Below are 72,089 nucleotides of genomic sequence, written 5' to 3' on the forward strand. Positions count from 1 at the left end.
AATACATTAGCGTGTATGATCATAAAAAGTTACATATAATTTATTTTTCAAATGAAGTATCCCAAGATTTTTTCACATTTTTCAGCATTATTTTTTTTATCTTTATAAAAAACAATTTTATATACAAGTGTACAATTTAAAAAAAGATGCTGTGTAATACGTAATATAAATGTCATATCCATAATTTACCCATTAATAAATTATTTCGTTTGATATCATTGTATTTATTTAAAAATATGTCATTGATGTAGTTTTTAATAAAAAAAAAAGTCTTAGTTAAGTTCCGTAAAATGTTAAATATCATTGACTGTTTTTCCGTTCTCGTCACCATTTTTCATTTAGACGCCAAAGTTTTCGAACCATCTTAAAAAACATGGAAATTTCAATCAGGTATGAAATTTAACAGTAAAATACCGTAATTGTGTTATCTATTTTTTGTACCCTAATTTATCAAAAAATAATTTAGATTCCGTATACATGATATAAAGTAATTCAATATTTCTTCTTTTAGAAACGCAAAGGACCTTTCACCAGAGAAAAAAAAATCAAGATATCGTTAACATTATGGTAAGTAAATTTAAAATATTTTTTTTCACCAGATGTATAAATTTTTTCGTTATATTTCAATTTTTACGTTGTATATTCAAGTTAAAATCACTTTTTAATTATAGCAAGAAAAAATGCAGCTTGCAAGAAACAGAGGAAGAAAAGAAAAAACTTACACAAAGCGAAGAACAAAGAGGTTGAGGAGGAAGAGAAGGAGGAAGATGAAGGAAAAGAAGACGGTGAACAGGGTGAAGAACAGGATGAGGAAATGATGAAAATGGAGTGCTAAAAACTATAAAAGAAACTATAATTGTGATATAAAGTGTTTGGATATTTAAAAAAAAAACGTAAGTTAAAAAATATAAGTTGGGATTTTTCAACCAAAATAATTGTCAAAGTTAAAAGTGTGAAAATGAAAGATAAATTTACAAAAGTAACCGTAAAATTTGGCAGTCATGCAAAATTGACGGAGTTATCTTTCTTACATTTCTCATAAGTTGTTTTTTAATTACTTTTTTGGTAAGTTTTATTAAAATAAAAAAAAATTATTTATCAAAAGAAAATTATATGTTAAATAACTACTTTATGTTTTTTGCTAGTGTCTATTTTACAAGTTATATATCAAAGTAATTGACTTACCTCCTTTTCTGTGTCTGTATTTCTCTGTGTTGTATTTACGGCATCTGTCTACTTTTTTTCTTTAGGGCTTATATATGATCTGTTAGTTGGATTTGATAATTTTTATTTATATTTTATTCTTCATATATGAAATATTTCTAAAAATAAAATTGATGTCTTTTTAAAAAAAAAAAAAGAAGAAAGATCTCTCACGATCCGTGTATAGTAAGCGCATGAAATACCCAATATTAAAGTAAACATGACCGAGTTATTTTCCATGCATCATTTTTCCGTGCCGAGTTAGTCTTTGTTATTTTTTTTTTTAAAAATACTTGTTCTTTAACGATATTTTTTTGAAAAGTCTATTTAATATGTTAAATCATTTTTTTTTTTTCAATATAAAAAGAATAATACGATGTTGTATCAAAATTCTTAAAGAATTTCTTAGCTTATCATGGAACATAAACCATACGTCTGTAAATGTGGTATCTTTTCGAAAAAAATTTAGTGGCCATTAAAACGGCCGTTGGGTTTAGTCATTAATCATGACCCTATTTTTTTCTGTTCTTCTTCGTTCTTCTCTTCGTATTCATGGTCAAATACAAAAACAGCTTCACCGTTAAACCACCGCATTCTCCCTAATGGTAGTTGTTCTTTTAATTCTTGATCCCAATCTTCTAATAGAGGGATTTTGTGGTCTCTTATAATCAAACTTTGTCCGATTGCCATTCTTCTTCTATTTTCAAAAACAATATTATCACCCCCCTTGAAAAACATTTATATAATAAATATTAAAATTTATGCTGACATAAACGCTCTATATTTAGAAAATGATATAGCAGACAGGTTGGCACAGCCTTGCGCTGCGCACGTTTGGACCATTGAGTACGCATGCTCAATCATCCTCATCATCATCTTAAGATTACACCACCTTTAGGTAATCAAATCTACCACATGACCTAATATTGCATCATACATCTATAATTAAATCATCCGCCATCTTGATTCTATAAATTAATGTGATTCATAAATTACATCATCTTACGTCATACATCTAACATTAGACCATCCGCCATCTTAAATCCATTTAAAAGGATATATATGCAGCATCAATTGTGCCTTTAAAAACTCTGAATCTACTGACTAAAATACCAAAAAACATTCTATACAACTCTTCTTGCCCTTGATAGCCTGTAGTTAAATATTCTTTTTGATAAATCCAGTTGTCTTGAAAGATAAGGCTTCATGAGGTAGGTTTTTAGAGGAAAAGCTTCGTCATCAACGATAACACAGGGAAGAGGATTTTCTCTTCCAGGCAAAGTTTTCCCAAGTGATACATTTAATGACTTCTCTTCTAGAGCTTTGAAAATAGATGAATTAGCAAACACACCCTGTCACTGATTCTACCATTACATCCAAAATCAACATATATAAATCTATAATCTGCATCAACCAATGTAAAAAGAACAAAATCTGAAAAATTGTTTGTAGTTGTAATACATTGATCCCCTTTTTATGGAGCATTTTATTGCTACATGTTTCCCATCCATTGCAGCAATACAGTACGGGAAGTTCTATTTTTCCTCAAGTTGCTTAGATACTTTATCCCATGCTTCACTTGTATCTGGCACCTGAAAGAAACAAAATATTTTTTTAGGATTCAAACAGTCAAATGGATGATGACGATTTTGACCGACGTGAAGACACACGTTTGAAGAAACTTGAAACTTAGATGATGGATTTTCACCACAAAATAGAAACAGTAAGAGAAAAAGAATATCTCGAGCAGAGCCAAAAGCTTCTGCCCAGGAGATGGATGAGGATGTTTTGTTTGGACAATATATGGCAGTGGAACTGAGAAAAATACAAGATCAAAGGAAAAAAGCTTATATAAAACTTAAGATACAGTCTCTACTTTGTGAAACACAGTTTGGATCTGGATCAGAATTGACCTCTAACAACTTCATTTCAAATGATAGAAACCAAGCAACTTCAACAAATCAGAGTCAAAGTTATGGAAATATCAGTTGGATGAATTTGTCTTCAGGGATGACACACCATCCTTTAATGTTTAATAACAAACAATATACTAGTAGATTACCTTCAGATAATCCTCCTTTAAGACCCTTTATATTGCTTCGCATGTCTCAGGAACTATTTTAGACAATGTGGACACTGGAGCTCGGGATAAATATGATATTGACTGATTAGTGTTTCTCTTCTTATTTTTTCCCTTTTTTAATATTTATTATTTTTCATCTTTAATTTTTAATATTAAATTTAAGATATACAAGTACATAAACAACATCAGTTGATTTCTTTCCAGACTAACACTGTATCTTTTCAACTTCCAGTTTCATATTAAAATAATCAGGTTTACAAAATTATTTTTTTTAGAAAACAACCTAATGCGCCCGCAAGAAAGCTGTTAAGTGTTTTACAATAAATTTTATTCGTTTTTTCCTTAATTGTTTTGAGTATTTTTTATATTCTCTACAGACATTTTGGTGATTGATTCTGTATTTCAGAAAAATTAACCGCCATGAGGATATAATTCTCATTAATTCTAAGCAAGATATTCCTGTATATTTTTTATCTTTTTGTTGTACGTTTTTTTTATGTATTAAAATCCTCTCTGACTTCTTATTATAGTTCCACGGACCTGAACCCTTTGGATCAACGTAAGACTTTCTTAACATTTCGGCGATTGGGAGGTAAATTACATAATTCAGCTCAGCTTGTGTTTTTTTTTTTCTAATACAAAAAATTCTATACTTAAATATGTTTTCCTTCTCTAATAGTTTCATTCGGATTCTCTTTTCAGTCCTGTTATATAACCGACTGTTATAGCCAACAAAACATCTTTACCCACTTAATATATATATATACGAGGGGTTATCAAAAAGTTCGTGGACTGACGCGATAAAATTAATAATATGTAGTCTTTTCTTACAAAATTTATGCGGAACATAAAACAACAAAAGTTTAAGAAATGTTGAAAATTTTAGCTTGATAAGTTGATAATTTGCCAAATTATTCTAAAATTAAAAAGACTTTATGTGATCACCCGGCGCTGTCGCCGTTTAGTGTCATGACGTCCGCTTAACGTCATTGTTTCTTAATGTCCGCTCTCTCTACCTCATACACTTATCTTGATGAGATTACCTGGAGTTAAGTTAGGACTTAAACCCGTCTTATTTATATGAATTTACAATGTCATGAGCAGCTGTTTTCAATGCATATAATATTGTAAATGGATCTTTATATGGGGAAAGATCCTCACTTGATTATGCCAGAATACTTAGCTTGTTGGAGTTCAATTTCTACCACACATGATCAACGTCACTTTTCGACGTGACTGACTTTTGACACCCTGACTACAAATCGACACTAGCTGTGCATATTTCATCTCTCTGAATCTTTTTAGGCATTAAAAAACAAGTACTCTGGATGCATTTTATTTTTCTGTAGCCAGTTTAAACATTCCTTAGGTCAATACCAGTTTTTCCAGGACCGAAACTCTATAGAGTGTTTGAAAAAGAAACCCCTCCCCCCTTTTGACGTTATTTTCAAGCCCATAATTGTTTGGACACTCCATATAAAATTTACGATAAAATTTCATAGAAATTACAGAATGGGGTAAAAATTCCAAATTTTACTGAACAAATGTGTCATACCACATGCCTGAATTAACGAGATTTTCTGATGACAAATACTCATATCTAAAGAGTTTTTCTCAGTTACACTCAGGTAGGAAAAAACGTCATATTAGAGGTTGCGCCGCCTGGACATACCTTTGCTTACAAAAACACTAACGTTTTATTAAAAAAATAAAAATTATGATTTATGGTTTATTCTATAGATAGAAAGGATGATGCTAACTAAATGTGTAAAAATTCATTGATGTACCTAAAGCGGTTTTAATTTTATCACGCTAGTCCACGAACTTTTTGATAACCCCTCGTATATATATATATATATATATATATATATATATATATATATATAGGTATTAGTGTTTATTATTGCACGTTTTCCAGAATTTTTTTCTTTCATTATTGCCCTCTTCTCTGTAGATCACATGAGACGGAAACGATCCAGTGAGTTTATTCTCTCTCTCTTACTAGATCTCTCTCAAAAAAAACTTTAAACTTTCATTTCTTACATGTCTCAAGTTTATTAGTCCCCTACCGGTGAAACCGAAGGGGACTATAGGTTTCCTCTGAGTCTGTCCGTCCGTCTGTCAGTCTGTCCCACTTGGTTTTCCGCACTTTTCTTCTAAACGCTTGCAGAAATTGAGCTGATTTTTGGTATGTGACTTAACCTTGATGAGTTATAGATCAAGTTGCATTCCGTTCCGCTTCATTAATTTTTGACGGAATTATGGCATTTTCATTTTTTAACGGGAACCAGATTACACTTGCCGGTAGGGGACTAGTATTGCTAATGCAATACTCTCAGAATGCTCGTTTTTTTACGCATGTTTCTGTGAAATAATTCTCTTTTTTTTCAGTCCCCGGACTAAACTTTATAAACCGGAGGGGACTATAGGTTTCCTCTGAGTCTGTCTGTCAGTCTGTCCCAACTTGGTTTTCCGCACTTTTTTTCTGAACGCTTGCAGATATTGAGCTGATTTTTGGTATGTGAGTGTATCTTGATGAGTTACAAATCAAGTTTGCATTATGTCCCGCTTCAATGATTTTTTGACGGAATTACAGCATTTTTAATGGGAACCAGATTACACTTGCCGGTAGGGGACTAGTATTGCTAATGCAATACTCTCAGAATTCTTGTTTTTATTTCTCTCTTCCTTGTAGATCCCTTGAAAAGGAAACGATCCAGTAATTCTCTCTCTCTCTCTTCCTTTCTCTGATTCTGTTTCAAACTTTAAACATACATTTTTTACATGACTTCATACATGTTTTTTTTTCCTTTCAAATACATTTTTTTCATTCTTGCTCTCTTCCGTATAGATCTGATGAAAAGGAAATGGAAACAAACCAATAACTAACTTCTGTCTCTCTTAACTTAAACTTTCATTTCTTACATTTTACAAATTCCATTTATATGAACCTTAGTTATATGTTATATACACCCAGCTTTGAAATTGAAGAGGGTCGGTGTAAAAAAAATAATAAATTGAATTCAAAAGAAAATCCTTGTCATGATTGAAGAAGTGTGAAGTGAATTTGGGCCCAGCTTTAAAAAAGTTATACAGATAAATGGTGTTACCAAATTGTCGACGACATATTTCACAGAATACAATTTAGGAACTCATTTATCTGTTCGTATATATGAAGATTATAAGTACTCGTTAACGTGAACACAAACAGACAGCTGACATACATTTAAGTCTTCATCAACCGATTTTACTACGATTACTTCTCGTACAGTTCTTCAAGCGTCAAACCTTGTCCCATTGTGATTTACATTTGTAACGGGGCATATGAATCTGGAGGCCCCAGAAATAGTCATGGATTTCATATTGTTTCTCTTTCAAAGTTTTCTCCAGTTTTATTTTATACTCAGATGTGGTAAACTAATCAAGTTACACAAAAGATTACACATGATTCCTTCGGGCTATCCAAACGGATATGATCTCCATTCCCGGGATGAGATAAAACTCAGAAAAATTCTGGTCTGAGCAGCCATAGTTTTTGGTACTGGATTACAGATGGTAACGAATGAGACCGAGAGTTATCAAGCTGCCATATTTATGCATACAGCGAGAGCGCAAAAGAAAGCACTCTAAAGGGGAAAGTCAAGAATATCATGGAGGAGTCAAAATATGTTATTTTGTGCTTATGAATACATATATTCGGGAGAATAACTCATTATGAGATTAGAAACACTTTCAAACATCCCTCTTCCCATATGATGGAGGTAAGGTTAGGACATGATTGATTTCACAGTATTTATGATTCTTGACATTAATCCTTCGTTTAGAATAGAAGTTTTCATGTCCAAACCATAAGGAGACCTGAATACACAAACTACTTATTTGACAAAAATAATCCACCAAATGTGTTATCAAGTGAAGATATTAGCTTTATTAAAGCGATATTTTCTGAATTTAGACCAATATGCCAAGTCCCCTGAATAACTTACTGACAGCGAAACATCGTCAACACTGGCGAACTCGAACGATAACACAGATCAGTTAGAGGAAGAATCAACATCTGAATATGAAATAAACCTTTTTTTTTCTTTTTTGTACTGCGAATGACTATTAAAATAAAACTACTTAAAGAATCAACAATTGATATATTTTTTCAAAAAAGAGAGAATTTTGTAACGTGTATACGCGCACATGGGAGCTGGTAATATGTTTGTTGTGCTTAGTGTTGTGTGGCAGATCAGAGATAAACATCCAGGCAGCTTTAAGCAGTAGACAGACGTTTTGCATAAAATTTTTTAAAAAGTATTTATATTGTGATTGTACAGTATTCATTTACATTTGATTTAAAGACCTCAGTTTTCTTCATTGATTTTGTATCAATCAAGATATAATTGAACTTTCCATTCAGTCACAGATGGAGGATGGAAGGAGTTCTGTTCATGTCGTCACTGAAAGATCAGCAAAACATTCAGACGTTTTCCCCAAGTGATGGAACGCATGGTGTCTGCAAGGCGAAAGTAACCCTATCTAGGCTGTAAAAGAGATGGAAAATAAGGATGTTTTGGATTTCAAAAAGCATGCAGATGATTGCACAGGCAACAGGAACCAAGCGGAATACGGATCAAGAGTAAAATGGCATAATATTCCAGTATCAAAAGGAAGAGCCAATTCAAGATATTCTTAAAATATGAGATCAGTCAGCCAGAATATAATTCCATTGATGTGGACGAACCGGAGGTACCGAACATAGAAACATGAAAAATTATCACCCGGAACCACTTTACTTTTTATTATATTATTCATAACATTATATTATATATATTTGAAATTTCACCTTAATAAAAGATCACAGTGAATGTGTGTAGAATGCGACACACCTTCTTCCAAAAATGCATTAATTGGTCAAGTTTTATTTTTATAGGTCTAATAGCTTTCTAGTTACATTGTATGAGCCGGACAGCATCTTAATTAAAGGTCACAGAGACCTTCTTTTAATGAGTGACACATCTTCTACCCAAGATGTATCAGCTGACAAAAAAGGTTAATAATTCTGGGACTACAGACAGAAGGGCTGATTTGAACGCCATAACAGTAATACGTTCCCTTTTATGACCGGCCTATAAAAATAAATTAAAAAGAAAGGAAAAGTCTACAAACATACTATAGTCTGTCCCACAACCGGAACGTCACCACTTTTTGCAAGATATCTCAAAATAAATAAATACCTTGGCCTTCAACCTAGGTCCGATCGGTAGATTGATTTTTTTCCAAACTTTCTGCTTTTATACGAATCATCGAGGTCAACCAGTGTATACACACGGCGGCAAATTCAAAGTCTACGGGGATTTAACATTGCCAAAATGGCTGCCACTTCGGAAGGGGATCCGTCATTAATTTTTATTCTTCGGAATTTTCCGTAGCCTTCCGTTAGTGACGTCATTGACGTTTCAACGCTGCGCACGTTGGCTCTATTTACGCATGCGTTACAAAAATAACGTGTTTTTGCAATTCACATAGGCTTTAAGCATTTAATTTTTAAAGAAAATAACCAACTATCACAGCAGAATTTGCAAAATGCCACGGCAGAAAAAGAACAGACAAGTTGTAAAATCACTACAGGTACATGTATAAGCATGATAACTGAGGTATAACGTTATATGTTGACAACTTTGAGCTATGCAGCTATTTTTGCAACCATGGACCTACGGTGCTAGGCTATATTCTGGAATGTCCATATAAATTCCTAGAACAAGCATTTGTGTAGAAAAAATTGACTTTACCTTATGTGAGCATACCTTGGTATAGTTAATCCAACTCAGAGGACAGGGCATTAAGCCTGTATACTTCAGAATCTCGGTATCACCAAACAGTTGCACACACATAGGCCTATAACGTTCACCCTTGTTAAATTATATCCAGTGCTATATTTCACCTCAGCCATAACTTAAACACTATAATTGCATTCCATATTCAGAACACTCTACACACACACAAATCCATAGTTGGTAAAATATAACAGGCAACAGTTTTGAAAGTTCTAGCTGTTGTGTTGACTGTTGTCTGCTCAAAAATGACGTCAAGAAACGACCTTGCCCTCTAAAAAGTGTGGTGTAAGGTCTATTCACACCCATGTAAATTTTACCCGTGTTATTAATATAGGCACATAATTAGTGAGAGAGAAGTCTAAATTTAGCATACACTGTATATGGTTTCATACCTGGCCATGCCTTTTCTTTCACATTTCAATAAATTAAAAAAAAATCAAAAACCAAAAAGCACGTCTTTATTATTTTTTTTTTTATAAACAAGAAAGACAACTCTTAGATACTGAATAAAAACTAGCATCTCAATTGCTGGCAAGAGTTACTTCCCACACAAGTTAACTACTCAAGCAAAATAAACCGAGACAAACTTACCATAATGTTTCATTTTTCACAGTAAGGACAACAAATCAAAACTTATATTTTGTACAGAAGCAAAAATCTTAAATATCAAAGATGAATTTAAAAACTGAATATAGTGATGCCATGAGTTGCAAATCTATATGCATAAGCTATCTATTTTTATTGTTATAATATGTATGTTATAAATGAGGTTCAAGTAAAAGTTATATGTATATGTCAAATATGAGCCTTTCACAACTTCAAGATGAAATTTTCATTCTTCTAAGTAATGTACATATATGTACTTGTTTAAAATTGAAATCAGGAATATTTTTCTTTTAATGCATGCAAGAAGTTGTGATTGGACAGCATTGTTAAATTTAAAACACAGTAAGAGTGCATTATAAAACCTTGCACATTGTCTTGAAATTCATATGAAAAGGCTTATGGGTCAGGCCCGTAGGAAGCAATTTCAGTTGGAAGGGGGGGGGGGGGGGGGCAAAGCCATACATTTTCAGATGTTTTTATTGAGGGGGCACAAGCATATAGTAGTTAATATGTTTTCTATATATCGGCAAAATTATACTCCCCCCCCCCCCGACCATGTAGGTTATAGTGTTCATTTAATGCACAGCTGAGTTTAGAGATTTATGATTCTCTTTTATTCTAAGTTAGATAATACATCTATATTAATAACACAGAAAATATTGCATATTTTCAAGGATCATTGTTATCATTATTCAGCTGTTGAAATAAATGATAAATCTGCTGTGTTTAGAATGAACATTGTGTCTCCTGAGGCTTTTAGGATTCCAATACTTAATGAGTTGGTAAAGCTGATATTGCCAATTAGGCAAATTTTTTTTATGGGGAAAAAAACTGTTCTTCATTGGAAAAGGGGAAGGGGAGAAAATAAACCTAAATTCATTTTAGCTCACCTGTATCGTATGAAAAGATTTGAAATTGATTTCATAGGTGTTCTGAATATCTTATAACTCAAAAGAGTTCATATAAACAAAAATAGTAGCCATAGAATGAACTTAATAAAATACATATTAAGGTGGTCTAAAACTATTACTTTAACATTTTTTTTTATAATACATAGGTTCTTGACATTCTTAATAAGGTCTATCAGACTTTTGAGCATGAGAGCAAACAGGGAAGGGTAAAGAACATCTCTAACCCTCTGAAGAGACTTTCTACAGCAACAGGTATTAATTATCATAGAAATATTTTGTTACCGACAGATATCTGTAATAATGGACCTTTTCACAAGATATCCTGCAACTAACACCAAAAAAAATCCAATTCTGAAAAAAGAAAATCTAAGTTATTTAGATAAAACAAGAGGCCCATGGGTCATATTGCTCATCTGAGCACTCTGTTTAGGAAAAGCAAGATTTAGTTCAGAATTGAGAAGTCTAAAAAATATATATATAGTCTCACCCTATCCCAGGGAGTAATGATTTGAAACAAACTTGCTTCTATTTCATCATAACTTAGCTGTTCCTGATAGAAGACTTCTTCCATATATACTCCCTTGTAAAACTTTTATTGTCTAATGTAGCCATGCCATACCCCCCAGGGGTAATGATTATAATAAATTTAAATCTACACTAACTGAGGATACTTTAGAATTAATGTCCCTAATAATATCTCAGTTGTTCTTGATAAAAAGACTGTTGAAAGATATTTCCTACATCTTCCTATGTATAACTTTAATCCCCTGTTTTGGCCCTGCCCTACTCCCAAAGGCACCATTTGATTAGACCCTGAATCTACACTATGCAATGAAGCTTTCACACAAGTTTTGCAATGAAACTTTCACATAAGTTTCATCTCTTCTGTCCCAGAGGTTCTTAAGAAGAATTATAAAAGATGCCACTTTATTTCCAACATTTGAAAATTATCTCCCCTTTAAAGAGAGTGGCCTTTCATGTGAACATATTTGAAATTCCTTTACCCAAGGATGCTTTGTGGCAAGTTTGGTTGAAATTGGCTTAGTGCTTCTGGAGAAGGAGATAAATTAGTGAAATGTTTATGTTGCCGACAATAATGAAAACGACAGACAACAGACACATTTTGATCAGAAAAGCTTTCTTAAGCCTTTGGCTAAGGTGAGCTAAAACTGTCTTGCTTCTATTGCATTAAAATGAATTGTGAGTAATTGTTTAGAAAAAAAGATTATTATTATATAAAGAAATGACATAGTTATCATATTTTAGATATAGTTCTCTACTTACACAATAAGTCATTTTAATAAAATTATATAAAAAGAATATATAAAAATATATATAAAAAAAAATTGAAAACATAGTCTGTGCATTGTATCCTCTGGTACGTGAAGTACATAAATATTTTAATATATTTTAGGAATATCTGAAAGAACCCTGAAAGCAAACATCCTGGTTGATCCTGTAACAACTGTGATTGAGGATCTGCAAGTCCCTCCTGTACAGCAGAAGGTCCACTCCAATAAGGGGCTTGATGACTTCGATGAGGACCTGGTGAAAAGGACCATCCATGAAATGCAGTTGAGGGGCGAGTATGTATCTCTTCGTCGACTGTCAGGTGTGTTGGTGGAAAGGGGAATCAGGCTCACCAAGTCATCTCTGGCAAGACTTGTGAAGAAACTTGGGTTCAGGTAAGAATCAATTAAAAAATATAACCTACAAATAAAGCATATAATTATTAAAATTGTTTAATAATATACATTTATTGACTGGGTTCGAGTGCGACAAGCATTTTGTCAGACCCACAGGGTCGACAAAATGCATTTTGCCCTTGAACCAGTCAAGAAATGTTGTTATACCTTTTATTTTATTATTATTGTCCAATATCTTGCTCCGCAGTCAAACATCGATTTTTTACCTCACCTGCGCTGAAAGCTCAAATGAGCTTTTCTGATCACTCGTGTCCATCGTCCGTCCATCCGTCTGTAAACTTTTCACATTTTCAACTTCCTCTCAAGAACCACTAGACCAATTTTAACCAAAGTTGGTACAGAGCATTTTTGGATGAAGGGGAAGTTAACTTGTTAAAATGAAGGGCCAAGCCCCCTCAGAAGGGGAGATTATCAAGAAAAGGCAAAAATAGGGTGGGGTCATTAAAAAATCTTCTTCTCAAGAACCACTGGGCCAGAAAAGCTATAACTAATGAGGAAGCATCCTAGGGTAGTGTAGATTCTTATTCGTTAAAATCATGACCCCAAGAGGTAGGGCAGGGCCACAATAGGGAATCCAAGTTTTACAATGAAATATATAAAGAAAAATCTTTAAAAATCTTTTTCTCAAGTACCACTGGGCCAGAAAAGCTGAAACTTATGTGGAAGTATCCTGGGATAGTGTAGATTACACATTGTTAAAATCATGACCCCTGGGGGTGGGACGCACAGGCACTTGTTTCGTATACAGGGCACCTACTTATTTTTACTACAAGGTACCTAACTCAGTTTCAGGCACCCCCTCTTCAAGCTCGTATTTTGTTCATATATCAATCATTAACCTACTTTAAAATTATATTGTTCACTTCGAGAGACTTTTTCCTTGTCAAATAAATCCTTTCAGACATCTCTGGTCGAGCCTCTTTATTGTAAACCACTCATTAATTACCTCGATACATTTCAAGACTTTAGATGGGACACAAATTTCCGGTTGGGGTTATAATCAAAGGATAAAACCAGAGACCTTGGAATGGAATACTTGGAAGTCTCTGGTTTTATCCTACCCCCAACCGGAAGTTGTATCCCATCTAAAGTCTTAATATCTATTGAGGGAATTTTCGAGGTACCTTGTGGTAAAAATAAGTAGGGATGCCCCGTATACGAAACAAGTGCCTGTGGTAGGACTGGGCCACAATAGGTATTACATGGGAGAAAGTCAGGTGTGAAGAACAGCAGGGCCAAACTTACTCAGGTGAGTGTTGTGGCCCATGGGTCTCTTGTTTTATGACCACTCAGTAAACATAGGAAATGCTAGACTTATTTTAGTATAGATTTATGTAGGAACAAATTTTTAAAGGTATATAAATAAACATCGTTTGCATGCATAAAAATAGAACTGAACTTTATCTTTTTTTTAAAGAAATGTTTCATTCTCTTTCAGATTCTACAAGTCTGGTTCAGATCGGAGGTACATTGGAGAGCGTAATGACATTGTCAGTATGCGCCATACTTACCTGAGGTCCATCCGAAACTTTAGAGAGGCGGGTCGTCCTATCGTGTACTTGGATGAGACTTGGTTGAACACCAATCATGTAGCAAGGGGAGATTGGGTGGACTGTCCTAGGACATCTACCTCTGCCTTTGAGTCGCATCGTGGAGGTCATGGGCGCTTCGTCCCACCTGGGAAAGGCTCTCGTCTGATAATTGTGGATGCTGGTTCTTCGGCTGTGGGCATGATCCCGGGGTCATGTCTAATGTTTGAGTCGAAAACTGGCACTCATGATTATCATGATGAGATGAACTCAGGAAACTTCACGAGGTGGTTCACTGAGCAGTTGCTCCCTAACCTACCGGGTAATTCAGTCATCGTGATGGATAATGCTTCCTATCACAGTCATCTGGATCCCGAGTCTAAGTGTCCGACATCGTCGGCGCAAAAGGCCGAGATCCAGTCTTGGCTTGATAGAAAGGGTATTCATTACACTCCGGCAATGATTAAGGCTGAGTTACTCACATTGGTGAAGCAGCATAAGCCTCGACCAAAGTATGTGATTGACGATTTGGCTTCACAGGCAGGTCACACAGTTTTGCGTCTACCTCCTTATCATTGTGAGCTGAATCCCATCGAGCTGGTTTGGGCTGAATTGAAAAGCTTCGTCGCCAGGAGCAATACCACATTTAAGAAAGATAAAGTGATGGAGCTATTCAATCAAGCAAGATCAGCATACGATGTGGAGAAGTGGAGGAGGGTAGAGAGCCACGTGATAAATGAGGTAGAGACAAAACTGTGGAAACTTGACGGAGTTCAGGATGATGAGGTCGCTCCGGTGATCATTGACTTGACGGACTCGGAAGACAGTGACAGTGACTTAGACACAGATTCTGGTGATGACGAAAATGACGTCGACTCTGACGTATCCATGAACTCCGTCGAGGAATCTGATGATGAAGTCACTTGTTGCATATGTGGTGACTATAATGCTCCTGGAAGGTCTCGAAAGATTGCGTGGGTGGAATGTGAGTTGTGTGAAAGGTGGAGTCACCGCATATGTACCAAGCCCTCTCTAAAGTCAGGTAAGTGCCTTCGATGCTGGAACAGTTTGTATGGACTGAATCCTCTTTCTTCATGAGCCTTGCTTTGATGATTGGTGAACTGTTCCTCTTTAAAGGTAAAAGAAAGATTATTAATCATTCATTGATGCATGTATCACCTAGTGTTTAATTATAGTTTTAAGTACTCCTATTTGAGAAAAATAAGCCATTGCAATAAACTAGGATTCAGAAAATTTTACTCTAAAATTTTGACACTGTTGGAATGCAATTGATAATTTCATAAACAGATGAAATCCATTGATTTCAATATAACTTGGCACACAAATAGACTACACTAAGATACATAATTCTAAATATCGGTTTTTGATTTCAATGAAAGGTGTTGCCATGGTTACTAAAAATAAAAATTTCTGTGAAATACATTCAAAATGTACTCATCCTACAGTTTTGGTCTGATTTCAATATAACTTAATACACAAGTAAACTACATAATTCTATTCATAGCTGTTGGAAAGTTTCAAATCCATGGGCTATTTTTCTCTTTCTTTGTTATCAGAACAAACCGGTAGAGCTACAGTCTCATCAGACATGTTTTAATGTGCACCACATCTTCTATCCGATAGTTCAGCTGACAAAATTTAATTTTTCAATTTAATATTAAATATTGAATACTAAATAATTAAGGAATTAATTTAATAGCTACCCAAATTTATATGGTATAAACAGTTTATAATGTATAAATTGGGTAGCTATTAAATTAATTCCTTATAATTTAATTTTCATTTCATTTAGTGTAAGGAAAAAAGATTATTGCCTTGAAAATAATTCCAAATTGTACAAAATTTAAATATATAAACGTCAGGCGGATCAATACATTTTTGACACAGTCATTGTGATGTAGGCAACCCAATTTATACAATATAAAGTAATTTTTTTATCCAATCAAATATCACGTTATATCCAGAATTAAATTACTTAAAAATGAAAAATATTTAAAGTCTCTTAGGGCAATAAAACTCTTCAATTCATTGGTGAATCTATGATACATGCATGTTTAATGATTAATTTGTCTTTCAAAAGGTGGGCCTGTGTGTAACTAATCTTTTTTATGTATCTTGCCTATATTCATGAGACTTTACCTTAATACATTGCTGTAATCACACTTTTGTCCTTTGGGTGAAATTTCAACAGTATGGATCAGCTATAACTGAAAATAAAAAGGTCATTACAGATTTGAATTCCTATTGTAGATCCATGCAAACTTAAATCTATAGACTATATGCACATGCTTGGATATGAATTTTGTTTTACTCTGCTGTTCTATAGATCATAAATAACCATATCAAGTTAGTAAAGTGCAGAATTAAACTTTAATGAACAAGTCATAATTTCACTGCATTTGGAATGAGTTAGAACTGAAAATACACTCCTTGTACCTGTAGCTCTATTTCAGTTATTTCAGGGTTCAAATAGAGTACAGCATATGTAAACATAATCATGATAATATACTGCCTGATTAGTTACACACAATGCCCCCTACCGAACCAACAAACCTGACTTTTGATGAGTGAAGCTGCTTCCCCTCCTCTGTATTCCATGCATGTTAAATTTTCACAGGGCAGCATTTAGTCTCAGTTCCTTATTGTGATTCACTTCTCCTCTACAATTGGGACTTGCATGATCAATATTTTTTTTTTCATTTCTTACATACACTTTGTAAAATTAATTGCAAGAAAAACTTCAAAACAAATTTCAGTGGTTTTCATTCATGAGATATATATATTGATACATAATTTATTCAATTTTTATAAAAGCCCTACTGCATTTCAAGTTTTGCTTAACTTAACAAGACCAATTTACTGTGATAAAACCTACTGTGATATATATGCTGGGTTTTTTTTAAAACATATTATGTACATAATTATTTGCAAGAAAAACCAAATTAATTTCAGTGATTTTAATTCATTTGTGATTTTTTTTATCATGATACATAATACTGTTTATTAAATTTAAGCTTTAATATAAAAAGCATACTGTATTTCCATTTCTGACTTATCAGTTTACCATGTTTACTGTGATAAAATCTGCTGTGATAAATGTTATTGTTTAACTAAATATGTACATTTAAACATATGAACTGTAATAACAACAAATTAACTATAAATGGTATTGTTACTCTAAAGTGATTATTTACATTTTATTTTTTTTTCTCATTATTTTATATTTTCAATCTACTTTTTATGCACTTTGGCACTGTGATAAAAACTTTACTGTGATTATTGCTTTTATTTAATATCGAAATACTCAACAACAAACTAAGTGTCACACTTCAACCCTATAATACTCTGTATCAGTGATTGTTCTTAATCATGTTAATCTGAAACATGCATATTTGTGTTCAACTATATTTTATATATTTACATAAATATATACTGTAGTATTTTTCTCTTCTTAAATTCTCTGTGAAAAAAAAATTTGCTGTAAATTACACCCTCTTTTTTCTAATTATCTTTTTTTTTTCTTCAAATTAACCATTGCCTTACTGCTACTTATTAACTGACTGTAAATGCTATAGTTTCATACAGGGACATAACTTGCTTATTCAACGATTTTGTGCTCTAATTATACCATAAACAGTTGACTATGACTGTATGTTTGCATTATGGATATATCATGTAATACTTAAGGTTCTTTCAACCAAACATTGAATGTGTACAATGGTGTTGGTTTGATATGCACAACAACAAAGCTAGTCAAAAAAAAAAAAAAAAAAAAAAAATTAAACTAGCTATCAAGTTTGTAGTCTAGCATAGCAGTAACTTACTGCATGTGATAAATATATTTATAAACTAGACTACAATAAAGTTATATATACAAATACTGAGCCCATTTCTACATGGACCCATGAATGGCATATGATTACAGTGGTAATTTTCAGTACACATTTCATTGTTGGTTTACATGATATGGAGTCACTGGCACGACAGAGATGTCTGTAAACTTCCGTCTTTGTGACATTACCAAATGCTTACATACAGGGCAAGATATTTCAGAAATTCCCAAAATATCTTAATTTCATATTAATACATAAAGCAAGTAGTGTCTGTGATTGAAATACTATAGGAATATTTCAAATGTTTGTCTGAACTCTTTATATTGATTTCTTTGATAAGTATAATATGTGTTGTATTCAGTAAATCATTGTTAAATATGTTATGGGATGACACTATACAAACTTCGATCACTACAAATTTCTGAAATTTTCTTTAAAATATTTTGTTAACATGGTTAAGAAAACTAAAAATTCTGCAATGATTTTATACATGCATTTTGTGATTATTCCACACCCGATACCAAGGATATTGTGCAATATAGTAAAAAGGATTAATTGTAAAATAATATGAGTTACATGTATCAACTTATCCTGTTATGTGTGTTCATCTTATATAATATATGTACATATTATCATGCAGATTTTCTTAAATTTGTGAAATAAATTCTTTGTTGAATTCCATACTATATTTGTTTTTCTTTCAAAGATATAATGAAGTTTCATAATTGAAGTATGAAATCCCATATCCTTAGACAATATGCTGCATAATGCATTACTATGTGTATATGATATTGAATAGTCATATTTATTGTTATATACAGCTACTTGTTGTTTGACAAGATATGAAAAATATGGGTAAGAAAAGATACCTGTTTCAAACAAGGTGAAAGGTTATCCTGACAGTGAGGTCCATCAGAACACCTGTAGAAGTCTATTCACCTGCAAATACATGTATGACAATTAAAGCTTAACTTGGATTTTACGAGGCTAAACAATATGTTTGCTTCCTGTAACAGTAAACCTGGATCAACTTAAGCAATTTGCAATTTTTACACAATACTATAATGTAAATTAAACCCATTCTGTACATAGAGGTTGCATCAGCAAGCAAACACTGTTAATGTGGGTGGCATGTGACCTGTGTCGCAGTGTGTGCACAATGAATTAAACCTTTCTAAAAATATACATGTCAAATAAGTCACAACCATTTACATTTTATAAAATTCAATTATCATTGATCATTGTTGATTTCTATAGTATCATCATTTAGTATGTCTTCATTGACTTGGAGATTGTTTGTGAAATGTGCCGTAAGATTGCCATATACATGATATACATGTATAGGGCATGTGCTCCATGTCTGAAATCCTCCATAAGAAAAAACAAAAAAAAAATCAGGAAAGAAATTTGAGTGCCAAAATATTGGTATTATTAATATATAGAAAATAGCATATTGAATGCTTAGTTAGGGTATATTATTTTGACTATTTCCTGCACTGTTACTGTCAATTTATCAAATTTATGCATAAATACAACTATATTATACATCTTTACATGTAGTGTTAAACTGTTAAAAGCGAAAGTAGACATTCTGCATAATCAACAGAATAAAGAAAATTTAAGAAATTAATTTCCAACATAAAAAGAAAGTCAGCATTGTGTTTTTAATTTTATCTTTTTTTCCTGAGTAGCTCTATACGGTCATATCAGTTCATTAAACAATGTTAACCTGTTAACATATTAAAACTGGACGAATACATGTTGTCTATAGTAGGTCACGGGTATTTTGTCATCTACAGGGACGTGCGTGTACCATGCGTTTTGGCATATTTATCATAAAACTTGAAACACTTCTTCATTGAACATTTGTACTGCAGTAAACAACAAAAAAAACAACATTTAAAAAAAACTTACCTTTCTGAACAAGGGATGATGTGATTTGCATCTACCTCCGGCCTAATGTGAATGATGAGTGAGTGCGTCCATAAGCTGTACTGTACTATATTCGGACTATTGACTCATTTTTCACAATAAAACTCGCTAAAATATTTTTGAATATTATGTGTTTCTCATATTTTTACTAAAAACACGTTGAACTAATTTCTTTCATTTTAAATACATTTTTTTCATTTTTCATTTGGAAAGAACAACTACTCCCTTGATAAACTGGTTCTCCGCCCCGTAATCTAGACGATAATGGACGAGTTTACCATGTTAAATCCCCGTAGACTTTGAATTTGCCGCCGTGTGTATACACTGGTTGACCTCGATGGTTCGTATAAAAGCAGAAAGTTTGGAAAAAAATCAATCTACCGATCGGACCTAGGTTGAAGGCCAAGGTATTTATTTATTTTGAGACATCTTGCAAAAAGTGGTGACGTTCCGGTTGTGGGACAGACTATAGTATTTCGGGACATTTTGTAGTGCTGAATTTCTGATCCCATGCTGATAATTCTTTTAAACGGAATACTTGTTTTGGCATTTTTTTTCTCTGCAATTTGAAACATATGGGCGCACTTGCGACCTTTGGCTTCTATTGCGACGATCTATCGTATTTTCATCAATAAATCGGCAACACTCAGCAAAGATGATTCATTATAGACGTCGCCAGGTAAATGTACCCAAACGTACCACTGAGTGATTGCATAGGTCAAGATGTGGCGTTAATTGATAAAAATTCAGCGATTTTACAGCGAAAAGGAGAGAATTTTGTTGCGGTAACAAGCTGGACACTTAATCTATGCCTTGCAAAAATGCATAAGACGTTGTTGTGAAATACAGAGCTTTTTACCCTATTTAGCAACTTTAATGGTCTCTGGCAACAATTTTAGTTTTTCATCAGTAATCGCTTGTTGGCAATGCATTGCCTTAATTTTCTAATGTATATTTGGTAGCTTTTGAGAATTATTTTTACTGTATTTTTGTTTGCTTTCTGTAAATGCAATTATGCTTTATGACGTATATTGATGTAAGGGAGTAAAAAAATTATATTTTCCTTTCCTCCTCATAAGTGAGCAGTTTTAAGTAGAAAGGATTAACTAAGTTTGAAATCTATATATAGCATGCATTTCATTTTTGCCGGCACTGTGGCATACGGTAATATATCCTTTTCTGCTTCTCAAAATCACTAAAGAACAATAACCTAAGTGAAAACGTTTTAAACAAATACTTCAAGAAATTTTCTAATGTAGCTTAAATTAATAACTATAGACTTAAAATATATCATAAATTATTTACCGAACAAACTGAAGTCTTATTAATTTTCAGGAAAGTCTGAGAGTCCATATGCTCGTCCTAGCGTCCAACGATCAGTTGCTGCGGCATCTACCTCCACTTCGGTTATGACCACGCTACAACCCCAGACGGCCATTTTACTGACCGGTACACCAATGTATCAAACTTTCCGATTGTGACTCTTCCTCCAGTTTCAAGCATAACCAGTATTCCTACTAGTAGCATGATCGAGTCAGCCACTCAGACACAGAGAAGTCAGCAGAACGTATTAGATAACCGACAAGGGAGCATGACTGACCCTGGTACAATGCACACATTTGATTCTTTGGCTCTGCCTTTAGCATTTATTAGTACAGCTTCCCAATAGGAGTCCATGTATCACAAAGTTTGAAAGAAAATTTTAAAATGAATTTCTTCATCTGAACACGCAACTATATCATGACCCAAATGTCTGAGTATGACACAAATTAAGCTTAAGATTAAAGAACAAAAATTGTAAACGTATCTCAGTGGATGGATGCCCGTTTGATTTTTGTTTTTTTTTAATTGAAGCATCCAACTAAAACCTTGTCCTTGTTCAGATACATGGTAAATAACAGGATGGACAGATAATTTGCATCATTATGCATCATTTTAAAAAGTCGATCAACTCGGCAGTCAGTAGGGAGTCCGTGCAAAACTTTGATTAGTTTATATGCAACCACCAAGTAATAATCAGTTGAGAAATCCTCAAACTAGCGTACCATCTTCTTGTTTAAGAGCTTAGTAAAGAATTTCAAGGGAAGAGAGAGGATAAGAGCTTGTGAGAGTGTTAGGTCCTTTTCCTTACCCTCCCATTTTCTATTTGCGTTGTACCCCCATTAGTGTCCTTTCAAAGAAACTAGGGGATTGGCGCATGGTCACCAATTTATCATATTCCTTAGGGGGTAGTGTAAATGATTATACAGATTCAGAGTTGTGTACATTTTGATGATGCATTAAATCATTTCCGCCTAAGGTGAGGGGGCGCTAAGGGATTTTAGATTGTTACCTACGTCCTAAAGATTTTTGCTTGTTGGGCCTTCAATATTTTAGACTCATACTTCTTAGACAAATGTTTGCTCATGTGCTGTTCAATACCTTGCTCATGGAGTGAAAATTGTTAAACATTCCTTCACTTGGAAGTGCAGCATAGATCAAAAATTGATAGTATTGTTCACTATTTAGATGATTTTGTATTCGCTGGATAATTGTATAAAAATATGATTTTCAAAGCAAATTACAGTCTTGTAAGCTTTTTGAAAGCTTCCATTCTTAGCAATGTTGATCTTACTGATGAACGTCGAGTTATCCCCTTTCCCATCTTTCTGAAATTTCGACTGGAAAATGATAACCCATTAATCCCAATTTCAAATGCTGATAGCAATATTAGATGAGATATTATTAGATATATTACTAGCAATATTAGATATTTTCTCCCCGCAGATACCAACGCAGTCCACAGCTAGTACGCTTTTTTACATTTCTTCCGGTAATACCAACAATGACCAATCAAGCTCAGTCACAGAACGTTCTTCTAACAACCGTGAAACTAAATATAAGCAAGCTATTTCACCTCTAAGGAACACTGTGAACAAAACTGCAGAAGTTGGGGTATTTTTTTCACCACAACGACAGAATTTAGAAGCAGGAACTCCCCCTCCCCCCCCCCCCCCCAACAAATTTCTGAGTTGGAATTCGGTCTCGCCAGTCGTCCGAACATACAGGCCTGCAGGTTTGACAATAATTTAGTCTTGCTTATACTAAACATATGGAGAAATGATGTGCAGTTTATTCATGAGATTGCTTCCACGTGATTCACTTCTCATTAATATTCATAAGATCCTGCATAAACTCGAAATTCAATTTCTTTAAAGTTTTATATTAAAACCTGCAAGCCCGTTTCGTTTTGTTTTTTCTTCAAGCCTTCTTCATAATTGTATGGGTAGAATTTTGAGTTATTAACAGCTGACGACTCATGATACCGTTTTTTGATAATAAGTAGGTCACACTGATGCAAGAAATTGCCGTTTTCAAATTAAAAAGGCGGTCGTATCTCTTCATAAAATGGTAAATGATCTGTATTTTATAAAAATAAGCACTCTCCTGCACCTATTAATCGGCGGAAGAACTCTGTCAACCTGCAATAAACACTTACATTTTCATCATCAAAAATGATAAAAACACCACTTCTGTGTTCTTAGTAGTAAAGGGTACATTATACAGTCAACATTTTTTTTTAAAATTAGGTCAATGTCATAACCTCAAATTTTAATTAGAATATAAAAAAAAAACCGCATGACTATTTAAGTATTTCAACATGATATGAAAATATCACATAACCTATCTGGTCAGTATGAATAAAAATAATAAAAACACTTGTCATAAAAAAAGGCTTCGAGCCTCTGAGATGGATACTTTCAACATCACAATATACCCTGTCATTTATGTATCCTCTTCAATTATATATAGATACATGTATGTATCAGTTCATAAAAAGCTGAAAAAAGGAAGTAAACATTTGTGTTAAAAAAAAAACTCTATACTTATATAAAGGATGTATCAGTACATTAAAAAACCCACAAAAAAAAACAAGTAGGCATCTACATAATGAGACACGTTCTACACATATTTATATATATCTATCTATCTATACTTATAAATTAATAAATTTTGCAAATAAACTCCAAAAAGGATGCACCAGAGTTTTTACTTACTCCTCTAAGAATACACTAGATACAATATGATGTCCGTAAACTATATTTAGATTTCACTCGCATAGTAAGTATCGTGCATTAAATTAAAAGTCAACGTTCATTCTCTACAAACAGCCATAAAATAGCTAAAACGTGAGTATGGTGGCGTTTCCGGTTGGCGGATCTAAGTTACTGCCAATTTTTAATGAAACTGACAACAATCAATCGTTTATTTATTTCATAAAACGTCATCACTGAATTATTCAATCAAAACTTGATTAAATGCCATAAAAGAAATTAGTTGTGATAACCGATTAAAAAGGGAAATGTGCAAATTATTTTTGTCATTCACCGATCTTCATATTGACGAAAGCTTCTAGAACATCATATCGATGTTAAAAAGAAAAACGAGACAACTGTAGAAACATAAGAAAAGCTTATGTGTGAATGGTCATTGAAACAATGGTAAATCATTGATAACACTACATGTATAAGTTGTGAATATATTTATATATCGAGAGAGTATTACATATATGTAGTAGGGTTTCCTTATAAATTTATCGGTAAAATGTGTATATATTCCTCACTGCTCACATGAAAAGAGAAAATTATTTAATAAGTTATTTTTTATATACAATTAATACTGTAAAATGTTGTGCTTTCATCAATATATTTCATTTTCTTCTTCTTCTTTTTTTTTTTTTGAATACAGTGTATCAAATACTCGGCATATTCACGGGGCGTTAAAAGCTAATTTTTACGCAGATACTTGCGTATTGGTTTATGTAAATGTATGAACCTTATTGATATGTAAAAAAGGTAAAGTACATTTTTTACATATCAATAAGGTACATACATATTTATAAACCAAGACACAAGTACCTGTGAATTTTTACCCCCCCCCCCCAAAAAAAAATCAATTTATCAGTAAAATGCTTTTAATTTATCCTTGACGGAAATGAAATAAGAGCATACAATATATCCATAGCATAGTATAACAGGTTTCACAATAAACATCAATTTATGAAATTATTTTTTCAAGTTTTTACAAAAGGGGTGGGGTGGGGGTGGAGACGCACATGCGGGATTTCGAACAAAGTATTTCTTCCTGCTATAACCCTGTAGGCTGTCAGTAGAAACTACAATATATTTATGCCGGTAGTGGTATAAATTCAATTCCCCGCGCTTGCGCGGGATTTCAAGTAGTATTTATATATAGAGAGAGAGAGAGGAATGTATCAGTTCATTAAAAAGCAAGGAAACATCTGTATATAGCAAATGTCAAACTATTAAACCTTACTTTTTACATTCATTACTTCATTAATTACACTTCCACTCATATGTTTGTGAAAAACTCTCTTGTAAGATATTCCTGTATATTCCCCCACCCTCTTCCCAAAAGACATTCTTTTTAGAAATGGATATACAGGTACATGGCTTATTTACAATGACAGTTTTCTTAAGGCCTTAGACCTTTGCGGGATGAAATGGCTTCCTCTTGTGGAGAAATCAAAGGTCTTGTTGAGCTTACAGTGCTTGGGGTAGTGGCTATGGATGGTGGGATATGCAAGGGTGTGTATGCAGGATCGTCTTGCACAGGGGCTGGTTGTGGTGGAGACGATGTTGTTCAGGCATTTGTTGTGTTGGTTGATTACCATCTTGAATTGGTTGTTCACAGACGGTATAATGGCAACGTATTTGTGACAGCAACAGTCTTGATTTCAATCAAAATAATAGTAAGAGTCGTTACTACAGCCCAGGCAAAGAAACCTATTCAAAATATAAAAAAAAAACATTGTATATTTTTGTAAAAGTATATTATTATGTAAGAACATGAAAGGTATGCTGATGTGTCATGATAAATCCATGATCGCATTTATTCAAAATATGCTACCTCAGACTTAAACTGTTGTTTACTCTGTTTTATTATTCCAAGTTCCCTGTCTTTTGAATTTTGTTAACTTCCATGAAATTTATAAATGATTTTTTTTGTTTTGTTATCTTCCTTAATTAATCTTTACTGGAAATTGATACTCAAACACAAGGAAATCCAGTTCACATGCATACCAGATGTTTCAGGTTCCTCAAACATGTCTTCGTCTTCTCTTGGAGCTGTCATACTCCGAGCTGTAGTAGCAGTAGTAGAACTAACATCTATAACAAAATTTAACACAGATCTTGTGTTATTTCCTATATTGTACATGAAAAATTCTCTTTGGGTTAAAAGAATAGGTTTCTAGCAAAAAAAAAAAAAATAAAGAGAATGATTCTTTGCCTTTGTTTTTTTTCCCCTTTACTTATCTCTAATTATTAAAAACTGATACAAAATCAAGAATTTAAATAAACAATTACTAAAATACAACAAAGGGAATCAATTTCATATGCATATCACTTGTTGACACATAGTAGAAGTATTTCTTGTCTCTTTAACTTGTTTACAATACATGTATGTAGATATTTTTTATAAAATTTCTCTCTATTAAAAAACCATTTGCCATCGACTTTAAACTGTGTAAAGCATTAAAAAGCTTTTGAGAAATTGTACCTTGAATCTTTGGTGTCCTGCCTAAAAAGGAATAGACCTGACCGAGTGTAGCTGTAGTCGTTGAGGACGCTTGGGGCTTCTCACTTGTACTAGTTGTAGGGGTTTCCATAGCATGGGGGTTTGGTTTGTCTCTTTTGAGATGGTACCACCACTTCCCTCAGAATGAACAACTATAGCAAAATAAACATAAACTTTTAATTTGTGTGCAATCGTAACTACTCGGTCATTTTCTTTCTTCTTTAAAGCACTGAAAATTACCGAGTAGTTACGAAATTGTGCAAAATGTTTTTTGGACATTGAGAAAATTAGATAAAGGTGTAAATGTTGAGCTTATTTATTTAATTTTTAATATGTGGTACGTGGCATTTCCCCCCCCCCCCCCCAGGAAAAATGTTCAAACACAACTCAGTATCAGTGAACAGAAAGCACTGTTGTTTAATTCAGTTGAGAAAATACATTTAAATAAAATGTTCAATTAATTTATCTTGGCCTTTAAAATGTTAAGAATACTTGAATTGATTACAAATTGAGTAATATACTGTAAATTTCTATTTATTTGGTATTTGAATCTAAGGGCAGATCACTCTAACTGCAGAAAAATACCATAGAATCAGAACTCTTTGGTGTGCAGTGTAGAGAGGGTTCTTAAAGCCAGGGATTCCTGGCTTGAGTGATGCGCCATCTATCGCCCCTGCTTCACGATAAAGCATGGGAAATAATCAAACACTAGGGCGATTTGCTGACTCAGTCAGCTTTTAAACCGATTTATGTTTCCTGCGGTAATTAAATATGTCAATTCTAATAAACAGAACTAGTTTGCAGAGTTGTATTCAATTAATGTAGGTCATGTAATGTGATAGGGGCTTGCTGATATATTATATCACGCCTGAAAATTTAGAATTAATTCAGCGAAGTGAAATGTCTTGTTCACAGGCCTAGTATAAACACTCCTGTATATCGCGCATATGAGAGAGACAGCCAGTCTACAGCAAAGAGCGTAAATCATTCGGGAAACCTCGGTAGATGCCGTACCTCTGAAACTCTCGAGGTTTGCCGAATCTCTTTCCAGAGTTGTCGTCCGCTAATTTAATATGATAAAGAACATACCCTTTTTACTAATAAATATGATAAAAAGGTTTTTTTTTTCTTTTTTAAAAATTCACCATTTATTTCCCCAGAATGTGTAAACCAAGCGCTGACAGAGGCATAGATCTATATGTTGGAGCGTAGCGGAAACAACTCTGGATAGAGAATGCCGAAACAGTTGAAACTTTAAAAATTACTGGTGCACTCTTAACCATCTTTGTCCCTGACAGTAACAGCTTCTGAGAGGAGTAAATTTCCTTCTCTATCATACAAAATAGTACTGCATGAAAATAAAGTGATGTCTCTGACAAATGTCATGAACTGTTCGCATTCGCTTACAGGTTTTAAACATCTTGCTATCCCAAATGAATTTTATGGAAAGCCACAGGGGACCCCCAAGTCATGTTCTATATATTCATAGTAATTCAATCTTGGGCGGTCATGTTTACAATCCCGGCCAAGTCATGATCGGCCACACGGGACTCCCAAGTCATGTTCTATATATTCATAGTAATTCAATCTTGGGCGGTCATGTTCCCAAGTCATGTTCTATATATTCATAGTAATTCAATCTTGGGCGGTCATGTTTACAATCCCGGCCAAGTCATGATCGGCCACACGGGACTCCCAAGTCATGTTCTATATATTCATAGTAATTCAATCTTGGGCGGTCATGTTCTATATATTCATAGTAATTCGATCTTGGGCGGTCATGTTCTATACATTCATAGTAATTCAATCTTGGGCGGTCATGTTCTATATATTCATAGTAATTCAATCTTGGGCGGTCATGTTTAAAATCCCGGCCAAGTCATGATCGGCCACACGGGACTCCCAAGTCATGTTCTATATATTCATAGTAAATCAATCTTGGGCGGTCATGTTCTATATATTCATAGTAATTCAATCTTGGGCGGTCATGTTCTATACATTCATAGTAATTCAATCTTGGGCGGTCATGTTCTATATATTCATAGTAATTCAATCTTGGGCGGTCATGTTCTATATATTCATAGTAATTCAATCTTGGGCGGTCATGTTCTATATATTCATGGTAATTCAATCTTGGGCGGTCATGTTCTATATATTCATAGTAATTCAATCTTGGGGGGTCATGTTCTATACATTCATGGTAATTCAATCTTGGGCGGTCATGTTCTATATATTCATAGTAATTCAATCTTGGGGGGTCATGTTCTATATATTCATAGTAATTCAATCTTGGGCGGTCATGTTCTATATATTCATAGTAATTCAATCGGTCATGTTATGATTGCAACTCTGACCAAGTCAGGTTTGGTTTGATAGCATAACATGGCCTTCTTATCTTTGCCGGTCATGATTTGACAACCCTGGCTTAGTCAAGATATATCCCATGTTTTACATCTTGACTAGGCCATGATTTTCTATCCCAAGATTGCATTGGCCAAGATACATTACTTCCAAACGCAGTCAAGATTTACTTCCCAAGATTTTATAGGACCGAGATTCGGCCAAGATAGCATTGCGCCAAGATACATTACTTCCAAACGCAGTCAAGATTCACTTCCCAAGATTTCAAAAGACAAAGACTAATTTCCCAAGATTTCAAAAGATCAGGATTTACTTCATATCTAGATAACTTGTTACCGTCGTATTACAATATAGGCCTACATAACTGCAATCAGGAATCGTTGTTCGATGTAAGTACACAATGAATAATTTTCTTTTATTTTATTTAGATTGTTTTCCTTTCTCATTAAAACTGTAGCGGGTCTCAATCTATTGACGAGTGAAACTGAAACCCTCACGAAGCAGTAAATGTCATTTCTGAACTTGATTTCTTTTAGATTTTTTAATTATTCCTACAGCTTTATTAACATATATAACTGATAATCATTTATTGTAATTGTTTCATTTTTCCATAAATGGAAGCAATTATATTAACGAGGAAACTCAAGTAAATTTATCTCAATAGTAGGATAGTACGGATCCTTTAAAATTAGAACAACCTGAAGTAGGTTTTTGAAAATACATTTGTGCAATTTTGCATTTAAAGGAAGAAAAAAAAAACCCAAGAAATTGCAAGGTTGTTTACTATGTAGTTTTAAAATAACAACACAGAACACAGATAGTTGCATGAAACATTGCAGCTTTTAGGCACTTTTAAGCAAAGCATGCATTTATATTGTTTGAGTAAATGGGAGTCCGGTCAAGTCGTACACAGACCAACTCATATACAGGTCAACTCGTATACAAAAATTTCCGTATAAACAACGTATACAAAAATTCCCGGTATGCTAAAGAGTCAACTCGTATACAAAAATTTCATATGCATATATAATCAAATACAATTTATGTCAAATATTAAACATGATAATTAATATATATATATAACGTTAACAAATATTCTTACAACAGATGATATCATATAAGAAAAGATTAAGTAATATAATATTTTACAGCAAAAGATGACTTTCATTGTCTAAAACAGTGATAAGTATCCATTTTCTGTAAATAGGCTAACAATACGAGTTGACCTGTATACGAGTTGGTCTGTGTACGACTTGACTGTAAATCAGTAAATGTATACCAGTCCACCTTGTGTGTGATAAGGCATCGATAAGTATGATTACTTCACATTGTGTTGAATTATTAACAATCAATTATCATAGTAGTATAATTAGGTAGGTAAATAAAGCTATGTAGGTAATTAAAGGTACCTAGCAATATCTAGTGATTGTACTGGATCTGGTATTATAAGCATTGATTGTCATTATATTATGACCTCTTTTTATATACAGTTCATTATATATTTTCTTTTTTAGAATTATGTTTTGCATTGAATGTGGGGTGGTTTTAGGCCCCACAAACAAGTTTTGTGGTTCATGTGGCGCCCCAGTCTGTGTCAAAAGGAAAGGTAATAACGATAGTGTAGTATTATGCTAGAGATGCATTATACTGTAGGTCAATGAAAAATAAAGTACATATTAGATAATATACTAGTCTTGTACATAACCCACTTTGTAACTTATTGTTAATTAATGTATATTGCAGTAACAACAGAACCTGACACAGCCAAACCAGGGCCATCAAAATGTAAGTTTGATATTAAATAAATACTACTGAAACTTACATATATCGGTTTTAATATGGTCAAAGGAATACTGCAGATGTACATGAGATACAAAAGTACAATGTGCTAAAATACTAATTATAAATAAATATATGCATAGCCTTGTAAATATTTTCAAATTGGTGACCTTTTATTAATTTTCAAAGTATGTGTTTGAATAGCTTACCTATAGATATTTTGATATGCTACTTTGTTTATACTTAATACAGCTTTTGATGAGTCAGCAAAAGGATGCTTCTCGCCAAATGGTAAGTACAGATGATATCCGTGTATGATTCAAAATTACAAAACTTTTTTCTTGGAAGAATAATTATTTAGAAATTGTATTTGTTTAATGACAGCACATTTTACATATATATGTTTTACTTAAAGAAAGAGAAGAATTCATTTAAATTATATATTATATTAGCAGGTAAAATCTATCATGACTATCCTTTTTCTTTAGGAAGTCCATCTTTGCATAAGAAGAGAGAAGGTACAGTAAATTATATGTTATTGGTAAATTATGAGATAAAAGTCACATTATGATGCCAGTGCTGTATGTTCATAAACAATGCAAATTTTTATTAGAGAAAATCTGGAGACATATAGAGTACATCTGAATAATTAAATGATTTCTAAAAGAACTATGTAGATGCTAAGTTTAGACTCTTGCCTTCAGTTTCCATTTTAAGCTCACCTGAACCGAAGGTTCAAGTCAGCTTTTCTGATCACCTGTTGTCCATCAGTCATTTATTCATCAGTATGTGAACTTTCCATATTTTTTAAAATCTTCTCATGTTGTCCTCAACCTAAGTCGTACTACATACGGTAAATCAAAGATGCAATAAAGGGCAATGTTCTATTTTTTCTTCTTCAGAGGTACAGTCCAAACTTGACTTTTTAAAGGCCAAGTTTTTGGATAGTAAGAAAAAAATGTCCAGCAAAAGATTAGGTGGACACACTAAATCTTCAGGGTTGGAGGTAAGAAATTAGGCATCATTGAATCCAGCTTAAATGTGTGTAGTTATTTATGAACTATTTTGTCTTTGTTTGATCAGATATTTATAATAGGCTATCAGTACTGTATGTAGGAAACAAAATATGTTTAAAAGGTGTAATGCACAACACTGGTCCTTCAGACCAATGGTATATATTTATCTTCAGGTCAATTTTGGTGTATAGTTGATCAGAGCTGAATCCCGTCAATTTTAATCTTACTCCATGGAACATTTTTGCAAAGGCTGGATAAAATATAAAATGTGCTGATTTCATGCACGAAGGCCTCCATTTTTAACTATTTAGTAATCATAGCATATTTCTTTTTTACATGTATACTGTGCATGATTGTTCTATTAAAAAGGGATATTTTATTTATTTTTAATTACCTGGTAATTGAAATGCACTAACTACTAATCTTTTAATTACATTAACAGATTTTGGAAGTCCGTTTTTTGGACAACCGTGGAAAGAGGCTGCAGAGGGTGATAAATGGCAGCTCGTCATTATTACTGGAAGTGGAATCTTCCAGTGCCGTCCCGGAGTGGATGGCTCTCTTAAGTGCAAAGTTCAAGACACAGATTCCTATGGAAGCGATGGTATTTAAAGAGCACAAATTCATTGCACTCAAAGATACGACAAGCGTAGAAGATTTAAAGAACCTATCGAAGGGAAAGAGGAAACATTTTGGTTTTTTTGTTCAAGTGCATGCCTGTAAGTAATTGTAATTGATTTCTATAAGAAAAGAACAATGTGTTAAATACATGTGTGTGGGTGGGTGGGTGTGCGTGTGTGTTATGATATATAATTCTTCAGTGTGTGATATTACATATGATAGTGCAGGGATTTGCTTGAAAGAAATTGTGCTTTTTGAAATATTTGCATGTTTTAAGTTACGGTATAATGTTGCACATTATAAAATTAATGCTGTGTAATACATTATACATTAGTTGAAGTCATTGTAATGCTGTTATAAACTGAATTACAGCTCGGAAAAAAATTGTTAACAATCTTATCACAGTAAGGATAATTTTGTACTGTTGGTTACATATAAAGTTAAATTGCTTTTGTTCAGGATTTGATTTTTTTCCCTTTATATTTTTTTTTATATTTTCATTACCAACCAAGTTCATATCCGGGTTAAATGGTTAACATTGCTGTTTACATGTATTTCTTAAATGAACCAGAATCAGCTACTTTTTAATACAAAGATAAGTTCTTGTAATTTTGCAGTTACTGTGAAGATAACAAGTAATTGTTATAGTTGACAGGAATCATGAAGCTACAGATTGATTTATATATATTTTACAATACTAAATTGTTAGAACATTTATAAAAAAAATTAGTGCCGCAGAATCATGAAAACAATTTGAAAATGGCTCTTGATTAAAGAAAATATGCAAGAAAAGCTTAAATGAGTTTGATAAACCATAAAGAAAAAGTATAGAAAATAAATTAGGAAGGAATGACTGACAAACCACGATAAAGAATATAGAATCTTTCCTGCTATCCCCTTTTAACTCTGCAATTCCATGGATGTACCTTTGATCATGATGATTAGTCCCAAATGTAATTAAGAAACAGACGATATTTAAAGCAGGTATGCAGGATAAGCAAACCTAGAAGCAAATGAAAAAAGTTCCAAATTAACAATTTCATTTCTACTGACTTTCTTTATTTGTTTGGAAGTACTATTTGCATGAATTAAGATTTTTATTTAAAGTTTGGATTGTTTGCAAATGTAGAAAATGTGGAAATGAAAAGCTGTGCAAAAGAAAAATAGTTTGTTTTTTTTTTAAACCAATCTTGACACAGAGTAATAAAAAAAAAAGGGTCAATGAAAGTGAAAACAAATACTAAAAGTACCTTGTGAAGAGGGAAATCACCTTGTTAGGACACATCTGCTGAAGTCATGTAAAAGTTTTAATGAATGATGAATATATATATGTGAAAAAAAAATATAAGACTGTTCATACCAGCTGTTCAATTCCACATACTATGAAAGTTCTATTGATTCTTCCATGATACATTCTTTAGCGAAACTGCTAATTTTTTTAGCAGCAAAACAGAACAATTTATATGTATCTCTGAAAAATTCAATTAGAGATCGTCTATTATAGTGTGTATTGTATACCTTCTTTTGCAAAGTGTGATTGAAACTGAAAAATCAAAAGTGTGAAACAATTAAGTAACACCCTTTCAATGAGAAACTAGCAAATACACTGTAGTAACTGTTTCATCATAAATTGTATTTATGTTACAAAGGATTGAATTTCAGAGTGATTATCTGATCAATTTTATAGCACATTTGATATTAAAGATCTTTCAATTACTTAATCGTTAAATATGTTCTGTTAAACTTAATTATCATTAAACCTTGTAAAGTTTTACATACCTATAATATAATTGTTATATACTTAAGGGTTATCTTTGTATTTTAAAGGAGAAGACCACTTCAGCCAATGAATCCCCAGTAAGTACTCTTTAATTGTAAAAATAGAAAAATTGCAAAGTTTCACCAGATGAAAAACATTTGAAAGAAATTATTACAAGGGTAATGTACATTATAAAAATGGCCAATTAAGATAATGTTTGTATTTTAAAGGAGAAGACCACTTCAGCAAATGAATCTCCAGTAAGTACAAATAGGATAAATAGGAAATAACAGAATTTTATTGGATGAAAAACATTTGAAATGAAATTGTTACCCATGTTTTGTAAGTACATATAAATTGAAATGCTCATTAAGGTAATCTTTTTATTCTAAAGGAGAAGACCACCTCAGCCAAAGAATCTCTGGTATGTACAACAACTCAAGTGAATTTTTCTGGGCAAATTTTGTCTCTTATTAGTCTTCACCATTGATGTGGTAAATTTTTCACATTTTATCTTTTCCACAACCACCAGGTCAATTTCAACAAACTTGGCAAAAAGCATTCTTTAGGGAAGGGCTTTCAAGTTTGTTTGAATGAAGGACATTATGTCCCTTTCCAGGGGGAAATAATTAGGAATGTGTATTGGGGTGTTTTAAAAATCTGTTTTTACAAGAGCCAAAAATACTTAAATCATTTATATACCGGAAAGTTAAATAAATGAATTGTTTAAAGTTTAAGTTACCGGTAAGTTTGTTTTAAATCATGACCCCCAGGGGTCAGGAATGGGCTTTACATGGGATCAAAGTTGTTGAAAATAATCATTTACATTTCCATTATTATTTTCTGTAATACATATTTTATTTTCATAAAAATTGGACAAGGCATTTTTATTATCTCCTTGGAAGAAGGGAGAACATATTGCTCTGCTGCTGTTCGTCTGTCTGTAGGTCGATCTACCAACAGTGACTGTTCATTTACTTTGCAGAGGTTGTACATACGGAAATTTGAGTTTGATTTTGGGTACAAATGAGCAATTTTTGAAAGAGTTATGCCCCTTTGGACTTAAAAATATTCCAATTACATGTATTTGCTGTTTCCTTTCATTTTCTTTGCAGAGGTCTTTAAGGGAGGGGGCATAAGTCTTTTGCCAACATCTCACCAATATAGGATGAAATATAAAAAATGCCACATGATAATCTATATGTCTATTCATTTGGTGGTTTGAAATGGCAAATTGAATTGTTATTTTTTTCTAATGCGCAATATAACTTGTCTTAGTGGGGGAGAGGGAGTCATTAGATATGCAAACATTAACATTAAACCATATTTGCTATGACCTTTTACAGAATTTACAGTTAAAGTTCAAGGTTATAGCATATCTCTTTGTGATGACATTGTCCTTAGCATGTTTCTTTCCCCTCTGGTTAATGCCAATCTGGTTCACATTAATTCACCTGAAAGAATGGATCATTACTCCGAATCATTATCATGTCACACTCAAAGGTTGCCTTTAATGAATGTTTGATGCCATATCTCAATATATGGCTTCATATAATAGGAAACAACAAGATTATAAAACCAAGAGCTATCATTGTATCCAAGAAATACTTGAGCAATATGTTAATATTATTTAAATCTGATTATTGTCAGCCACCAAGTCAGTTTATTGATGATCTAGATGCCAGTTCAAAAATGTACAATTTTCTTGATTTATTTAAATGTTATTAATTTATCATATCTAGAAAAGCTAGGTTGATTATGCTTTTGATTTTTAACAGAAGCAGAAACGTCACGATATCATACTGTCTGATTCTTCAGAGGACGAGTTGGAAGAGCCTGTGAGTTTGACTTGTAATATTTTGTGCAAGGACATGTTTTATAGATAGAATGTTTCATCTATATGCAAGTATATTTTTATTCCATTCATGCCTTTATTAATCAATCATTGACTTCTTGATTGGTTTAATAAAATTGTAATTTTTTTTAAGAACCACATTTTTCAGCTGCAGGTTTGTAGCTCCCGGTCTGGAAAAATTTTGGATGCATGACCTTGGGGCTTTAGTGCCTCAATTGAAAAATTGTGTATTTATTGTGCACAAAATGTGCCTAGTTTTGGACTGATTTATATGAAAAATCTTTGAAAAAAAATAGTACCAGTAAATTCTTCATGCAACTTACTACCCATATTGTCTCTTTACTTGCCTCAGACTTTCTCCAGAATACGCAAACCGACCTCGTAAAATGAAGTATGTTATATTCACATCTAGATTGGCTCTCTGAGGAATATACCGGTACATGTATATAATTGTGATGCAAAAGGGCCTTAAAGCCTTTGTCAGTTTTGATTGCCATTTGTGATGTATTGGTTTAAGTTTCTAGCATTTTTGCAGTCTTTATTAATTGGCCTTTTGGGTTTGATTTGATGTTGAGTTCCTATATTTTTACATTAATATAGGTACATGTAGCATCTGTTAATAATGATGAAATGCAAATGCTCCATTCTCATTCCAAGGTAACAAAGTGTTACCTTGGAATTATTATCAATTTATCACATCAAGAAAAACTAGGTTGATTATGCTTTTGATTTTTAACAGAAGCAGAGAAGTCTGGATGTCATACTGTCTGATTCTTCAGAGGACGAGTTTGAAGAGCCTGTGAGTTTCACTTATAATATTTTGTGCAAGGATTTGTTTTATATTAGATAGAATGTTTCATCTATATACAAGTATATTTTAATTCCATTCATGCTTTTATCAATCAATTATTGACTTCTTGATTGATTTAATAAAATTGTTATTTTTTTAAGAAAAGAAAAAAGAAGACAGAAAATTTGCCACAGACTAGTACACCTGAAAGAAAACAATCTAAACGGGTAAATTAATAATTTCCATAAAACCACATTTTTATGCAGCCTATTAAAACCATTGCGTTTTATGTTTAAGTGATGTTATGACAAGAGGTTAGACTTTCAGAGGCGCATAAGCATGAAAATGTTAATGCATAATTTTAAAGCCTCTAAACCTTTGTCAGTTTTTATAACCATTAGTGATGTTTTGCTTAAACAGTTTATAGTTTTTTTGCAGTCTTTATTAGTTGACCTTTTGGGTTTGATTTGATGTTGAGTTCCTATATTTTTACATTAATATAGGTACATGTAGCATCTGACACTGAAGATATGCCAACGCTCCATTCCCATTCCATGGTAAGAAAGTGTTTATATCATTATTCAAGTTCAATTAAACAATTACATTCTACATACATGTAGGTTTTGCTTGAGTTTGTTTTATTGATATTTTCATCATTTATTTGTTTTTATAACTCCACAAACAAAGTTTGGGGGGTGGTAAATATAGGAATTGCCATATCTGTCTGTCTATCTGTCTGTCTGTCTGTCTACATGTATATTGGAAACCGTGTCTAGTCCATATATTTCTTATGGAGAAACATTGAATGTTCTTACTTCACACAAAGATTGCTTATGATCTGAGGGTGTTCCTGATCATGATTTGACCTATTGTCATTTGGGCATGTTCAATGTCATCGAAAGAAAAAAGCTCATGATTTGTGTCTGCGTTATACCTCTCTTGTGGAGAAACATTGGATGTTCCTACTTTATCTAAAGATTCAGTGACTCTAGTTAAATACTTTTTTTGGTTTACAGAAAAAGAAAAAAGGTGTCTGCAGTACAGCCAGTCCTCAAGAATCTCCAGTAAGATTATAATAACAATGAATTTCTGTTGTTTTAAACAATAATCATAGAAGTTTTACCAAGATTTTTTGTTTGATAAAAACCAAGCAAACAGAAATTTTACATGTAAATGTTGACATTTACCAAATAATATTTACTCACAATACCAATCCATTATGCCAGAAGAAACTATTTTGACAATTTTAGCTCACCTGGGTCAAAGGCTTGAGTGAGCTTTTCTGATCAAAATTTGTCTGTTGTCTGTCATCGTCAAAGTTGTAAACAGTTTTAATTTTCATCTTCTTCCCCAGAACCAAACTTGGTACAAGGTATCATTAGGTGAGGGGGATTCAAGTTTGTTAAAAGTGAAGAGCCACACCCTCTCTCAAGGGGAGATAATTAGGAATTTTTGAAAATTTATTGGGTGGGGGGGGGTTCAAAAATTTTCTTCTCATAAAACATTTGGCCATGAGCCATACGTGGAAGCACCCCCAGGTAGTGTAGATTCAAATTGTTGAATTCATGGTCCCCATTGGTAGGGTGCGTCAAATTTTTACATAAAAATATATGATGATTGAAAAATCTTCAGAAAATATTTTCTTTAAAACTTATAGGTCAGAAATGCTGTTACTTGTGTGAAAGCATTCCCAGGTAGTGTTGAGTTCAAGTTGAGTCCGCAATGGAGGGTCAAAATTTTACGTAGAAAAAAAATCTTTCAAAATCATTTCTTTAAAACTAATGTGATACTACAATGAAATCATTTTGATCCAATAGGGGCTATATGTTGAACATAAAAATATCTAGAGTGAAATGAGAAAACTCATTTATACAAGCATCTTTTACTTCATTGTCCAGATTTATGTTTGACTCCATAAAGCTGATTATATAATGGCTTTTGTTGCTCGGGTGAGCGATGTGGCCAATGGACATCTTGTTCAGTGGGAGGGGTGAATGAAGCCTTGAGCAATTTAAACTTAATGTATACAATCCCTGGATCAAGTTTAATTGTTATGTAGCCAAACAAACCACTAATGTTTGGATAATACAAATAAATAAATGTTAATATATGAAATTTTTCGCTGTCTTTTAGATTTAAAGTTGTTCGTATTCACTCTTATCTGGAAAAGCATGCTGTATGTTTAAATTCATATACCTGTAAAAGAAGACAGATAATGGATTTACCTATTCCGATTTTGCAGATTAAGAATGACAGTTCAGATCTGCCAGACATTCCTGTAACGGTATGTGTGACATTATGAATGTACATTTCATCTTTCAAAGTCAAGAGTCTCTGATTCGATCCACACTTATGTATAGCGAAGCAAGTCAGAAGCTTATGCTTATTTATGAAACATTAATATTCACATGTTAAATTTTGTCCCTTACTTTACCATTAAAGGACACAGATGAAGGCAAATGTACAGATGAGAATAAGGTAGTTATTTTTTTTAATTTTTAGCTCACCGAGACGAAGTCGGGGGGAGCTTATGCTATACCCCTGGCGTCGGCATCAGCGTCCGGACCTGGTTAAAGTTTTTGTTGCAGGTCCAGTATCTAAGTTATTACTTGTCCTATCTTCACCAAACTTGCATGGATGATGCATCTGGACCTACTTATGGACTTGAAAGACTTGGATGCTGAATCTGGGCCATGAATTTCAGATGCTGGAGGAGGTTAAGGTTTTTGGAGCAGGTTAAAATTTTTGGTGCAGGTGCCCTTTGATAGCAATTTCTAAGTTACTACTGGTCCTAACTTCACCAAACTTGCATGGATGGTGCGTCTTATGATACTGATGCACCAGACAGGCTTGAATGCTGAATCTGAGCCATAGGTTTCGGATGCTGGAGGAGGTTAAGGTTTTTGGAGCTGGTTAAAGTTTTGGGAGCAGGTGCCCTCTGATGATTATATCTTAGTTATTACTGGTCCTAACTTCACCAAACTTGCATGGATGATGCGTCTTATGATACTGATGCACCTGACAGGCATGAATGCTGAATCTGAGCCATAGGTTTCGGATGCTGGATGAGGTTTTGTTTTTTGGAACAGGTCACATGTTTTATAGGTAATAGTACTGTACTATTTCAAACTTGCATAGTTGATTTAACTATAATATAAACTAGTTCTAATTGTAACGGGGACCGTTACAGATGTTCCCCAAACGCTCCCCAACTCCCTTTTTGTGCCAATTTCCTTTAAAACTTTTTTTTTTAAGATGCTCAGTTATCGCAGGATTTCATAAAAAAAAATTTAAAAGCTACAATGATATTTTTTGTCATTAAACGCATTGCAGGCAAACGCACGTGCATACACATGCAAGGTGATCATTGCATGTTGTCTAAACTATTAACATATCTTTATATTCTATAATATAGCTAAGAATCAATAAAAAGTCATAAAAATATAAATGTTACCGTTTTTCAAATACATTGTTCATATTTCGCATTGCACTTGCGCAAATACATGCAAGCATGCCCTTGCATTCAATCTTGATAGTGGTATCATGTAGGAATTCATTATTTCTATTCATATTCTAAATTTCATCCTGTTCTGTTGAGAAACAACAAAGTTATAGGCATCTAAAGTTTCAGCCAATCAGATTGCAGCACACGTAAATTAACATGCTTTTATGATAATTCTTATATTTCATGCTGTAGATCTTCATAATGTATGACTATGTTCAAAATTTCAAAGGATTATGACGTAAAACAAGAAAGATATTGAGAATTTAGTTTCAGCCAATCAGAGCGAAGCACACGTGCATGCGCGTAAGATCATAAATTAACATGCTTTTATGATAATTCTTATATTTCATGCTGTAGATCTTCATAATGTATGACTATGTTCAAAATTTCAAAGGATTATGACGTAAAACAAGAAAGATATTGAGAATTTAGTTTCAGCCAATCAGAGCGAAGCACACGTGCATGCGCGTAAGATCTTGCTATTTTGACCACGTCATCTTGTTGATACTACTAATATATCCATACATTGTGAGTTTCAAAAAATTCCATCAAGAAATAGAAAAGTTAAGGCTTCATTTATTATATTGGTAATTTCACATGTTGCACGTGCGCGCTCTTGCCAGCACACGTGCATGTACGTGCTTTCATGAACATTCTTATATATCATGCTGTAGACCTTCATAATGTGTGACTAAGTTCAAAATTTCAAATGATTATGACGTAAAACAAAACAGATATTGAGACTTTAGTTTCAGCCAATCAGAGCGAAGCGCACGTGCATGCACGTGAGATCTTGCTATAATGACCATGTCATCTTGTTTATACTACTAATATATCCTTACATTATGAGTTTCAAAACATTTCATCAAAAAGGTTACAAACAGTAATCTGGAGATGTTTTTTTTATTTTCAACATTGGAATATCGCAAATGAAAATGGTGTCGTCAAACAGCCTTCAATGTCTTATCTATTCAAATCCCAACTATATAATAAAACAGTTATGGACTCTTTTGGTGTTGAATATGGTTTGTTATTCACCCGAAAAATATCCATATTGACCTCAGCTTCGCCTCGGTCAATATGAATATTTTTTTTGGTGAATAACAAACCATATTCAACACCAAAAGAGTCCATAATTGTATAATATCACATGATATTGTATCATATGATATGATACAATGTTGTATCAAATTATATTGTATCAATTGATACAATATCATATAATGTATCAAATATGATAAAATATCATACTATATTATACAATTTAATATCATATGTTACAATATTGTGATGTATTATGTGATATGATATTGTATCATATAATACTATATTGTATCATAAATAATGATATAAATTGTATTATGTGATTAAATACAATAATGTATACAATAGGATACAATGTCATATCATATGTTACAATATCATATTGGATCATTATTTATAACAGTATTATATTGTATAATATGATATAAATTGTATCATAGGATGCAATATCATATTTTATATTATTGTATTGATAAACATTGAATCTTATAATACTATAAAATGAACATATGGTTATCATGCAATTTTTTAACATATGACAATACGATATTGTGTCAAAACAGTATCCATGAATATCCAAGATCATTAACAATGATTTTTATATAATATGATAAAGTTGGTCTCAAAAAGGTGATGCTTCCCCTTCATAAAGGTGATGCCTCGTCTCGGTGAGCTTTGTAATCTGTGATTACCTATGTTTAAACTTTATAAAGGTACATGTGTACTTAATTCAAGGTGTTTTACATGAATGGTAGAAATGTGGGTGTTACTTTTCACTGCTTCTCCAAATTATCGTAAGACAGTCGGTGTTAATTTTAGATTAGGTAAAGGTATGATCAAGCATGACAGTGTCACCTGAATAAACAACCCATTACTCTGGTCCCGTGTCTAACGCCTGGGGCCATTTAAATGACCTAGTAGGTGTTAATTAGGTGACGCTTGCCTGTACACAGCCACTTCAAGGTATCAATAGTAAAAAACAATAGATTATGAATAACAGGACCCTAGACTCATTTCGAGCGATCAAGAACTTTGAGCCATCAAGAGTTTCCTGTATATGATTCCATAAAGCTTTCAAAATTTAGAATACACATAATGTTTATCTATTTATACAGAGAGATGATGATGATGAGATTATGAAAGAATTTGAGGAGGTTTGTATTTTCTCTTCCTCTCCGATTTTCCCTCTGTATTCTCTTTCTAATGCTAGCTTGTTCTCTCTCTCTCTTTCTCTTTCTCTCAGCTACTGACCTTACCCTGTGTGGTGTCCAGAAAAACAATATAAGCTCCACATCTTTCCCTGCTTGCTTTATTTTGATATTTTCCCTGAATTATTACAGATGATGCAACAGAGGCAGGAAAGGCAGTTGGTAAGCATAATTGACATAGGTTTGTACTGTGTGTGTCCAGCTCATAAGAATTAAAATACAAAGTTTATACTGTTACTGTGCTAGTAGTAAATCAAGTTTCCATGCATTTGTGCAAACTATAAACTAGTAATTAGATGTGGTGTGATATTTCAGTTGTCAAGCAATTTTTTTATGATCATAATGATATCAATTGAAAAGTATTGTAAAATATGTTCAAGATTCATTTTTGAATTAAGTCTGTTTTTGATAAAAATAATGAAACTAATTAAAAGGAAAAAACTTTATCTTCTGAATCAAGACAACATGATAAAATGATCATCCCTCTATCCTGGAAAACAGTAAAGATCACAATAATTAAGTGCTATTCATGGAAGAAACTTGACATGTGAAATACAGAAGTTTATATCTTCTAGAAAATTGCAGGCATTTCTCAAATGCTTTTCTAGTATTTGTCAATGTTGGTTGGCTTTTCTTTCAAATGTCTTAATATGTACAAGGTTTTGAAAATTAATTTTTGATTATCCAAGCAGAAGAATCAGTGGAGCTGTCAAACTGTAATGGATAATTAATTTTCATTTATTTCAATTCTAAATGTTTATAAAATTTAATTATGGTAAAAATATCCCCCCCCCCCCCTCAAAAAAAAAAAGAAGAAATTATAAATGTTTTATGTTGGACTTATTTCATACTAAACTATAGATTTCTTTTTGAAGTTCGCACAGAGTTCATTCCTATACTTTCCAACCAAAGATGAGCCCCAGGTTCAACTCTGCGTTGTGTACGAGAGCCATGGGGGTCTTGCAATTAACAGGCCATTCAAACTGAATGATACAGTAAAGGTATGTCAAATAGAATGGAGGGGGTTCAAGCTAATACACATCACACTTTTTAACATGATGGGCTGAAGATCCACATATAGAATCTTTAAGTTTGACAGGTACGCAAATTGTTATCATCAGTGTAAGAAGAAAAAGTTTTATATTAATTTACAAAATAAATACCAGAGAATATATATGGTTTTTAATTTTCACTTTCATACACATTGATGAGCAATGCCTGTGAATAATGAAGAGTTTAATAAGTTCATATAATTAATTAAAGTGTAACACTGTTCGTAAATAGGTATTGACAGCCGTATATCTATTTCATCGCCACTATCTCTACAGCCCAAATATAAGCCGCAGACCTCTTACAGTTTTAAGTATTTTGCTGTAGAGGTCTCACCTGTGTGGATGTACCACTTGCCTCGCTGTGTTACTTGGTCGCGATGAAATTATCAAATGTTATGCTAAATGGATAAACTCAGGTGACCTATTGCTATCTGTTTTCGTCCGTCGTCGTGCGTCGTGTGTTAACATTTGAACATTTTTAGCTTCTTCTCTGAAACCACTGAACCAATTTCAACCAAATTTGGCATATAGCATGTATGGGTGAAGGGGAACAAAAATTGTGAATTTCACGGTCCCTGTCCCCCTGGGGCCTGGGAAGTTGGTCAAAAACCACTAAAATTAGTGCAATCTTTAAAAATCTTCTTCTTTACTCCTGGACATCAAGTAGTTAAACTGTTGGTATGATCGTAATCAGCATTGAGTTCTCTACCAAAATTGTGAAATTTATGGCCCCAGGGTCAGGGGTTCTTGTGCTAGGGCGGGGCTAAACAGGTTATATAGTGAAAATGCATTCTTTCTTTGAAATTCTTCTTTTCTGTTTGTGAGCATTAAATAAACTAACCAAGTGCAAAGGTAAGTTGAAAATGACCGCCTTTTCCAAAATTGTGAATTTCATGGCCCCAGGGTCAGGGGTTCTAGTGCTAGGGCGGGGCTATATAGATTATATAGTAAAAAATGAATTATTTCTTTGAAAGTTTTCTTCTTTGCTCCTGAGTATTAAATAAACTAACCACATAATTACATAAGTACTTAATTATGTTGAATAAAGCTACCTCTTCAAAAATTGTGAATTTCATGGCCCCTGGGTTGGGGATTCTGGCGTTAGGGTGAGGCTTTATTGAATATATAGTGAAAATGCATAAATTCTTTAAAACTCTTCTTTTCTGCCCCTGAGCATTTAACCAATAAACTATGTACATAGTTATGAGGAGGAAGAATGCCTCTTTGAGATTTTTGAATTTCAGGGTCCCTGGGTTAGAGATTCTTGTGTTAGGGGGTGGGGGGGGGCTCTGATGTTTATATAGTGAAAATGCTTGAATTCTTTGAAAATCTTTTCCTTTGTTATTTGGTATAATGCCAATGATCTTAGTATATATTTATGAAAAAACTGCTTCTTCCAAAAATGATTAATTTCCTGTCCCCTGGGGCAGAGGTACTTTGGGGTAGGGGGGGGGGGGTAACATAGTCTGAAATAATTTAATGCTTTGAAGTTTGCACTTTGGTATTATTCAACAGCATGATGAAATAAAATTTTTAAAAATTTCCAAAATTTCGAAAGATGTGGCCCCAGGGTCAGTGGTTCCTGTGGGATGGGGAGCTCAACTATGGACCCGCCCTAACATAAGAAGCCCTGACCCAGGGGCCATGAAATTCACTAAAAGTGGAAATGCATTTTCTCTTTGTTGCTCTGATCTACCTCTGGGTTTTAAGTAACCAAAATTAGCATGCTGAGTGTATAATTATGATAAGCAATGGTGCCTCTTTCAAAATTGTAAATTTCATGGCCTCTAGTTTAAGACATGAATCAAATTCAATTGTTGGAAAGTTGTTGCATGATACTCAGGTGACCTATAAGGCCCATGGGCCTCTTGTTATGAAATTATTGGGCTATAGGCTTCAAAATGTAATGTTATCACACACAAAGAGAGTTGAAAGTGTAAATATTTAGAAATAGAATATGTACATAGAAAAGAAATAAATGCATAAAATCCAAAGACCACGAAAGGAAAACTACACATCAAAACTACACGTCGAGTTTCATGTGTGCAATTGGGTGTAACTTAATTGAATGGTTTATATAACTGTGTGATGGTGCCCATTTACGAGTAGGGTTCAGCTTTAAATTGCCCTTTCAATAAATCTTATAGGTATAATCCCTGTTTGCCCTCAATAGATTTGATGATTTGGATTTAAATTTTTAACTTACTTGCAAGGTTAATTGTATTATAATGAGTAATTAATGCAGTGCAAATCAACACAAAGTACAACAAGTCGTGCAAGTTATTATTAAGTAATTATTTTATATTCTTTTCAGAGCGTTTTCAGCTGGATATGCGTGGAGATCGATCCTGAAATTCTCCCCCCCGTTTTCCACTTGGAGTGTCGCACACCCACCAACTGCCCTAACCCCAGTTGCCCACACATTTATGAACTAAAAAACAACTTCAAAGTGAAAGTGGGGGACTTGCCAAATATATTATACCTGCGTGAAGGGGTAGGTATTTCAGAAACCATCATTAATTGACAATGCCCACTAAGAATTGACAATGCCCACTAAGAAAATGCATTTTATACTTGCATATACATTGCTATCACAAAGTAAGGTTCTTTATCATTTTGTAATGAAAAGTTGAACACAAGCAAGAATTGCTTTTGCATGAACAGACATAAATTAAGTCTCATAAAAGAATTGATACAAAATTTGAATGAAATTACATGAGGAAATTTATTCTTCTCTTTTTTTTTAGTATTTTGCCACAGAAGAAACTTTCACTGGATTTGGGGATGTTCTCATGTAACAAGAGAATATAAATTTGTAGCAGTTTTTTTTTTCTTTTCCCCATCACATTTGTATAGAGTACCATTTTTCATTATTGAGCATTTGATATCATTATGAGCAGAGATTTTTTTTCATAGACAGCAATATGGCTGCTTTGTATCAACCATTAATAGAGCGAATAAAAAAACAGAAAATATTATCAATGCATGGATTTGGAAAGGATTAATGTTTGGAATGATCCTGTACAATTTAATAAACATAAGAAATAACACAGTATTCATTTTCTTCTTTATTATATCTTATTATTATATCAGTGATCAACTGTTTATCCTCAAATTGAATGTAAAAAGTGGGTATCTTGACAGAGGAACTATTAAAAATGAATCAAGGTCAGATATAACCAATGTACTATTATTTTTGTTCTCCATCGCCCCAAAGGGAATTTTTCACTAAATCCACTTTAATGTGGATAAAAGTACACGATCAAAATACACCTTTTTAGAATTTTAAAATGGTACCTATTTGACCAAAAAGAGTCTTTAAAATATTTTTGGAAAAGTCAAAATTATAAAAGCCCCAGCAGTATTGGAACTCGTGACATGAAAGATTTGTAGACAAACCGATTGTTATATACCGTTGGTAACAATTATGGGTAAGGAATGATTCATAAAATTATACTTGATTCTTCTGGTATATTTTGATCAGAACAATATCCAAAATATGGAGGCATCCCATTACACCTGAACTTTTTTTTTATTTTGATACTGAAATTTTGACCTTTACAGAGTATCAGTTCACTAATCCTAGTTTCAGAATCTGATTCATTCAAGTATTAATCACCTTCAAATATCGTTAATCCAACATCTATTTATATTATTATATTGCTTAATCTAGGTTGAAGGACTTACAGTAAAACTCAAATACAGCTTTTTTTTATTATAAATTCATACTTCATTAAAGCAAGTTTTATTAATGCATTGGTAAGTTAAGTAGATGTATTGAAATAACCAACCAAAATCACTTATACATGGTGCTTCACTGTAATCATGTTGTACTTGGTTAGAACGTGAGTTTTTGGCCAAAAAGTTTCGTTCGAAATTCAGTCAAGTTAAACATTAACTTCATTACTATCAAGCGGCATGGTCTCGCTTATGGTCAAATTTGATATTTCTGCTTTCATTTTTGACAATGCTTTAAAATGCATTTCTAATTATAAACCAACTTTGAGCGTCAGTTACAGATATGAGCAAGATACAGATCTCAAATTTTTCTGTCATGTAAACAAGGCTCCGGTCATGTTTTTGTTTCCATTTGGTCAAAATAGCGAAAAAAGATCTTTTTCAAACTGATTTTTCTTTCTTCTGATTAGTTTTGAACATAAACAAGTAGTTTCTAGCATTTGTCGGATTCATTTTAGGTCTAAACCTGGAAAATTCAAAATGTAAACAAAAACATAACTCGAGATTTGTTTACATAACAAAGAATTGTGTGCTATGTATCTCACTTACAACTTGACGACCGATGTTCAAATTTTGGTTGAGCATTAGAAATGCCTTACTTAAGTATTTACATTATAACTTTTTAAGCACTCTTCAGTAGTGTCACATTGTCAACAAGTTGTGAAATTGTTATCTGGGAGGCATAGTAGTAAGTTGCAGGACTCTTTAAATTTGCATTCACTGGTTAAACTCCCAAGTAATATAAAGAACATTAAAAGAACTACTGGATAATATAAATTAAAATTCAATGCATTGATATTTTTTTTATTGTTTTTTTTTTTCATTTGTACATGTTTTACAATTCCCATCCCATATAATATGTTTCCTGATGATGTACAATGCACATGTACTTGATGTGTACAAACAGATGTTCATAATTAAACATACACAACCCAGAATTTATAGAATATATTATTAATTATAAGAATAGGATATAAAATACCCCCCCCCCCCCCAAAAAAAAAGCAAAAAAATTAATGATATATTTGGTGTTCCAATACATCTTTGAGTGCAATATACATAGTTCTGGCTTCTAATATTGTTGAAGGACGGTAATAGTCTGAGATGATGTCAAAAGCTTCCTTAATGTCATCATCCAAGTCATTTTGAAAGCAGCATTGAGATTTCAGAAAATGAAACCGCTCATCATTAACATCGATATAATGAAGATAATTTTGGCACTGTGGATTGCCTGAAATAAAAAATGAAATAAAACATCATACACAATTAACTAAACATGTTTTTCAGTTTTCAATATAAAATTCCTTTGGAAAAATTAGGAAAATACTTTGTATATATTAAATCATTTGTGACCTTGTTGTTCTTAAACGATGTGTTTCATAGGACATAGGTAAACAATTGCAATTTTTTTCTCTTATAAAAGTATTACACAGCGAAACAAGTCATTTTCTTGTGGGTTAAGCATCTTTCAAAGTCAAGACTTTCTGATCCGCTCCGCTCTACATAAACCCTTGACCGAATAGGCAGTGTTTGGCTGGGTTAGAAACCTCGCACGCTGGTTGGTGTCGTACAAGTTTGCATGATCCAATAAGAAACGTGGTTTCAATAATGATGTTAATTGTGCATTGATCAATGTTGAATCATTGTCAAATAAATTTGAGACGAACTGCCTATTCAATCAAGGGTTTATGTAGAGAGGAGCAGATCAGAAACTCTTGACTTGGAAAGATGGGGTTAAGAGATTATATATACATGTATGTCAACATATTAAATGATCTTTTAAAAAGAGACTTTAAATTTCATGCATTTTTAATTCCAACAAATTTTTAACTAAAAGATACTCTGACAGGGGCCAAAATTTTAACTTTCTTTAATTGTTACTATAGATATATACATGTACATGCTACTTTAACACAAGAGGAATGGGGAAATGTCTGGTATAAAGCTTTTTTTGTAACACAGTTCCTTGTAAGCAACTTATGATGAAATTTCTTGATTTTAAGTTCATTTATACACAATTTTCTATGAGAAAAAAAATCAGTTAACAAATGTACAAAAGTCTGTTGATCCAGCATTGTAGTCTTTAACAGTGTCCACAAGAGTTACATATAAAAAATTGAATCTAAAGAACTTTCAAATACAAACCTATTTTTACTTTCAGCAAAAAAAAATATGTGAACCGAAATTTGATCACTTAATTTGTAAATGATTCCAGAATCAAAACAAGTAAACTGACCTAACATTTCAGGAACATGATAAAGGAGCTCAGGTATCCCAGGAACAATATCACCTGATTTTTGTTTCCTGATTCTGTGGTTATTCCAGGCAAATTTCACTTCTTCCAATTCTTCTCTGATAATCTGCATGTAGCAGTACTGAACTAAAGTTCTGAAATGAAACTTGATATTAGTTTCTTGGCTTCAAACATGGATCTGATTGGTTCATTAGCTTTTGATACTTTTGATATTGAATTTAAACCACACATATTTGTGTGATATACCGACAAACCGGTAGCAACTGACAAAGCAAAGACAACAGAAAATATAAACAACAAGAGGCCTTGACAGTCACTTGAGTCCCATAACCCTTAGATTGACATGTCAGAGTCTCATGTTTGCATTTTCAGCTTCATTTTGAGTTCTAAACCCTTTCTACAACATTTTTGTAAACAATATTTTCTATGAAAAAATCAATAGACATTCTTCCAAATCTAATGTGAGGAACAAGTGTATTCCAACAAACAGGTTCAGCTCTATTTTCAGATTTCATCCACATAACAACAAATTTGAAGAGTTTTTCTTCATGAATGCACATTGAGTCTCTTTTGATTAAAAGAATTAACAGATCTTTATGAAATGTACAAAACAAGTCTGCATTTTCTCTGATAGACATAATGTTTTCTAAATAATTGTCAATAAATGACAATGCAGATGACAAAACATTTTCTATGCTAAATGTAAAAGCCATATTCAGGATGGAAAAAACATTTTCAGATGATATTGAACAGAGCAAAAACTCTTCACACTTCTTTCTTAAATCAGGAACGATGTAGAAATCTGCAATTTGTAGAATGTCCTGTACATTTTCCATTGACAGATCAATATCTCTTTGGTAAAGAAACTTAATCATCGACCGTGTAAGGCGTGCAGAAAAATCACTGCAATTTACTTCATGGTTCCCTTTTCCACTGTTCCAATTTCCATTTAATCGGGTATGAAAGTATTGACAACCAATGACCAACACTAATGAATGTGCACACATGAAAGTTCCATCAGCTAGTGTGATACGTACGTCACAATGTTCTTCATTTTCAAACGCCCTCACAATTTTCTGCCCAAGTTTTGCCATTCTGATAAAATTAGTCAAGTTAACATATCATTTAGTTCCGACTTTTACCCCTTTCCAATTGCAACCACATTGGTTAATCAACTCTTATGTATTTAAGTCAGGTTACAGTGGTTGCTGGAAACTTAGGTTAAGAAATACATGTAAATATAGGTACTAAGGGTTAAAATTAGGTCAGTGCTGGGAATTGAGTAAATTGGGTTTGGATTAATTAGAGTTTAAGGTTAGTTATGGTTTTGCTTAGTGTTTGGGATTTGGGAGAAGGGTTAGGTTGGGTTTATAATTAGTTAGGATTTGGGGTCAGGGTAAGGGTTGGGATTTAGATTAAGGTTAGTTGGGATTGGGATAAAGGTTAGTTGATTTTGGGATAAAGGTTAAGTTTGGATTGGGATAAAGGTTAGTTAGGGTGGAAATAAACGTTAGGGATTACTGTTAGTTAGGATGTGGGTTAGTTAGTGTTTTAGATTAGGGAAAGGGGTTAGGTTGGGAATATGGTTAATTAAGATTAATTGGTTCATTGGGGCTAGGGTAAGGATTGTAACTAGGGCTGGGACGATATATCGAGATATCGATAATATCGATTCAATGTGAGGATGATACGCGTATCGATACGTATGAAGAAATATCGACATATCGTAAAGAAAATTCTGACTTGAGTTTTTCTTTGTTTACTTAACATTTTGGGTTAAATATATATAATAAATAGGCTAAATATAAACATGAAATACATAATTAATACCACTTGGGTAAAATGATTTTGTTTTACAACAGATACACAACTTCTTTGAATAAATTATTCTTATTTGTGAGGAAATGTTTCATTCATTTCACTCCAAAAAATATTTTATAACCAATTCAACATATCGTGATACATATCGTATCGTGGCTCAAATATCGTGATACGTATCGATATAGAAAAAGCTGTATCGTCCCAGCCCTAATTGTAACCAATGTAACCGAATGACACTCTGCAAATCAGTTAAATTACAGCCATTATGTATATTACAAAATAGTTATAATAGAAAATATACTATATGTGTCGCCATTAAATCAGATACAACTAACCCAATCACAGGTACTTGGGTCGTGGTTTATAATATAAATATGTATGAGGGTTCATACATATTTATATTATAAACCACGACCCAAGTACCTGTGAACCCAATGCTACATTTTGTCACAAGAAATAAATAAAGCTGTAACATAAAGCTATAGCCATGGTAACTAAATAAAACAATATTACTGATCTAACACTTGTTTGTCATCTCTGTTACTAGTATTATTGTCAACATGAAAATGAGTTGTATAGATTTAAGTTTTGTAACATGATTAAATAAAGCCATTAAGTAATGTTGGGCCAAATAAAACAAAAATTTAGTCTTACTTCATGTTATCTTATTTATCAGAAAACAGTCTTGTTAATTAATGGTTAAAAATGAAATGGGGTTAAAGTCAGGACTAGCAATGAATTTATTACAGGTAGTAGGGGTGGGACGATATACCGATACAACGATACATACCGATATTTTCTTCTAAGATACGGTTTACGATACAGGTATTAAAATATCGGTACGAAACGATACACGAACGACCTATCAAAAAATTGAAAATGAAAGTAGTTGTCCTTGGAAAATGGCGGCTTGTATGAAGCGAAGACATGATATTGATATTGAAAACACGCTTTAGAACTAATAATGTGTAGATAAGGGGTAAATCATTTTCAATTTTAAGCATCCTCGGAAGATGGGACAAGAAAAGTTCAGTTTGGAAAGCGTGTTATACATATACAGAACGTATTGTTTCCACAACAGTTGATATTGGTCCATCTAGTACTAACAGCTCATAACAATGTATGGATTCTCTAATTTCAAGAATTTAAAGTTTTGAAACAACTTGTGGATTTTTCTTAAACTCAACTTGGTTACAGACTTTCATCAATTAATATTAATGTACATGTGATGTTTTTTAAATGAATTTTTAGATAGTGTTCTTGATGAACTACACAGCTATTTGTAAACAACTTGTTTATAGACATTTGGCAATATGTACATTGTACATGTAACAATGTTTTTGTAAATTTTAAGTCAATGAAATTGATGAATTTCAAGTATTAATTTCAAAGCACATATGATTTGGTATAGAATAATTTGTAGATTTAATATCAAGACAAAAAGGAAATAAAATACAAAGTTTTTTTTTTATTGTTTTATGATTTATCATAATATCGAGATACGTATCGTATCGTGTTATGTGTACCGAGATACGTATCGTATCGTAAGATCTGTGTATCGTCCCACCCCTAACAGGTAGAGGGCAAAGTCCTTACCAAATGGTCCATGATGGAGAAATTCTCCCTATTTTGACAACTATTTAAACGTCACCAGGTTTATTAAGTATGCCACTTTTAACAAACCAAAGAAATAGATGGGTGGATCTAACTGTGCATGTTTCAAATGAGTAACTCTATATCGAAGAATTACACAAATAATCATTATTATACTTTCATGTTAAATACTAAACTTAAACACACAATACTAATATGTCATAAAATATGAAGTGAAATGTATAATAAATGTATGTTTCTGCATTATCTAAACTGTAAATATTAATCTTGTGAGAATTAATTTTTTTCTGTTTCTAATGTCAAAGAAAGCGGCAAAAAGAGGAAAACATGACATGCATACGGTCTTTCTTTGATTAAACAGATATATTTTTATCCATATTTTTCAAATAATAGCTATATATTCGTGACATACAACAAAAAATAAATAAATCCCTACCTGTATGTGGGTCTCGACCCGTGGCCAAGCAAGCATATGATTATTGCCGCGCTTCTGCATCCTAAAAATTCTTGGCCGATTCTTGATCTTTTGTAATCTTGGGAAATTAGTCTTTGTCTTTTGAAATCTTGGGAAGTGAATCTTGACTGCGTTTGGAAGTAATGTATCTTGGCGCAATGCTATCTTGGCCGAATCTCGGTCCTATAAAATCTTGGGAAGTAAATCTTGACTGCGTTTGGAAGTAATGTATCTTGGCCAATGCAATCTTGGGATAGAAAATCATGGCCTAGTCAAGATGTAAAACATGGGATATATCTTGACTAAGCCAGGGTTGTCAAATCATGACCGGCAAAGATAAGAAGGCCATGTTATGCTATCAAACCAAACCTGACTTGGTCAGAGTTGCAATCATAACATGACCGATTGAATTACTATGAATATATAGAACATGACCGCCCAAGATTGAATTACTATGAATATATAGAACATGACCGCCCAAGATTGAATTACTATGAATATATAGAACATGACCGCCCAAGATTGAATTACCATGAATGTATAGAACATGACCCCCCAAGATTGAATTACTATGAATATATAGAACATGACCGCCCAAGATTGATTTACTATGAATATATAGAACATGACTTGGGAGTCCCGTGTGGCCGATCATGACTTGGCCGGGATTGTAAACATGACCGCCCAAGATTGAATTACTATGAATATATAGAACATGACCGCCCAAGATTGAATTACTATGAATGTATAGAACATAACCGCCCAAGATCGAATTACTATGAATATATAGAACATGACCGCCCAAGATTGAATTACTATGAATATATAGAACATGACTTGGGAGTCCCGTGTGGCCGATCATGACTTGGCCGGGATTGTAAACATGACCGCCCAAGATTGAATTACTATGAATATATAGAACATGACTTGGGGGTCCCCTGTGGCTTTCCATAGAATTTGGCCAACATTTTTTCACATTCATGATATGCAGCATTGCTGTGTGAAAAAAGGCCAAAATTATAATTGTTCTCAAAACGTCCATGTTGAACATTTCCGATCGCATGGAATGACTCCGGCCGCGTGATTTTTTCAATTCTCGTGACATTTTGCGCGGCAACTCTTGTGTTACGTAAAGATCATTTATAGATCTCTGTTTTTTTTTTCATTTTCATATGGATTGATTAATTGACTTTTTTTCAGTTTGTTCCTTCTTTACATTAAATCTTACAGATGATAAAAATATGCTTCAACTCATTTGCCTATTTTATAAATATGATTTCAAGCATCTTCAAAATTTTAAATGACCGTTTTGACTATATAAACATTTTTTTTAAATGCTGTGAATGATGAAATACATCTTAATTAAATACACATAGTACAAAACTCAAATTGATACATAATTTTACTTAATCTTGCCCCCCCCCCCTTCTCTCCCCATCTCTCTTTAATCACATTGACCCGTATACATTTTAGAGTTGACATGTTTTTATAACAATGTGTCAAAAAAAAACCCCTGATACATACAATTTTTGTCTGTCATCAAGTTCTTATGTGAATTTAAAACTCTCTCTCTCAATTAACCACAGTGACAAACAAACAAACCGTACATGTATATGTTTTTTTTTTTTAGATCCGTGGAGATTTTATTACAAGTGTTGAAATACTGATCCTGTGCACATCACACAATTTTCATTAGTCACCAAGTTCTTACCAAAAGTGTTATGTTAAAGCATATGTTTTAAATTAAAAAATGGGCATTGCGTGTTAAAGTTAATCAGGGCACCGATTTTAAGTTAAAGCAGGTCATAAAAAATACTCAAACAACCCCGTTAATAAATGTGACTCTCTTAATTTAAGAAAAACACGTGCCTTTCATCAAATAAAATTTGCGTCTGTTTTTGATACTGGGAACGCTGAGAGAACCGCGCCTTTGTCAAAGAGCGCAAAAATTGAGGGGACGCTTTGGTCCTGATGGGAGGTAAAGAATTGACCAAGTTTTTCACTCTTAATAGAACATAACCTTATAAGGAATTGTTTTCTGTTAGCTAATGATTTCACAAATACAACCCCCTTTAAAAAACCACACCCAGTAAACTTATAATGAGTATAAAATATGATACATTTTGTCTCTCGGTACTATTTGATCCTTTGCGTATACAAACTACGTGAGAATTCTACAAGACTCCAAATTATCTGTTTTGAGAACGTCTTATTTTGTGATCATGGCAGAGAAATTTCTGGACATTTTGTAAGTACTTGCTTTGTTTTTTTTTTTAATGACCAGATAGAAGACCTGATTGTGAAAATACTACCTTATGTTTGTGTATGTGCGTGAATATATTAAGTTTGTTACTTATTACTTGAAAGTAGAGAATTTTATTCGTTCACAAAGTATTCAGAAATAGTTAATAAACTCACGCAAGTAGCTATTCCCTTTGCGACTGATCTTTAGAGATTTACACTAAAATTAATTGACAAAACATTTTTTCCCTTAAAATTTTCTTTGCCGTTAATAGTGAACAAGCAACTACATGATTTTGGTTGTGTTTTTTTCCCTCTGATTTCAAAATTTCTGATTAATTAATTTCATATATTTATTTATTTCATAAATTTAATTACTTATTGAGTGATTTTAGTTAAATTACGTTCATACATCTTTTTTCCCCATTTTATACAAAAATTTTTTTCTTCAAAAATTAGAGCAGATATTTTGAAGTGTCCTTTCTTTTATTATCTAGGAATGAAAAACGCACATCTAGCCCATCAAGGTCATTTGATGATTCTGAAAAAGAATGGCTTGACTTAGGAACCGATTGGGCACTTCCCATTCTCGAACCAGAGTATTCCCTGATTAATCCTTACTTTTCACTAACTGGGGATGACGGAACTACCCAGATTAAACAGGAAAAAATTCTCCCAAGTCAGACCGTCACACCTGTTCAGATCCAAACCGTGGCATCCTCTTCTACCCCTGCTACCCAGACCACAGTCTTAACTCAGAACAAAGGCTTAACAAACCCTAAGATGCAAGTCCAGTCTGAAGGCAGAAATGGAACCAAAAAAAGACGACTGAGTGAAACAGAAGACTCGATCTTGTTAATTCTACTCAGGTAAATTATGTAGAAATTCTCAGCTTTGCTACTTATGCTACTAAAAAAGTTCTCATCAAATAGCTCGTTCTAGATACTTTTTTTTTTTATTTTTGTAATATCATTTTATTGCTAAACTTGAATTCATGGTTATCAAAGTAAGTTCCACACGTTTCCCAAAGTCAGTAATTTAATTCTTCTAATATAGCAAATATTGAATCAAAATTTTTTTATTAAGAAAAAACAAGGCCGAAACTTCTGTGCCAGTTCAAGAAAAAACGAGAGACCCACGCCAAAAGACAAGAGACCCGCGCCAACAGAAAAAAGAAAACCAGCATGATATGGAACAATCTATTTTAAAGACATTTAGGTAAACAATTGTTTTTTAACCGATATTGTAAATTAAAAAGAAAACAACTTCATAACTAAATTACAAAGGCGTAAATAGGACTTTAATGAAGTATAGACTCAACTTACGATGAGAGGGCAAGGCCCCAGTAGGAGAATTTTCATATTTTTCGGCGTAATGAAATTAAGAACATGAAGAAATTTATTTAAAAAGTATTCAAATATAATCAGAGAGACAAAATAAAATCAATATTCAATGAACAAATTTAAATGTGTTTAGAAAAAAAGTTATTTCATGCAAAAAGATGAGGTAAATTCAGGTGGGCAGCCATAAAAGGTTAATTGCTGTTAATTCAAGTTAGTTAATTATTAATTAAGTAAAAATTCTAAAGACTGTATATTAGAATTCTCTACTAACTATTGCAGATTACTACGTAGCACAGTTTGGTGGTTATTTATACACAGGTTATCTACATATGAGACTACATCAATGGCAAAAATTATATGAAGTCATTTCTTTTCTTTTTTTTACAGGTTTGGTTTTAGTTTTCTCTCTGAAAATTTCAAGTGTAGGCACGTGCCTTAAGTGTCTAATGGCAGCTACGCCACTGTAATAAAAATCCATAAAGATTAGAGAAAATCCTGTAAAAAGACTAGTATGATTAAACAGATATTTCTTTTAAAAATGATTCATTGTAGAGTGAAAAACAGAACCTAATTTGATTTTAATATTTGATTTTATATACAGATAAATATATAATTCTATAATATGAAAAAAGCATTTAAAAAGTGTATAATTCTACGAGTTTTAGTTTTTATTGCAGAAGAAATAACGCTACAAAATATGAGGCACTTAACAGACGCTGCGGAACACCAGAAGAACCATCATCCCAACCTCTTCATGAGGAATTAGCGGCGGTAAACGAGCTTATAAATTGTATACAGGCAGACTTGGCACAGACGACTTTCTTTATTACATATGTTAACGATTACGTGAGAAAAACTGTAAACGGAGAATACCGCTCCAAACTTTATCATGAGAGATAACTGTTCATTATCTCCATATTTCAGACAAGAAAAACTACATTGTACTCAGTTTTGTAAGTAAAATTCGTTGATAATAAGAAGCTTTTGAAAATCAATAAATGTACATGTATATAGTGCAATTATTTCTAGTGAGTATAAATGATTAACGATTTATATGAATTGTGTTTCCGATTATATCTTTTAGAAACTGTCAAAATTCAAAAATAATAAAATAAATAAATAAATAAATTCTCACACATTTGTCCGATTTGTTGTCATGTACGAGTTGCAGGGTTGTCAGTAAGAATTGAAATAGCAGGGTACATCAAAGAAGTAAAAGGGGAACAGGGGTTCCTCCACTAACGGGAGTTTAGAGGGATTATCAAAATAACCGAGGGATTCTGTCATTACAGGATGGGGAAATTCCTCGGCCCCTTGGTCTTAGGAACAGATGAATTCCATTTTATATTGAAATGTCCTGTATATCATGATCTCAGAATACAATATATCAAATAGTATTATGTTAAAAAACCTAGTGCCTTTAAACTAATACAATTGTTAAGCGTTCAAAATGTCACAGACATGTCTAAATTGGGAAGATTTTTGTTCAGCGCGTCACAACGAAGATTAGAGCTACTAAATTGTTTGTAGCATATAAAGAATTGAATTGTCAACCCTGGAGTTGAGTTGTATAAATTACAATGTACATATAATTAATAAAAAAAATAATTTAAAAATTATGTTCAAACAAAAAAAAATTAATGTGAGATTTGTCACATTACCGATGATATTTACAAGTTTGATAATACAGATCACCTCTACGGGACTTAAATGTAAAATACAGAAAATGGTGTATAAACTTATACTTACTAAAGCTTTGCTGGTGAATGGAAACATGTCAGTCTAAAACGTTAAAATCTGGATTCCAATTTATAGCAAGGTTTTGAGTTATCTAAACTGTTATGACCTTGCTGTTGACCTTTTATTTCGGGTTGATGACCTTGAGTTGAATTCGAAGTCTCAAGGTTAGAAACTGTTGAATGTTATGGCCTTGACATAATATGAATGCTATTACCTTGACCTAATATGTATGAAGCTCTGTGACTATTAAATGTTCTGACTTTGACCTATTTTGTTATGACCTTGGCTTTGACCTAATATATGACGACCTATATAATACAAGGTTTATGACCTTGAGGTTTTAATTGATGTGTCAAGGTCAGTGACTGTTGAATGCTATGACCTTGACCTAATATGTCTCAAGGTCTGACTGATAAGTGGTATGACCTTGATCTGATATGTTACGACCTTGGTTTTGACCTACATAAGGTTATGACCTTGACCTTATTTTTAAAAAAAAGTTGACTGTATAGTGTACCCTTTACTACTGCTCTTTCCTTCAATAAAACAATATACTCTCGCTTCGAATTTTCAAATCGAAAAGGCGGTCGCAACTTTCACTTTGGTATCAACAATCTTGTTATTTCCGGTAGAAGATATTGAGAAGAATCAAACCATCGGCGGAAGAACTTTATCCGAAATAGTAAGTATATAAAAATTTGCGATTTTTTGTATTTTCTCTATATAAACCTTTATGGAATCTGCCGCCAATACATCTCCAATATGGCCGATATGCAAATGAGCAGAATGAACACCATTTCTCCATATGATATACAATGCCTGCACACATGCAAAATAAAGAGAATGATGCAAGATTATCGACAATTCCTTGATGAAAATGTCCCTGGCGTTTTGGAAACTGCATACCCAAAAGGAGTAATATTCTGACTTGGCTCATATTATTGAGACGACAAATATCTGGGCAGAAGGATTCTATGAATTTCACCAAAAGTTCCCTAAAAATGTGCCTCTTTGTTCCTTTAGCGCAACGTCAAGGTCGACCTGGTCTACGGGAGATAATTATCGGGAGGAAAAGTGACGCTGCTTAAGAGACTTTGACGTTATCATCCGTGCGCCGTAAGGCGAAACCATACATAACATAAAGTCTCATATTTTGTTTACTCTTGCAGATATCTATTTGAAATTTGCTATGTATATTGATGAAAAATGTACTAAAAAGGAGTGAAAGTTTTAGAACGCAGTGATGGCACTTCCTGTTTCAGAAAAAAGTATATCCTCCTGTGGCTTGTTCCAGAGATTCCTTTGGAATGAATGTACTCTTATCCCTTAAAACTACCTTCAATATGTATGTACTTTTAAGTATTTGTCATATTTAGTGTTTATAATTTACTCCCTCGTTGATATCTATATAATTTTTCAGAGTAAATTCAGATCTCGTTTTCGTTTCAGGTTCAACATGACACGACCAGGTGAATCGAATGGTTCCGTACATATTTCTTCGAAGACATAACAATGTTATGCTTTTTTTTTTTTTTTGGCTAAGCGACATGTTAAGCAACTTTCTGGCTTTAATCATAGTAAGTAATCAAAAGTGATATTTAACCTGGGTATTGTTTTAACACATGTGCAGAGACTTGTAGTTGACCACCAGTAATACCCTAAAGGAATAAAACTGTCAAGTCTTTTCTATAATCATTCGCAATCTGAGTTTATCCTGAATTGTACTTTGACAAAAGAAAGTGTTTTTGCAAATGCGATAAAATTAAATTTAGTATCAATTTACCGAAGCATTCTTACGCTTGGTGTCTGAATCGATGTTCTTAATTACATTTTAAAAACTGCCCGATTAATTAAGAAGTAATGAAGTTAAATTAACTTTTTCGTCGGTCTGTCCAAGCGGCTTTGAATTTACATGGTCATCAATGTATCAATTAATTTTAATTATACGCCGACATTAGGTGTTAATCGGCGCAAGTTGCTTGGGTGCAAGAAAGAAAATCTTTGGGCTTGTGTTTGAGATGATTTTTCCCCTAAAACTTCAAAGGCGGATCCAGGGCAGCCCCCCCCCCCCCCCGTTTTAAATTGTATGTATAACTTGCATGTCCATTATCCTAAAATCAAGGAAACAAACATCACTTTTTTGTAAGAATTCGTCAGCTTCCGGGGGCGAAGCTCCCGGAACCCCACCAGGGCTTTGTCGAAGACCCCCCGGGGGTGTCAATGCAGCCCCAGTCCCCCTGTCTCCTACTACCCCCCCCCCCCCCCCATTATACTATTCCTGGATCAGCCACTGAACTTAGCTTGGATTTGTTCACTTCGAGCCAATAAATACGGTCACAAACTGTCCCGCTTCATCAGTTTGTCGAAATTATTCTCCGTTGATAGAGCTGTGTACCTGACAGTGTGTTTTGTGTTGTGATTCGTTTCCACTTGTGAATAATATCGTGCTTTTCTGGAGTGTAGTGCATTGCATAATTTCAACAATGGCCATCAAAAGGAAGAGAAACGACATGTCCCTTGCTCAAAATTACGATAAAGTAAAACTTCTTGATCAGTAGACATCAACGTCGAAAATAGCAAGGCGTCTTCGAATTTTTCATTCCATTTTGAGAGTGATATCAAAGATTAAAGAAGAGTAGGAGTCGTGTGCTAATCCTCAGAGAAAACGACAAAGAAGCGGAAAATCTGCGGGAGTTGACGACGATATTCGATGTCATCATGTGCCAACTGAAGAAGACATCGGTGCTCACATCATGGCAGAGGAATCAAAAGATCCGGAGGACGACACGGAGATCGAGGGCAAGAGTAATTTCAACTTCCCGTAGATAGAAGTGATGTCCAAGATGTGCTGAAAATCATCGGAAGATTTATGGAGGAGAACAACTGTGACGATTTCCACGAACTATACTATTAGTGTGTTTTGACAAGGAGAAATATTGCACTGGGATCTGTATATTTACACGTTTTGTTCTTTTTTTTTTTTGGTCTAGTTTGGATGAATAAAAGAAATAAACAATTTAAATGCATGCTCTGTTGTTTTGTTATTTGATTTGATATGCGACGTAAAAAATGAAACATTGGTAGTTTGAATTGGTCATACGTTTCAGAATGATTGATTGATTCATTTCATTGATTCATTTACGTACCTTTCAAGAATTTTTCACTCATAGAGAGACGTCACCATATACCAGTGAAGAATTCAAATTTAGACCTTTACTCGGCACCATTGAGCAGAGGGTTGTATATTGTGCCAACGCCTACCGTGACACGGGGTCGAGTTTTTTAAGGTCTCATCCGAAGAGCACGAAACTATCACTTCAAAGTACCGAGCGCATGGCGAAGGAACAGTTGCTACCTATTTTTTGTTATCGACGCAGGTCAGCGCGGCCGTGATTCGAATACACGACCTTCCGATCACGGAGCGAGCATTTAAGCATGTAAGTAGATTAAAATTAAGAAGATGGATGCCAAGGGATCTAGAAGTTTTAGTTTGAGGAATATATCAAGCTTTATCTAAGTGAATTCATTTATTACAAGAAGTTGAACCAATAAGTAAATATTGTGAAATGATATGTTAGTTAACTTGTATTTGAAATAAACCTAAAAAAAAAATGAAATTACAGTAAAACTCGTTTAGTACGAACACGGATATAGCGAATTCACAGATATAACGAATTTTTTTTGGATGCCCAGCTATATAAATTCAAAGAATTTTTTTTATTCGGATATAACGAATTACGGATATAGCGAAGTAATTTCACAGGTCCCAGTGACTTCGTTATAAGCAAGTTTTACTGTACATGTAACATAAGATGTATAATACATCTATACATCAAATAATTTACACAAACGTTGTTTCATGTTAGACGTACGACATGAATTTCAGCCGACTATGGCTATTTTAATAGTCGCTTATAACATGTATAAAGTTTTGGCCTGACAAATAAACTATGATAATAAACGAATTGTTCTGAACTATTATCCATATGCATGTTGACAAAACATGGACTTTTCAGGTAATATCACGGGATTTACTGTAAGTTATGACATCTTATACGAAGAGTTAACCTCTTTCACTTGAAATTTTTCAAGGAGACAAAGCTGGAACAAATGAGTCCGTTAATCGGCTCTTGGAGGCCATATCTATGATAGCCATGGCTGATGATGAGATAAATCACGTGCGCAGAAACAGCATTAAGCCATATCTGAATGTTGAATACCGGTCTTTGTGTTCATCACAAAATGCCGCCCCGATAAATTATTCGGTGACATCACAGATCAACTTAAAAGCATTAAAGAAGCAAATAAAGTGAGCAAGAAAATAAGTGATGAGCGCACAAAGTCAGGCTTTTTTCATAGACATAGAAATTGGAGGACTTTTTTAGGCTCAAGGGATTCCTGTACGATTAGATCCAGGAAAAGAGGAAGAGAGAAGAATGTCCGCGGCTTCCACCCCTAATCTGAGCAAGGACAATCGTCGACAATAAGTCAGGTAAGTGAAAATTTCACAGAAGTCTTTTACTGATACTAGGGATGGCAATCGAATACAAAATTGCTAATCGGTTAACCACAAGACGTTCCGACCGATTAGTCGGTTAATTGTTTTGGACATTATTCACATACACAAGAAGACTAGAAATCGTTAGAAGTTCGAAACACTCTTTTTATCTTCACCAGGAATTAACATGTACATATATTTTATTTTAATTTCAATAGACAGAAACAATTAAACATAGGTAATCAAAGATTACGAAGCTCACCTCGACGAATGTCATCTTTAAGTAAGGCAAATTTCACATATTTTTTTTAATTTAGGGTACATCCCAAGATCAATGTCCATACAAGTTTGGTTTATGTACGACTTATAGTTACTTGGAAATAGACTTGTTCAAAAAACGTTTATCCTGTTTACTAATCAAGAAAATTTTGGTCAGTTCCAACATCCAAAGTAAGTCTGGAAGTTTTCATCCTTAGATGCACGACCTATGCAAGTTTCATTATAACAGGCCATAATGTTATATAGCTACTCCCAAAAAATTATCCTGGTCACTCATCTGGAAAATGTAGGCCAGATTCAGAATCCAAAGCAAGTCTGGAAGTGACCATCCCTAGCTACATCATCCATGCTAATTTGGTTAAAATTTGGCTAAAATTCACTCATGTGGAAAATCTACGTCGAATCCAGCATCCGAAGCAAGTGTGGTAGTGTCCATCCCTAGATGCATCATCCATGCAAGTTTGTTCAAGGTAGAGCTTATAGGTACTTGGAAATGAACCTGCTCCAAAAACTTTAACCTCGCAGCACAGTTAAGGCTGCAATAAGGAGGCGGGGCCTAATTTTTACGGAAAATGCTTACTATGACATCACACAAAAATATATGTTCTTCAAATTACCACAAAATGAAATGATTTGCTATTTTAAACTGCTGGATAGCTTTAAACTACACCAATACTTACTATTGCATGTATTTTTGTTGTTGGTTAAATCCCACACAGCAATATATAAAGAATTCACTGATCGCAATGCACTTGTCAATGTGACGTCATATCGCAAACTTTGACGCAGATCGTATGTAGTGAGAGGCGGATCAAGTTATATTTTATACAATGAAAAATGTATTTTGTAATTAAATAAAATATATTTGCAGATATATAAGAGGCCATTAATTTGGATGCGATGTCTATGTTATGATTTTATTCATATTCTCCCATTGCATTTACTAGATAAGCGATACTGCCGTATATTTGTATGCAGATTCATTGAAGGGTAATAAAACGGTCATAATAAATCGATATATTGCAAGGGCATACCCTCAATGAATTATGACAAGCTTTTACACAAATTCAAGAGGTATCAAGATATTTGAAAAGTGCTGCGAACCTGATGAAATCTTGCAAACGAATTAATTATATCTATATTTAATGTACTTGACCAGCAAAATATTCAACATAAGGTCTAACAAACGTAATTTTAGCAATTATAGAGTAGAATCTATATAGGTTCACAGCACTTTTCACAAACTACAAAGAGTGCTGAAAATAATTATTAATTAAACTTAGATTTTTAACGTGGTTATGCCCTTGCAATATTGGAATTTATAGATGACCTCAATACTGCAGGTAAATTTGCTAAAACCACATGACTTCCACATTACGTCACAAGTCTAGGTAGAAATCTAATCATCCTCAACATGTAGTTTTCAACCACATTACATTTGTCCGATAATAGTAAAGTCCTAAAAAGAATCGCCCATCGTTGTAAAGAATGTAATTTCTATTTAAAAAATTCGCCGATATTTCCATTTGTAACCTTAACTGTACTGCGCTGGTCACTCATCTAAAAAATCTAGGTCAGATCCAGCATCCGAAGCAAGTGTGGTAGTGTCCATCCCTAGAGGCATCATCTGTGCAAGTTTGGTCAAGGTAGGGTTTATAGTTACTTTGGATTGAACCTGCTCCAAAAACTTTAACCTGGTCACTCAACTGGAAAATCTAGGTCAGATCCAGCATCCGACGCAAGTGTGGTAGTGCCCATCCCTAGATGCATCATCCATGCAAGTTTGGTCCAGGAAGGGCTGATAGTTACTTGGGAATGGACTTGCTCCTAAAACTTTAACCGGGACGCCGACGCCGGGGGTATAGCATAAGCTCATCTCGACTTCATGAGGTGAGCTAAAAAAACAATAATAAAAAAAAACCCCGGGTATCCCTAAAATATGCATGCCAGTAAAATCAGACATGGATCATTGTTCAAAGCAGATGTCACAAAAATTCATTCTGTAATCAAAACTATGTCTGAACTTTCATATAATTTACAATGTTTGTCTAATAATATAATTTCATAGATAACGACAAAAGATGGACATACTAATTTAGAGTGCTCAATGGTGATTAATTTCATTTTAAAAGTACAGGACAGCCGGGGGTAAGGACATAAGGTGTTTTTAAAAAACAGTGATTAACACTTCACAAGCTTACCAATTACCCCGCGATCTCAATTCGGAGAGCCATAATTATCTACAAATTAGCTCAAATAAATATATGAAAATGCTAAATTATCAACTTGTATGCAGATGTTTCTTTTTTATAAACGAATTTAAAAAAAAATGCGTTCAAATTTTCAAACATGTATATTTTATTACTTTTCCGACTAACCGATTACAGATTTTGTTTAACGATTATCATCGTTCCGACCGAGTAATCGATTACAGATTTTGTTTAACGATTATCATCGTTCCGACCGAGTGATCGGTTCACCGGTAATAACTACAAATTGCCATCCTTAATAATTACTGATACTGTGGTGTATTCAAAATATAGTTCATCTGTAGAATGATTAACTTTTGCAAGAAAAATACATCTGAAAGCCATTTCTTCTATAACATCGTACAATAACAGTAAGTCTGCAAGTGGAATGGCAAAATATTATCCCAGTGAGAATACCAGAACTGTGGCTATGCCAGGCCTCCATCTCTCCTTGCTTTTTGTACCGCTGAAGGGTGATACTGATAAGTCTATTTTGCCAGTAGTTCATGGCTGTCTTGTGGTAAAGGACAAAGATTTTTCAGCAAATGTGGAGCTCATGATTTTGGAGTATCCCAGGGATACATTGGGGAGAAAACGGAATGCTCTAAATGTGGCCGAAATTATCATAAACATTGCGTAGAAATGGAAGAAGAACCTCTGCATTGTGGAAGCCACATTTTGATGCCTTACCATCTGAAGGAATAATTACAACATAGAGCATTATCAGTAAAGTATCTCTTTCATTTTATCTTTTGTGATGTTGGTACTTTTAAACTACTTTTTTAGGGAAACATTCTATAAGGATGATAGCAGAGTGTACCAAATGCTGAAACAGATAAATAAGCGGGAACTTTTCATGTTAATATAATCACTCACATGATCTAAAATTTGATGCAGGCAAATTGTCGCAGACTCAACATTGCAGAACAATCATAGACATCATGCATATGGAACTGATTTTGAGTGTTTTGATTTCTAGTGTTTAAAAAGATATAACTGAAAAAGACCATGAAGGACATGATGTGGGTGTAAACAATATCAATTTTACGTTCCATCAAAATTTATATTTTTTTCTTGGTTCAAAAGGAACTGATAAAGGCAACTGAAAATCAAAAACATCCATCTTTTCGAATGGAAATCTTCAAAGGCAAAAACTGTAGAAGAAAACACAGATGGAGAAGCAAAAGTCTCATGGTTTTATCCGAGGAGATGGTAAATATTTATATGGTATCTTTTGTGACTTAATTGTTTTGAAAATTTTGTTTATAACGAAATCAGTAAATTAATATTCATTTAAATACCCAGGAATTTACTAGTATTCATTTTTACTTAAGGTCCAATACCTTCAAAAGACTACACTGGGGTTAATACATTGCAGTGTAGATGATGCTCGATGTATATACATACCAGAGCTAAAAATGCAAATACATATAAATGGCATTATTATTCCCTACTTGGTAATCTTAAGCTCACTTGAGCTACTTGAAAAAGTCATTTAAACATTTTTTTTCGATAAGCGCTTGATAAGTTCTTATTTTATATTAGCATGTCTTAAAATTTGAAATACCATGAGTCTGGATTGAACTTTAATTTTTTAATACATTGTATTCTTATTTGTGTAATGTGGCTCATGGATCTTTTGTTTTAATATTTTCAAATCAATTTTCTACTAACGTGAATTGATTTGAAACTACAATTTTTAGACAATGTAATTAGATTAGAAGAAGAAAGATTATTTGATGTAGGTATATGACAATGTCCCTATGAGTGTTTACTAACTCTTATACATTTTAGGCTCCATATGTAGGCCTACCTAGCTCTGCGTGATGTGAAAAAAGTCATCTTTAATTCAGATATCTCTCTTACTCCATATCATGGCATACACTCATTCGCATGACTCATACATCTAATATATAGTACATTCAATATAGGCCTACTCACCTCTGCATGACATTTTTCTCTGTAAGTTTTCGGTTTGGGGAATGGTATTGAAAAATACGCCATCCATTTCAGGTCGAAGCGAAGCGTATCTTGAGTAACTATTACAACTCCCATAGCAACAGTGTTTAACTGGCATTATTCAAAGTCAAAATTGACAAACACTTGTGTATATTTTTGATAAAGACAATTTGTTAGTTTCTTTGATGTACTTATGATTAAGGCATTGTTTAAATATTTTTAATTGATGTGCTGGAAATCTATAATTGAAATTTAATTGTTTTATTTGATCTCTAGAAAGAGCTTTTCTGCACGTGTTTGTAATTTCTTAAACTTGACATCTTTCTCCCCGTCCCACGGTATCGATGCTATTCGCTCATAATTGTTATCATATTTCTGGTCAGATCTTACACTGGTGTTTCTTTGAATTTGTTATGCTTACTCAAACTGTTTCCTGTTCTGTAAATTAATGTCATTGAGCTTTCCCCTAATTTTACTACTGTCTTTAAACTTGTTTCATTGGTTCATTTATGAAAAGTGGGAGGAGTTGTCAAAGATGGGAACGTGCGTGAGTTTGTCTATTATTCACTCTCACCCTCTCTCTTTACAAATTATGTGTTAAAATGTAGGTTTTGATTTTGTACTTTTTGGACTTGAATAAATTCTAAACTTTAACCAGGAATTATTATTTACAAAACAACGTAATCATTACATGGTGGAGAATTCAAACTTTTCTTTCTATTTGGACTACATGGACTAAAACAAAAAAATAATGTATAAACCAGAAAAATACGTGTCTCCAGCACCTGCAGATTTCCTTTCGACGTCACCGGTGAACATGGAAGATTGGGAAGAAACACCAATGACATTTTTCAGCAAGGAAAACTTATATATTTGTCAGTGTATTTGGGTTCCGTCTCGGTGTCTGCACTGCTGGATTCGGGTAGTACAATCAATATCATTTCTTCAAAATTCTATCATAGTTTAGGCTCGAAAACCAAAAGTGATCTTTTACCTTCTAGAAATCCTCAAGTGCAATTAGCAAATGGTCAGCACGTTAATATTTTAGGTATTGCTAGAATACAGATGCAGTTGTCCGACAGGGAATCAAATGTGTTTATTCCAGTGTTTGTGCTTCAGGAATTGTCTCACCCAATTATTCTTGGCACTCAATTTTTAATGTCATTAGGAGTTGTGCTAGTTTTTAGATCAATGTCTATATGTATGGATTTTAACTCACAAATTAAGGTGAGGAATGCACCTTATGTCACTTTACCTCCAAATTCAAGTACGATTGTCAAAGCAAAGGTACCAAATCATGTTCATATTGGTTTAACAGGTGTATGTTTACCCAATGATGTTATGATGGACAGAGGCTTGATTGTTGCTAAATCAATTGCTGCTGTAGATGTAGGGCATACAGTGCCAGTCAAAATTTTGAATGTTTCCGACAAACATGTAAATATTGGTAGAAACAATGTTCTTGCTCATTTTGAGCCATTACATGATCATGTTATTTCTAGAATGAATGAAAACGATGATTCATATCTGTGTGCGAATGTTTGTGTAAATAGTAGTAGCAGGGACAAAGATATAGGTGGCGAGTCAGCTAAGACGTTGGAGAATTCCTTGACAAATTTCACCCTGAATACTGAATTAGACGCTAACGAGAAAAGAACTTTGCAGAATACACTTTGGGCCAACAAAGACTGTTTTGTAACTAGTGACAATCCAAACATTGGTGTCACCAATGTTGTACAACACACCATTCATCTAAAGCCAACCGCAATTTCAAAACACCATAAGCATACAGACTTCCGCCTGAAAAACGGGAAGTGTTGCGTCATCAGTTAGATGAATTATTACGTCAAGGCATAATTGTACCTGTCGTCGAGAAGGAAGACCTGCCAATTACGAGTCCTATTGTGTTGATTTCTAAGCGAAATAAACCCGCTGAAAAACTCGACAACATTACGAAAGAGTACAGCATGACTTCATACCGTTTTTGTTGCGATTTTCGATACCTTAATTCACAGAGTCAAGATTTCAGATACAACATTCCGAACTTGTAAGAATTTACGGAATCTTTTTCTGAGCGAACTCCACATTATATCAGCAGTATAGATTTAAGTTCAAGATTTTTTCAAATGTGTATCTCACCTGAATCGACAAAATACACGGCTTTTAATACTTGTTTCGGAACGTACAAATTCAAACGTTTACCTATGGGTTTAAAAACCAGCCCAAATTCCTTTCAAAGATGTTGATGGACAAAGTCTTTAGCGGCATGACTTTCCGTTCAGTTTTGTGTTACATTGATGATGCAATAGTAGCTTCGTCTACTTTCGATGAACATATCAATGATCTTGAGGAAGTTTTTGCTCGCCTTAGAGACGCAGGACTTAAGATAAATCCTAAAAAGTGTGTATTTGCTCAGTCTTCCTGCACATTTCTTGGGCATGTGATATCCAAAGATGGAATAAGTCCCCCATCTGAAAAGTTACAGGCTATTGAAACTTTACCAGCACCAAAGAATGCTAATGAATTGCGACGTGCTCTTGGACTTTTCAATTGGTTTCGGAAGTTTATACCAAATTATTCCGCAGTGGCTAACCCCCTGAATAAACTTCTAAAATCCAATACCGGATACATTTGGACTGAAGAACAAAAACCAGCGTTTCAGGAATTAAAACATCTTTTACTACAGAGCCCTGTACTTGCATTTCCGCGCTTTGACATCAGATTTAGGCTCGCAGTAGACACGTCTAGCAAGGGAATTGGATACATGTTATACCAAAAACACCCTGATGGGACCCCTTGTGTGGTAAGATTTGGGTCTAAAGGTCTTACGAAGTGGCAGGGTTCATACGGACCAACTAAATTAAAACTACTTGGAATGGTTACTGCTATTCTTGACTGTTCAACATATTTAAGTGGGAAACATTTTACTGTGGAGTGTGACCACCAGGCTTTGAAACCATTGTTTAAAAAACAACTTCGCGGAGCTATCTATGAACGATGGTTGACGCTTTTGCAACGTTATGATTTCTCAATAGAATATAAACCTGCGGCTCAAATGGTAGTTCCTGATGCATTATCAAGAACCTCCGAATTTCCAACCATGTTAGATGCCAGCCCTGACGAGGACGATCCATTTTTCCCTTATGTCAACGACCCACCAACATCAATCACTTTACCAAATGGACAGTCCCTGAAAACGCTATCAACACAAGATCAAATGTGTTGCAATTTTGTGAATATTGAAAATGTATATGACGCTGATACTGAGGACAACATAAATATTCCCCGCTATAATGCAAAAATGCCTCTCATTTCCAATGATATACGTGTCTCACCTAGATTATCTCGCACGCAATTAAACAAAACAAATTTTGATGAAGAACAGTCTAGACAGACAATCATTCAGGACACAGCAACCAGTGATTCAATTGCTACCGACTGTGCGGAATGTAGTGTTAATGAGCAAAACAAATCCGATAACCTTCCTGACCAGCGTTCTCCTCAAGAGGTCAATTCGGGTCACGCTGCTTGTAGTAAATCAGAAGTCGACATACCAACACAGCTACGTCCTGACATAATTAAAGAAATTGGCGTGACCCAGGATTATATTATTCAATCGCAAAGGAATGACCCGTCTCTACTGCCACTTATCTTGTATCTGACAAATGGCCAATTACCATCATCTCAAAAGGCAGCCCGTGAAATTATGCTGAAGCATACCGATTTTGCGATATTTGACGGCATTGTATATCATTCAAAGATAATAAAATCCAAGAGATCGAAGACTTTGAATCCATACCAGATGGTTTTATCACATAATCTTGTATTAAAAGTGCTAGAAGTATATCACGATTCACCAATGGGTGGACATGGAGGAATTCAGGACACTTTGGATAAAATATTCGAAAATTTCTACTGTCCGAAATTAGCAACACTTGTTTATGATTACGTCAAATCATGCGATTTTTGTCAAAAACAAAAGATGACGCAAAATACAACAAAATCAAAGATCACCGCATATCAGATGCCTTCATCACCCTTTGAAGTCTGGGAGATTGATTTATATGGACGTTTACCGCCAACACCAGAGGGTGATACTTACATTTTCACCGCTGTTGATATGTTTTAAAAATATTTGTTTGCCATTCCTATTAGAAACAAAGATGCTTTAACAGTATCCAATGCGCTTTTCCAATTATTTACATTATTTGGTGTGTGTAATACCCTCGTTAGTGACCAGGGCAGTGAATTTGTGGCAGAAGTTACGAGAGAACTGTGTAAAAGTCTAAACATCACGCAGGAATTCACACCAAGTTTTGTACATCATTGTCTCGGAGCATGTGAACGGACACATTCTACATTAGCCGAGAAATTGACGCCATATATTTCAAACGACAGAAAATCCTGGAAGAAATTCCTTCCAGCCGTCGTATTTGCGATGAACACGTCTGTAAATACAAGTTTAGGATTTTCACCATATGAAATACTATATGGACAACGACCAAAATTTCCTCTTACAAACTTGATTGTGAACTTCGAAACATTACACAGAGGTATACAATCATATATGAAAGAACACGCTGAAAAACTCGCCGTTATTCGGAATATTGCAAAAGACAATGCACTGACGAAAGCGGACAAAATGAAGACATCTGCCAATACAAAAGAAATAGACATCAAAGAA

The 72,089-nt window shown here is 33.5% G+C and overlaps 2 protein-coding genes and 1 long non-coding RNA gene across 4 annotated transcripts; 2 read left to right on the top strand and 1 right to left on the bottom strand.

Moving 5' to 3' along the window:
• The first annotated feature begins 29,810 nt into the window (after positions 1 to 29,810).
• LOC133198788 (uncharacterized) lies at positions 29,811 to 36,373 on the top strand. 2 transcript variants are annotated; one of them, XM_061334777.1, is made up of 12 exons: positions 29,811 to 29,959; positions 30,101 to 30,192; positions 30,330 to 30,371; positions 30,618 to 30,656; positions 30,854 to 30,883; positions 31,268 to 31,371; positions 31,824 to 32,100; positions 33,830 to 33,859; positions 33,992 to 34,021; positions 34,156 to 34,185; positions 35,540 to 35,599; positions 36,356 to 36,373. In XM_061334777.1, coding segments are annotated over exons 1-8 (645 nt in total). In that variant the 5' UTR covers positions 29,811 to 29,900; the 3' UTR covers positions 33,832 to 33,859; positions 33,992 to 34,021; positions 34,156 to 34,185; positions 35,540 to 35,599; positions 36,356 to 36,373. The 2 variants fall into 2 exon arrangements, with proteins under 2 accessions (XP_061190761.1, XP_061190762.1); XM_061334778.1 differs by having other exon boundaries at positions 29,811 to 29,898.
• Positions 34,011 to 46,258, top strand: LOC133199174 (uncharacterized). The gene is made up of 15 exons (XM_061335031.1): positions 34,011 to 34,021; positions 34,156 to 34,185; positions 35,412 to 35,418; positions 35,540 to 35,599; positions 36,356 to 36,415; positions 36,568 to 36,633; positions 36,910 to 36,963; positions 37,423 to 37,470; positions 38,649 to 38,690; positions 38,849 to 38,884; positions 42,071 to 42,109; positions 42,296 to 42,325; positions 43,039 to 43,164; positions 45,530 to 45,709; positions 45,963 to 46,258. The coding sequence occupies exons 1-15, from the start codon at positions 34,011 to 34,013 to the stop codon at positions 46,011 to 46,013; spliced, it is 840 nt and encodes a 279-aa protein (XP_061191015.1). The 3' UTR covers positions 46,014 to 46,258.
• Positions 46,259 to 47,944: 1,686 nt separating this feature from the next.
• On the bottom strand, positions 47,945 to 53,620 carry LOC133198789 (uncharacterized). Its single transcript, XR_009722586.1, has 3 exons — positions 53,079 to 53,620; positions 49,190 to 49,341; positions 47,945 to 48,184 (listed from the first exon to the last, which is right to left on the bottom strand). It is a non-coding gene; the product is annotated as an uncharacterized LOC133198789 (long non-coding RNA).
• Between the last annotated feature and the right edge of the window lie 18,469 nt (positions 53,621 to 72,089).

Source organism: Saccostrea echinata, unplaced genomic scaffold, assembly GCF_033153115.1.
Source record: "Saccostrea echinata isolate AGI-Se365-2 ecotype Australia unplaced genomic scaffold, CSIRO_AGI_Sech_v1 ptg000033l, whole genome shotgun sequence".
NCBI lineage: Eukaryota > Metazoa > Mollusca > Bivalvia > Ostreida > Ostreidae > Saccostrea > Saccostrea echinata.

What these genes read in the sequence shown, in the direction of transcription:
- LOC133199174 (XM_061335031.1), top strand. An exon ending in AAAGAAAACAATCTAAACGG is followed by an intron (nt 36,634 to 36,909) that starts GTAAATTAATAA and finishes ACATTAATATAG; the next exon opens with GTACATGTAGCATCTGACAC. An exon ending in AACTGAATGATACAGTAAAG is followed by an intron (nt 43,165 to 45,529) that starts GTATGTCAAATA and finishes TATTCTTTTCAG; the next exon opens with AGCGTTTTCAGCTGGATATG.
- LOC133198788 (XM_061334777.1), top strand. Translation starts at nt 29,901, where the DNA reads ATGATTACTTCACATTGTGTTGAATTATTAACAATCAATTATCATAGT. An exon ending in AGTCTGTGTCAAAAGGAAAG is followed by an intron (nt 30,193 to 30,329) that starts GTAATAACGATA and finishes TGTATATTGCAG; the next exon opens with TAACAACAGAACCTGACACA. An exon ending in CAAACCAGGGCCATCAAAAT is followed by an intron (nt 30,372 to 30,617) that starts GTAAGTTTGATA and finishes TACTTAATACAG; the next exon opens with CTTTTGATGAGTCAGCAAAA.